A 72,089-nucleotide genomic window follows, 5' to 3' on the forward strand; every position below is an offset into this window, starting at 1 on the left:
AGTGTGACCCATAAGTGAGGCTCCAGCCCCATAAGTGTGAACCCAACCCCATAACTGTGTTCCTAAGTGCCTCCCCAGCCCCATAAGTGGGACCCATAACAGAGTCCCCAGCCCCATAAGTGGGAACACAGCCCCATAACTGCATCCCCAGCCCCATAAGTGGGTCCCCAGCCCCATAACTGAGTCCCCAGCCCCATAACTGCATCCCCAGCCCCATAAGTGTGTCCTCAGCCCCATCACTACAACCCCAGCCCCATAACTGCATCCCCAGCCCCATAACTGTAACCCCAGCCCCATAAGTGTTACTCATAACTACATCCCCAGCCCCATAAGTGGGAACACAGCCCCATAACTGTGTCCCTAGCCCCATAAGTGCATCCCCAGCCCCATAAGTGAGACCCCAAACCCCATAACTGCATCTCCAGCCCCATAATTGTATCCCCAGCCCCACAACTGCGACCCCAATGGGGACCTTATGGGGGTCCCTGGTTGACATACCTGTACCCAGCCCCATAAGTGTGACCCATATGTGGTTCCTCAGCCCCATAAGTTCATCCCCAGACCCATAAGTGTGTCCCCAGCCCCATAAGTGTGACCCATAACTGTGTCCCCAGCCCCATAAGTGGTTCTCCAGCCCCATAAGTGGTTCCCCAGCCCCATAAGTGTGACCTCATAGGGGCCAGTGGGGACCCCAGCCCCATAAGTGGGAACACAGCCCCATAAGTGGGACCCATAAGTGGGACCCCATAGGGGCAAATGGGGACCCCAGCACCATAACTGTGACCGTGGCCCCATAACTGAGACCCTGAAGACTTCAAGATGTCCCCAGCCCCATAAGTGTGACCCATAAGTGTGGGGATACAAGAAAAGCTGTTCAGAGCAGCAGCTGTGGAGCAAGATAAACAGCATGAGAACCAAGGACACCTCTGCAAGGAGAAGAAGAGTCTCACAGCTCTGATTGGTTATGTGCCTGCATGGACAGTTGAAAAGTGTTTTGTAGAATGCTTTGTTGACATGTAAGATGTTTGGGAAAGTTGTAAGGGCGGATGGGAAAGTTAGAAAATAACAACTTGTGAAGGTATATAAGGGATGTGAGAACTTGTAATAAACGATTTGGATCGTTCACATCTGAGTCTGTGCCGAGACGCTGCAAATGGCGCCCACAACGTGGAGCAAATCAACCCGCGGCTGAGCGAGCCCGGTCCGGCAGCATCGCCCGACTGAACTTCGGAGAGACTATTTCGCGCGCACCCGCACCGTTCTGCAGGACAGAAGGTGAGCAGTCGGGAACTATGGGGAGCTCACTAACGAGGGAGCAGAAAGTAAATCTCAAAGTATTGCGGTCAGTGTTACCGTATCAGGATAAGACTGTGTCTACTTCAGCATTAGCTACTCTTCTTAAATGGATAAGCAAAAATGTCCCTGAATTTCCAAAAACTGAGTTCTCTCTCGATGGAGAACTTTGGGACAAAATCGGCTCAAAACTCTACAAGGCTTCTCTCGCTAAAGACAGAACGGCTGCTAAGCTGTTGCCCGTTTGGAGCCGGATAATGGAAGGGATTAAGCAATCACGACGGGAAAGAATTTATTCCGACCATTCCCTGCCGCCCTCCGTCCCAACCCCGCCGCTGCCTCTCGCTGCGGGAAGCGGCCCGTGCCCGGATCCAACTTGCGGCTCCGACCCCTCCCGATTCGGGGAGATGAAAAGCCGCAACCGCCCCCCCTCGCGCTCCCGCCGTTCGCTCCTCCCCCGACGTTCGCCGCGTTGCCGCCCTCTACGGCGCCCCCGCCCTTCGCTCCGCCTACGACGTTCGTCGCGCCGCTTCCGCCCCCCGCTCCGCCCACGTCGTGCGCTGCTGCGTCTGTGCAGCCCGCGTGTAACGTGGTTAAAGACACGGACGGATCGAAACCAGGGGATCGTTGTGACCCTGGTCCAGTAGATCCGGAAGGCGAATTGGGTGCATTGCCTCCTGATGATAATTTGAAGGAAGCAGGAACGACAAATTTCTCTACAGCGTACTGTGATGTCTTAGGGCAGTGCAGAAAAGAAGCAATATGGAAAATTGCATCTCACACTATCCAGCCACAAATCCTCAAAATAGTACCTCACATACGGACATTAAACAATCTGCAAAAGTTATTAGGAACCATCAATTGGTTGCGGCCACTTTTGGGAATTACTACTCAAGAGCTGCATCCTTTATTCAAACTACTGAAAGGAGACCCAGATCTAACTTCTAAAAGACAATTAACACCAGAAGCACAACAGTGCTTAGACTGTGTAATAACATCAGTGCAAAATCGATATAGCCATCGTGTTTGTTTATCACTTCCAGTACATCTCATAATAATATCCAACTTCTATCAGCCATATGGCTTGTTATGTCAATGGGATACCTCAAGAAAGGATCCTCTCGTTATCCTCGAATGGGTATTTTTACCTCATACATTTTCAAAAACTATTACATCACGAGTGGAAATGTTTGCTATGCTAATACAGCGAGGTCGACATCGTCTACAAATTCTACGAGCTCTTGACCCTGTATCATAGAATAGATACCTCTCTTACATCCAACTAATTGGGATTTTTGAAATATAACCATGCATCATTTTAGACAAAAGTGCACACTAATAGAACTAAACTTGATAGTTTATTTTGTTTTCCAAGCAGGTGTTCCACTTGGGCTCTATATCACGCACTGGCCATGCGGATATGGTGTACAACTGGAAGAAATCCTTCAGACCCTGAATGCAGGAGAGAATCTGTGATGGGTGAGAGAGGAAAGGTGCACCTTGAAGCAGGGGACGCCCTGCTGGCACTACCTGTCGCATCCACCACCAACATGGCTTGCTGTTTCTCAAGGGTCAAAAAGTAATAATGCCCCTAGCGATACTTTAGTACATTTGTCCTCTAAAATTGGTTCTATTTGACATGCTATTCCATTAAATTGTGCGATCATTAATCAATTATTAGCCCGGATAACTCAGTTGGTAAAGCATGGTTATGAACATCTTAAAAGCATTTACTGCACAAATTTTAGTGGTCATTAAAAATCAATATATCAGAGTATATCAAAATTGAAGACTTTTCCTGATCAGTTACAGATTAACACAACGGGACCCTCATGGATTTATTTTCAGGTTGCAGAAACTTAGGTTGCAGTACAAACATGTTTGTTCTTTTTAGTGGTTTTAACAGTAATGTTGTTATGTTGTATTTGACTTGTCTCTTTTTTCACTTTTAGAGTATTGTCAATCGAGGCCTTGATTGAGTTATAATGATTATGTTATTAATATAATTAGTGTTATTATTTTATAGTATGGTAGTAGCTTGTCAATAAACAAAAAAGGGGGAATTGTGGGGATACAAGAAAAGCTGTTCAGAGCAGCAGCTGTGGAGCAAGATAAACAGCATGAGGCCCCATCCATTCCTGCCCCACAACTTATGGGTCCCATAGGGTTCTGCTCTGGGTCCGTATGCTGTATTACCTGAGGCAGGAGGTGATCGGGGACCAGGCCGACAAGGTGCTGGCTGGAGCCATGGCCAGGTGAGTCCTCCTGCCCCATAACTAGGTCCTCCAGCCCCACAGCGAGGTCCTCCAGCCCCATAGATTCCCATATTAGGGTCCTGCAGCCCCATAGCGAGGTCCTCCAGCCCCATATTGTGGACCTCCAGCCCCATTGATTCACTCCCTTGCCCCTTATTAAGGTCCTCCAGCCCCATAGATTCTCATATTAGGGTCCTCCATCCCCATATTGGGACCCCTGCCCCATATTGGGGTCCTCCAGCCCCATATTAAGGTCCTCCTGTCCCATAGCGAGGTCCTCCAGCCCCATAGATTGCCATATTAGTGTCCTCCAGCCCCATATTAAGGTCCTCCAGCTCCATAGATTCTCATATTAGGGTCCTCCAGCCCCACATTGAGACCTTTTAGCCCCATATTGGGGTTCTTCAGACTTATATTGGGGACCCCATACCCATATTGGAGTCCTCCTGCCCCATAGCGAGGTCCTCCAGCCCCATAGATCCTCATATTAGGGTCCTCCTGCCCCATATGAAGGTCCTCCAGCCCCATCGCGAGGTCCTCCAGCCCCATATTGGTGTCCCCAGCCCCATATTGGGGGTCTTCTAGACCCATTTAGACCCATTTTGGGGTCCTCCAGCCCCATATTAAGGTCCTCCAGCCCCATAGATTCCCACCCTCTGGTCCTCCAACCCCATATTAAGGTCCTCCAGCCCCATATTGGAGTCCTTTGGGGTCCTCCAGCCCCATAGATTCCCTCCCTCCGGTTTTCCAGCCCCACATTGGGGTCACTTGGGATCCCTCAGACCCAATATAGGGGTCTCTGACGTTCTCCAGCCCCATATGAAGGTCCTCCAGCCCCATAGATTGCCACTCTATGGTCTTCCAGCCCCATATTGAGGTCCTCCAGCCCCATAGATTCACTCCCTTGCCCCATATTAAGTTCCTCCTGCCCCATAGCGAGGTCCTCCAGCCCCATAGATTCCCACCCCCTGGTCCTCCAGCCCCATATCAAGGTCCTCCAGCCCCATAGTGAGGTCCTCCTGCCCTATATTAAGCTCCTCCAGCCCCATAGATTCCCACCCCAGCCTCATATTAAGCCCCTCCAGCCCCATATTAAGCCCCTCCAGTCCCATAGATGCCCCCCTGCCCCATATTAAGGTCCTCCAGCCCCACATTAAGCCCCTCCAGCCCCATAGATCCCCCCTGCCCCACACTGTGCCCCACACTGTGCCCCACAGCGCCGTGTCCATCTCGTTCCTGTTGCTGGATCAACTGGAGCCCCCCACGTCCTGGTGGGACACGGAGGCTGACAAGTCCCTCCTCATCGGGGTCTTCAAACACGGTATTTTTGGGCTGAAAAACGTCGATTTTGGGTTATCTTGGGGTCTTTAAATATGATATAAAATATGAGGTGGATTTTGGGCTGAACAACGGGGGTTTGGGGGCTTTTTGTGGGCTTCAAATATGGTATTTAATATGGAGGGGGGCATGGATTTTGGGCTTAAGAACGGGGTTTTGGGGGCTTTTTTTGGGCTCAAAAATGGTGTTTTTGAGGACTTCAAACATGGTATTTAATATGGGGGGGGGGAAGGTGGATTTTGGGCTTAAAAATGGGGGTTTTGGGGCTTTTTGGGGCCTTCAAAAGGGGGTATTTAATATGAGGGGTGCAGTGGATTTGGGACTTAAAAATGGGGTTTTTAGGGTCTTTAAAATGGGGTTTTGGGGGATTTTTGGGGTCTTCAAATATGGTATTTAATATGGGGGAAGAGGTTGGATTTTGGGCTTAACTTATGGGCCAGACCCATAAGTGTGACCCATAAGTGGGGATCCAGACCCATAAGTGGGGGGACAGACCCATAAGTTGGGGGGCTGGACCCATAAATGGGGCCTAAGACCCCATAAGTTGGACCCCAAAACTTTGGAGATATCCCTAAACCCATAACAAGATCTTCAAACCTATAAGTGGGACCCCAGCCCCATAAGTGAAACCACAGACCCATAAGTGGAACCAGAGACCCATAAGTGTGACCCATAAGTGGGGGGCCGGACCCATAAGTGGGGGAACAGACCCATAAGTGAGACCCCAGACCCATAAGTGGGGGGCCAGACCCATAAGTGGGACCCCAGACCCATAAGTGGGACCCCAGATCCATAAGAGTGACCCATAAGTGGGGACCGGACCCATAAGTGGGAGTCCCGACCCAAAGGAGCTGGAGCAGGAGAGCAACATGGAGGGCAACGACGGGTATGTGGGGCCAGACCCATAAGCGGGACCCATAAGTGGGGGGTCGGACCCATAAGTAGGACCCATAAGTGGGGGTCCAGACCCATAAGTGGGGGGCTGGACACATAAGTGGGGGGGGGGGCCGGACCCATAAGTGGGGCCAGAGACCCATAAGTGGGATGGGTCAGTGGGGGGGGGGGGCTTGGACCCATAAGTATGACCCATAAGTGGGGGGCTGCACCCATAAGTGGGACCCATAAGTGGTGGGAGATTGAACCCATAAGTGAGGCCCATAAGTTGGGGGGGGGATCGGACCCATAAGTGGGGGGCTGGACCCATAAGTGAGACTTGAGACCCATAAGTGGGACCCATAAGTGGGGGGACAGACCCATAAGTGGGACCACAGACCCATAAGTGGGGACCCAGACCCATAAGTGGGGACTCAGACCCATAAGTGTGGGGCTGGACCCATAAGTTGGGGGGCTGGACCCATAAGTGGGACGTAAAACCCCATAACTGTGTTCCTTAGTGTGACCCCAGCCCCATCAGTGGGGCTTCAGATCCATAACTGCATCTCCAGCCCCATAAGTGTGACCCCAATCCCATAATTGTGAACACAGACCCATATGTGGGACCCATAAGTGGGACCCCAGCTGCGCTCGTGCATCCGGTGCCGTCCTGCGGCACCCAGTCTTTGTTACAAGCATTGGAACGAGGCACAGGCTCTGTCAGTCTCGTATCCGTGTTGTTGTACCTCAGCGGTGTCTCCCGGTAATAGGAGATGAGGTCGTAAAGGCTGTCAAATATTCGGTTATTAATGAGAAAGTACTTATGTGGCTGCTGGCATCCTTCCACCATTGGATGCGACAGTGCTGCACCTCTCCATTGCTCCAGATGGACAGGACATAGTCTGTAGAGAGTGTTTTTTACAGCTAGTTAGCTGAGATGGGTCGTAAACACAGTGCAGCTAGACAAGCAGCCGTATCACCTGCAAGGGCAGTTAGAATAACAAGATGCCCTGGGATGGTGAGAAACTAGCCATGGTTTTGGGAACTCAGCAAGGGAGTAGCTTTCAGTTGATAACAACAAGCCGTTAAGATACTCGGGGATGGTATGTAATTGGGAACCAATGATGAGCTCCATTTTTGCAATATGTATGAGCTAATTATCCGTATTATAAAGGTACACGCAGCCAAGGAATAAACGAGAATAGCTGATCATATGTCAATGACAGGTGTGGTCGTCTGCTTTTCTCCAACCGTTCTGCAACAATTGGTGACCCTCGACGTGGCCTACCAGGAAGGATCGCAGCAGTGAAGGTGTTCGGATCCTTAAGCAGCGGGGATAGCATGCGCCAGGAAAAGAAGGTGCAAGTGCTCTACGTGACCTTATAGAAGGGCCTAGCTGATACGAGCCGCCAACGTCCTTTAAGGCTGCAACAGCGCGCTGACAAACAGGTATGGGAAGGCAAGCGGTTTATGAATTATTTTCTTGCTTTTTTAAAAAAAAATGTCAGGTATTTTCTTGCTTTTTGAAAAGAAAGCGTCAGGTTAGGGGGATAGACTTGCAAAAGGAACTCCCCGAGTTATTAGCGTATGGGTATGCTAAAGGGTTATTTCAGAATCTGCATTTAGTGCATGATCTTGCTGAGTGGCGAAAATTTGGAGATGTAATTTTTCAGGGAATGATAGATGGGGAGAAAATGGCTAAGAAATGCGGGAAATGGTGGCGTATGGTTTATAATGATTTACTGCAATATCAGGCAGAAAAGGAAGCAGCAGAGCAAGCTAGTGCTGTGCAGGGGAGGAATAAGAATTATAATGAATGGTCAGATTGCCCGGTGCCCCCTGCTTTGTCCACCGTAAAGTTGCCGCCGGCCGCCGAGCCTACATTGCCAGTGGCTGCGGAGCCGAGTGCCCCATCACCGCCTCCCGGCACGTCTGTATCATATGAGCCGCCTGCATCGACCATGGCACTACAGCCGGCCCCCTCGACCCCCCTTTGCAATGAGCCGCTCCCTGGGGCACAGAGTGCCCTGGCGGAGGCCATCGCGCGGGAGTGGGGGGGGGCTTGGGCTGCGCTGGCGCGGGCTTGTTTAAAGGCAGGAGGCGGTGAGGCGTTGGAAGCGGTGCAACAGGTGGTGCTGCCGGGGGGGCATTCGCCTGATCCTGCAGGCAGGACACAGGCTACTATCAGTGCTTTAGGTTGGAAGTTGTTGTCACAATTGCAGTCTACGGTCAGTCAGTTTGGAGTAAAAAGTGAGCCAGCGAGACAGATACTGGATTATATCTGGAATACTCAGGTTTTGTTGCCATCTGATTGTCGGGCTATAGCTAGGTTGATTTTTTCGCAGCACCAACAACTGCTATTTAATGCTTATTGGGAAGAGATGTGCCAACAGAGCGCTGCGATAGTTAGGCAGCCCGGAGATCCCTTGTATAATGTAACCGTTGAAGAACTTTTAGGGGTGGGTCCTTTCATCTGGATGGAGGCCCAGGCTTTATTAGGACCAGCTAAATGTAGGGAGTCAATGTATCTGGCCAGGCAGGCTATGGATAAGATCAAGGCACCAGGTGGGCTGCCGTCTTATATGGGAATCCAGCAGGGAAGAAATGAGGATTTTGGAGCGTTTCTAGATAAGGTAGCTGGAGCCATAGAGAAGGCTGGAGTACCAGAGTACATGAGGGAAATAATGCTAAAACATTGTGCACTTCAGAATTGTAATGCTACAGCTCGTGGCATTCTAAGTACATTGAGGAGTAACTGGACAATAGAGGAGGCGTTAGACAGATTATCGAGTGTGCCCACAGGGGCTCAGGCTTTCATAGTTGAGGCTATTAAAGAGCTAGGGGCAGGATTAAAGGCACAGGCTGAGGCTTCTCAGAATCAAGTGTTAGCAGCTCTTGCACCCTTAAAAGCATCTGCGGTAACCAATTCAGGCCCAAGCACCTCTTTTAAATGTTTCCGGTGCGGCGTTAAGGGACATTTGCGACAGAATTGCCAAGTCGCCGGTGTGTGGTGCCAGAACTGCCGCTTGGACAACCACAACACCGTCACCTGCCGTCGCCGGTCAAGAAACATCCAGCCCAGCGCGAGAAAGAACAGCTGCCGCGCTCCGACACAACCAGCTGTTCCCAGCCAGCGGCCGCCTGCCCCCCGCACACGTCGCTTGCAGCGTTGTCGGTCTCTACAGCGCCCCCGCCCTCTGCTTCGCCCACGTCGTGCTCTGCGCCTAACCATGCCGCCCCCCCCTTGTCGTGCCCGGCTCCGTCTGTGCAGCCCACGTGTAACCTGGTTAAAGACACGGATGGACCGAAACCAGGAGATTGTTGTGACCCCGGTCCTGTAGATGCAGAAAGAGAATCGGACGCATTTCCTCCTGATGATACTTTGAAGGGAGCAGGAATGACACATTTCCCTACAGCGTACTGTGATGTCTTAGAGCAATGCAGAAAAGAAACAATATTAAGGGGTGATGCTGACACGTTGCAAACTTTTCCTGCGTTGAATCAGGCCCCCCGTTGGGAATCCCTGCCTTATGAGGCAGTGAAGGAGCTAAGGGAGTCAGTGAGAACATACAGAATTCAGTTAGCCTTTACATACAATCTTTTGGTTGCAAACAGTGACAGTTACGCTATGACCCCTCATGACTGGAAAATTGTGTTAAGAATGATCCTCTCTGCTATGCAGTACACCGTGTTTATGACTGAATACTGGCTACATAATTTGACTGATACCTCTTTGCCTCAAACTGGGACAAATCCATGTGGCACAGCACCTCTTCAACTGTGTCAGACAAATGTCACTCACATTCCTGAATTTGGCTGTCTAAAATATGCACATGTAACAATAGATACTCATTCTTTTTACGTATTTACCACAGCACATACAGGTGAACGCAGTCATGACACCCGTAAACACTGGTTATCTGCTTATGCTGCTATGGGAATCCCACATACTACAAAAACAGATAATAGGCCTGCATATACTTCTAAGGCCACTCGAACTTTCCTCCAAGAAGGGAGTGTTAAACATACTACAGCCATTGCTCATTCTCCCACTGAACAAGCTGTCATTGATCACATTTATCAAACATTGAAATCCATTCTTATTATTAAACAAAAAAGGGGGAATATGGGAGACACACCACAAGAAATATTATGCAAGGTTTTGTTTGTTTTGCTTGTGCTGAATTTTTTGAATCGTGTTCACAGAGATACAGCTTATGTGGATCGTCATTTTGAGGCTTCCCCAGTGCTAATGGAACAGCCTATGGTTAATGTTTGGAATATGGCCACAGGACTTTGGGACTGTCCCCTACCACTGACAACTTGGGGTCGTGAATATGCTCGTATTTTCACAGGGACTGGCCCTTCATGGGTTCCAGCATGATATGTTCGGTCTCATCTGGAGGCAGAAAATAGCATCCAGCCTTTATAGTAATTGTAATTGTGTGTTTCTTACTTAGTGGTATTGCTTTGTAACTTGCTGTGTTATAGATAATATTAGTAATAGTTTGACATAGTGTGTGATTTTCTGTTTTACCAATGCAGTCTCAAGAATTAGAGTTTAAGGCATTAGCTAGGATGTTGTGTGCTTCTTCTATTTTAGTAATAGATCAGATGTGTATTAAACAGGATTTGATCTAATCAATTCTAGAATCTACCGGAATAGCTCTTTCAATGTTTTAGTACTGCTTGGTTATGATGTTATTAGCCTATTAATTAGCTTTTCTTAATTTGCAAAGACAAAACCTGGAAAGGAATCTCAGTCAAAGAGATGACCCTGTATCATAGAACGGATACCTCTTTTACATCCAATTAATTGGGATCTGAAAATATAACCATGCATCATTTTAGACAAAAGTGCACGCTAATAGAACTAAATTTGATAGTTTATTCTGTTTTCCAAGCAGGTGTTCCACTTGGGCTCTATATCACGCACTGGCCGTGCGGATATGGTGTACAACTGGAAGAAATCCTTCAGACCCTGAATGCAGGAGAGAATCTGTGATGGGTGAGAGAGGAAAGGTGCACCTTGAAGCAGGGGACGCCCTGCTGGCACTACCTGTCGCATCCACCACCAACATGGCTTGCTGTTTCTCAAGGGTCAATAAGTAATAATGCCCCTAGCGATACTTTAGTACATTTGTCCTCTAAAATTGGTTCTATTTGACATGCTATTCCATTAAATTGTGCGATCATTAATCAATTATTAGCCCGGATAACTCAGTTGGTAGAGCATGGTTATGAACATCTTAAAAGCATTTACTGCACAAATTTTAGTGGTCATTAAAAATCAATATATCAGAGTATATCAAAACTGAAGACTTTTCCTGATCAGTTACAGATTAACACAATGGGACCCTCATGGACTGATTTTCAGGTTGCAGAAACTTAGGTTGCAGTACAAACATGTTTGTTCTTTTTAGTAGGTTTAGCAATAATGTTGTTATGTTGTATTTGACTTGTTTTTTTTCTTTCATATTTAGAATATTGTCAGTCGAGGCCTTGATTGAGTTATGATAGTTATGTTATTAATAGAAGTGGTGTTGTTATTCTATAGGCAGTATTGTAAGAAGAATTCTACGGAGCGGCAGTCATGGATCGAGATGAGAAGTTCACAGAACAGCAGCTACGAAGCAGGATTAAACTACATGAGAACTGTTTGAACAAATGAACTGAACTGCTTGTTAAATATGATTAGTCGGTCGGTAAACTGAGCCTTTTCAGCCTAAAAGAAAACGGGGGAAATGTAGAGAGTGTTTTTTACAGCTAGTTAGCTGAGATGGGTCGTAAACACAGTGCGGCTAGACAAACAGCCGTATCACCTGCAAGGGCAGTTAGAATAACAAGATGCCCTGGGATGGTGAACAACTAGCCATGGTTTTGGGAACTCAGCAAGGGAGTAGCTTTCAGTTGATAACAACAAGCCGTTAAGATACTCGGGGATGGTATGTAATTGGGAACCAATGATGAGCTCCACTTTTGCAATATGTATGAGCTAATTATCCGTATTATAAATGTACACGCAGCCAAGGAATAAACAAGAATAGCTGATCGTATGTCAATGACAGGTGTGGTCGTCTGCTTTTCTCCCGCCGTTCTGCAACAATAGTCCCCAATGAATGCCCCGCTCTCCCTAACAAGGAATGAGCCATCGGGAGCCCTCATCACAGTGCAGTAAGGCGTCATCAGCTGCTCAGCAATGTGCTGCCCACTGCGCCCTGCTCCCATCCTGCCATGGAACCATTCCTGGGTCAGATGCAGATTGATGTTGGCGCTCATCTCCCTCTGCACAGGTCGTCTCCCCTGTCTGTTCCAGGCTGGAACGTCATAGAGCGGGTTCCACGCTTAGGTTATGGGGGCATCCATGATTTGAAAATCTGCGGTCTGCTCCTTCTGCTCCTCTTCCACGATTTGGCTATCCGCTGTATGCTCTTCTGTATTTGTCATTTGCTCCTTGCTCATACATGAACCCATGGTCTCTTGCCACTCACTCCAAGCCACCTCAGGTTTGGCAGGTCTTGCCAATGGTCTTTATAGTATCTGCTCACACCTATGCCAGGCGCACAAGCTAGACGTCCCGTGATCATGCCAAGATGGTCTGTCTGGCAGGAATTGATACAGTCTTTCGATTTTTTTCCCTCCTTGTCTGCAGAACTGTTTGCACCTCTGAAGGTCTCCTGTTAGTCCAGGCAAGAATGTCTTCATTTTCTCCCAATAATATACACATTTAGGGAACTAGGGTAGGGGACTTGGACGGACTTGTTGATGGAGCTTGGAAATTGTATGGAGGGGGAATTGTAGTGGGGGAGTTATGAACAATGCTAATTCCAGACATATGCTGAGTCCTCCCAGAGAGTGTTTGCTCAAAGAGGGCATTCATACAAGGATGGGATATCATTGAATCATAGAATCACCAAGGTTAGAAAAGACCTAAAAAATCATCCAGTCCACCTGTTCCCCATGGCTCTATTTTAGGGCCACTTCTCTTTCATGTTTTTGTGGATGACTTGCATGCAGGACTAGAAGATGTTCTGAGCAAGTTTGCTGATGATACCAGATGAGGAGGTGGTGTTGCCTCTACTGAGGGGGGAGAGGACTTTCAGAGAGATGTGGACAAGTCAGAGAACTGGGTACCAGTTGGTACTAAGCACCAAGTGCATAAAGTATAACAAAAACAAGTGCCTGATTGTGCACCTGGGTAGGGGCAACCCTGAACATACACACACTGACTGGATATGGAACACAGGAGAGCGGTCTGACTGAAAAGGATTGGGGGTCCTGGTCAACGTCAAATTGAACGTGAGTCAGCAGTGTGCCCAGGCAGCCAGGAAGGCCAACGGTCCCCTGGAGTGCATCAAGCAAGTATTGCCAATTGGGTGAGGGAAAGGATTGTCCCTGTGTGCTCTGCACTGCTGCAGCCTCACCTGGAGCTCTAGGTGCTCTTCTGGGCACTGCAGAACATAACGTGCATCAAACTATGGGAGAGTGTGCACAGGAGGGCACTGGAACTGAGAGATCTGAAGTTCAGAGTTTCACTGTGATTGACTGCTTGTTCAGACTGGGCCCTTCTCACATCCTACATCCTGCGATGAGACACAGGGCACATGTGGGATATGAACTTCACAGCATCCTTGCACCGCATGTAGAGCCTGGGATCTTCTGTCCCCTTGTCTTTCATTTAACATCATACAGACCTCCATCCCACTGCCCCAGGAAGGGTCCTGAGCCAACATGAGAGACAGGATCTCTCTACCACTGGTCTTGCAATCAGGGCTTGACCTGTCTGCTTTGTAAGGCAAAGGAGAGGTTTCTTAGCATGCCAGTGCCTTTCCCTGCCTATAGTCATGGCTTCCAATTATCTTCTCTAACAAGTCCCTAGGGAAGCTTGCTTGATAATGGCCCTCAGTGGGTCCATTAGTACTGCAAGATACTTCACTGTTACTTCTGACTTTGTCTTGCTGAGTACTTTGTGCAAACTTCTCTCTGCACTGGAGGTTGATGGACTCAGCATCAAATGCACCCTGGGGCCCATTATAACCGAAAGAGTCTCCTGTGCCTTATGCCATCTTGTTATCTTATTCAGGTTATCAGAACTTGTTCAGCAAAAAGGAGGGATATCTGGAGAGAGCTTAAAGAGAAAGAATCCATTATAAATTTACTGTTTATTTGTTTATAGTTGGGTTTAAAAAAGACATTAAAGCAGCACTGTGCAAATGATACCAATCCAGGATGTCTCAATGAGTTCTGTACTGTTACTGTGTTGACAAAGGTCCTTCTCAACCTCCCTACCCAATTTCTGCTCACAGTGGACCTATGGGACTTGCATCACTTTTCTTCACATCACTCTTCTCCTCTGCATTCATCCGCTCAGTGTTAAAACTGCTTTTCACCAACTCCCACTGGCTTTCCTCAGAGAACCAGCTGCACATGGAAAAGGAAAGATTTCTCTTTTTTATCTGGCCAGCAAATGGAAGGAAAGGTGATGCAATTGAATGAACAGTAAAACACAGTGATCAACTGCATGCCATGTTCAAGCTGCATCAAAATTTGTCTTTCCTATGGAATACTTTTAAAAGAAATTATTTAGACTGAGATAGGATAGGATAGATTGAATCACAGTGAAGTAGTTGACAACAGAGGCCATCAGACTCTGGGAGATGGAGCAAATTCCAGTAATCTCCCTGGGACATATCAGCCAGGTAGTTGAGAGGTATCAACTTAAAATTGATCAGGACTTGTGAGTATTTCACACACTGTGACGGGTTAACACATTCTCATTGATTTCTATCTTTGTCTCCAACTCTGTTTTTCACTTTTACTGACATTAATGAACATCTTTCAGATTTCGTGCCTTAAAAAAAAAAAAAGAGAGACAGTGATTGAGAAAAAGAAAAAGTATAAGAAGAAAAAGAATAGATAGGAAGGGATAGATCAAATCACAGTGAAGGAGTTGACAACACATTCAATCAGACTTTGGGGAGATGGAACAAATTCCAGTAATCCCCCTGGAAGTCGGAAATCAGACAGATAATTGGGAGGTATCTGACTGAACAAAGAGCAAGGGATGGAGAAATCTGGAGGGCAGTGGGAGTAGTGTGTGCCCAAATGGCATCTGAAAACATGCCCTTAACCATGGCCATTTATTTAGGAGAGCTGAAGACACCTGGAGGATGAGGGACATCAAATAGGCAGCAGGGAAGAGTAGTGCCGGGCACCGGGCTATAGTCACAGGGCATTGGCACTGGCACCGCTGTCTGTGTCCCTGAACCTGAAGGCATTTGTGTCCAGCAAACACAGTTCTGGAAAACATCGTAGTTTCAGAAAAAGAAAAAAAAAAAAAAAAGACATCAAATCACCTCAAAGATTCATATTTACAACTTAAAATGGAACAAGACTCATGAGAATTTCTCATGTTGAGAAGGGTTAAAACATTTTCATTGATTTCCATCTTTGTCTTCAATTCTTTGTTTCAGTTTTATTGACATTTATGATCAACTATTAAGCTTACAGCCTCAAAATAAATAAATAAATTAAAAGAGATCCATTTGCATCTTGTGCTTGGCCTGATGCCCCTTTGACCTTCACAGTTCCCACAAGTCCTTCCATGCCAGAGAGTATGAGATCCAGCAGAGAACCTCTCCTCTTTGGTTCCTCCACTGCTTGGTCAAGAAGCCGCCATCTGTGCTCTCCAGGGATCTGCTGGATTCCACATGCCCTGCTGTGCTGTCCCTGCCACAGATAATGGAGTGACAAAAGCCACCAAATGGGACAAGGGACAGACAACATCAGATTCCCATCTGTCTGCAGAGGGCACCTTCCATTTACTCTCCCTGATCAGGAAGACAGGAAAAGACACTGATGGTCTCCTCTGTTGGCCATTTCCATTAGCTCTGACTTGTCTGCTCTTCCATCCCCAGGCAGAGCTCAGTGCATTCACACAGAGGGCAGTCACCCTTCTTTGTATCCTCTCCCATCCATCCTAAAGACTCGGTATCCCCCTTGTGCTACAGTGCAGTTGTGGAAGACATTAAACTGTGTCTCCATGGTCCAAACAGAAGCTCAGGCCTGCAGCTCTACCAAGATTTCTAGCTTATTGTGTGTTGGTGTTTGCATTAGTGCAAAACCACAGAAGTAAACATCCTAATTGAAAAGCATCACTGGACATAGCTGGACTGGATAGCTCGCCTATGGTATCAGTGTGCAGAAGGTGGCACACAGACATTAGACCGATCATGGGTCTTGGAGGTGACGTAGCAGCACGGACACACCATGGGCATGTCTTTGCTGAAGGCCCTGTGCTGCTTTTGAAGCTGCATGTGAATTCACCAGACAGCCGGTACTATCCCCTCTCTGGCCCTCGGCTGATGCCCAGGAAGGAGGTGTCTATCTCAGGGACTTCCCACACGGTTTACAAGCACTGGCACACATCAGGAGCAGCCCAGGCATGGTGGGCATCACCCAGTGTCTGTGTGTAAGCAGCTGCGTCCCTGCTGAAGGGCCGAGGACTCAGAGCAGGAGCTTACATGCAGGCAACTCCTTGTGCACTTCTGAACTGAACCAGAGGAATCCCAGGTCCTGTGGTTCTGTGGGGAGCTGAATTCCATTTCAGCTCCAGGATTTCTGTCAAGGGATGAGACTCCTGCACTGCCTCAGCTGCATCACTGTCCTGCACAGGGAAAGTCCAAACCTCGCCTTCCTTGTCTGGGTGCCCTTATTGTTTCATCAAACGATCTCTGGTAGCACTCCCCATATGTCTCCAATCAGTCACTGACCACTGGACATGTGGTGGTTAATTGAGCGGATTTCAACACACAGTCATGATGCTGTTGTCTTTCAGGAGCTATTGGCCATGAGGACCCATGGACATGTCAGGGGAGATGAATGGGAAGGATAAAAATGACATAATCTGTTGCTGAGCTGGGCCGAGCTCCTGGGACACAGGGAGCTCATAAATGTGGGCAGAGCTGCAGAGAGACAGCTGTGCCCAGGAGCAGCTCTTGTGCACAGCACAACCTGCAGCTGACAGAAGGAGAGGAGAGAAACTGGAGAGAGCTTCCAGGATGTGTGTGGTGTAAGCGGGCTGCGTGCTCTCTGCAGGAGCATTGCTCACAGACCATGACAAGGTAAAGTCTCACTGCAGACCGTGAGCTGCTTTTCATAGAGGGTTAACTTAATTTGGGATATCCCATAGCAGATCTGGATGTAGGCACTGCATGTTTCTTTACTCTGGAAAAAGCCTCCTGCTCCACCTGAGGGCTTCCGTGCTGCAGCATCAGAGCACATCCCTGAGGGCTGCGTGTCCCAGCACGGCTGCAGGCTGTGCAGCCGGGGCTGCAGGCGGGTGCCCAGGGCTGTCCTGCAGAGCAGGGTCCCTGCTGTGCCCCAGGGGCTGTGTGCCGGTTATGGGACTCTGCCGCCTGCCAGGCTCAGCACTCAGCCCTCCCGGGGAGCTGCCCAGGGTGCTGCGGGGAGACGTGTGGGGGGAAGGAGCCCCCCGGCAGGGCTTGTGCTGCCACAGCTGCTGCCTGGGGCAGGGGATCACAGCTCCATTGCACAACAGAATGTTTCTGAGGTCCCTTTGCAAGAGGAGAGCCATGGCAGGGGGTTTCCATTTCCTGTTCTGAGGCAAAGAGGTTTGGAGTCAGAAATCTAAAAGGGGCAATAGGAGTTCTGAGAATTTTTCGTCAATCAGTTGCTTGTTTTGTGAACAGTCACACATTATGTGCTTTCAGTCTCCCCTTTCTCGAAGGATGGAATTATCATCATTTTCTGTAGGCATGAATAATTCACTTATCTTACAAACAGGCAGCATTTTCTAACTGAAACTGAATGCCACAGAAGCTGGGGTAGGGGGATCTAAGAGCACTTGGGGTAAAGATATGAGACATGAAACAGATGAAAATATCCAGGGAGAAGGGATAAGAAAATAAGAGGAAGGTCAGAGCTCCATATGCTGCTTCTGCTTAAGGAATGCTGAAATACATGAAATTAAATGCAAGTAATGGTGCTAAATGTACACTGTTGTAAGAGAATAAAAACATTTCATAGTATAGCAGGAGGAGTGTCTCTGAGAATGGTCTGGACTTGTCATTACCTTCTGCACTCTGAGCAGGACTCCAAGCCCAGGAACAGCAGATGCCCAACAGCAGCTCCATCAGTGAGTTTCTCCTGCTGCCTTTGGCAGACACACGGCAGCTGCAGCTCCTTCACTTCTGGCTCTTCCTGGGCATCCACCTGGCTGCCCTCCTGTGCAATGGCCTCATCAGCACAGCCGTAGCCTGTGACCGCCACCTGCACACCCCCATGTACTTCTTCCTCCTCAACTTGGCCCTCCTCAACCTGGGCTGCATCTCCACCACACTCCCCAAAGCCTTGGCCAACACCCTCTGTGACAACAGGGCCATCTCCTACGCAGGATGTGCTGCACAGATCTTTTTCATTTTCTTCTTCCTCTCAGCAGAGTATTCCCTTCTCACCATCATGTCCTATGACCGCTACATTGCCATCTGCAAGCCCCTGCACTATGGGACCTTGATGGACAGCAGAGCTTGTGCCACCATGGCAGCAGCTGCCTGGGGCACTGGGGTTCTCAATTCCCTGCTGCACACTGCCAGTACGTTTTCACTGCCTCTCTGCCAAGGCAATGTTGTGAACCATCTTTTCTGTGAAATCCCCCAGATTCTCAATCTCTCCTGCTCAGCCTCCTATCTCAGGGAAGTTGTGTTTTTCTTTTTTGGTGTCACTTTAGGCTTTGGGTGCTTTGTTTTCATAGTTGTGTCCTATGTGCATATATTCCTTGCCGTGCTGAGGATGCCTTCTGAGCAGGGACGGCACAAAGCCTTCTCCACATGCCTCCCTCACCTGACCATGGTCTCCCTATTTGTCAGCACTGGCGTTTTTGCCTACCTGAAGCCCCCCTCCATCTCCTTCCCACTCCTGGATCTCATAGTGGCACTTCTGCACGCAGTGGTTCCTCCAACACTGAACCCTATTATCTACAGCATGAGGAACAGGGAGATCAAGCACGCTCTCAGGAAGATGTTGCAATAAGCACTATTCCAGCTTCCATAAAATGCACAACTTCCTCATAGGATTCCCAGTGATGGTTCTTCATGTTTTATGCATCTTTGATTGTTTGATTGTGTGAGATATAGCAATGTGCAAAAAAAAAAAATGTTATTGAACTTATAAATAAAAATGTATTATACTTCTTTCCTACCTAATTTCCATTTTTTTCACTCCAAGAACTCATGTAAACATGTATACAGATTCCCCGAATATGTTATAAGATACCTAAAAAGGTTTCAAAATAGACTTTTACTTAGCTTTTCTTTTTTCCTACTTTGTCTGGATTTGGGGAGGTACAGCCACAGACAGCAGCTCAACGTGCTCTTTTCATTTCTGATCTCTTTACACCACCACAGTGCTCTCAAGTCCTCTCATTTGTGCAGTCCTGAAGGTCTTGTGTGTCTCACGACAGTCCTGTTGCCTCTACAGCAGCAATCCAGGGCTGCAGTCAGTAGCCAGCAATATGAAAAGGTCTGTCAGAGCTGGTCTCCTTGCTGGCACTGCCATAAGAAGAGGGCCCCTTCAGAGCAGGACCAGAGAACTGGAGGGAGGCCTCTTCCAAAGCTGGTGTAAGGAATATACCTCAGGAGCTGTTCCCTGAGAAAACCTCGAGATCTTCTGGTGCTCTTCAGTGTGTGACCAGATCAGATTGAATAGTCCCAAGGAGATCCGTAAGCGTCTCAGGGCAGTGCTGTGGTTTAAAGTTTATGGATTGAGACAAAGATAAAAAGAAAAGGATAATAATTATGACAAATGTATTTATACATATATATTTAGTATATTTTCACACATATACAACATATGCAGTTGCAAACATATATGCACAGATACTAATACATATGCATATCTGTTTGCAAGTCCAGGACTAGTTGCAGGGGTTTTAACAGCCATAGGGTTCACTGTAGGAGCTGAAGTGGCTGTCGGGCTGTTGCAGGAGTTGAAGTGACCTCAGAGTTCATTGCCAGAGCTGGAATCACCACAGGACCTGTGACTAAGTTGGAGCAGCCACTGGGCTCATTGGAGGGGTTGGAGCCACCGCAGGACTGTACTTCCTCCCTTGGGAGGAATTTGTTGCATTTTCTTATTACCATACTTGGAACAGCTACAGGACCCGTAGCAGGAGTGACTGCAGAGCTCATTATGAGGGTGGAGTGACAGCGGGATCTTTCCCAGAGCTTGGAGCAACTGCAGGACATGTAGCAAAACCTTGGAGCTGCTGCAAGGTCTGTGCCAGGAGTTGCAGAGGCTGCAGCACTGTCAGCATGTCCAGCTCTGTGGATCGGGCACACTGCAGTCATGTATGCCTCTTGGGGGTTACCAGTGCCACAGCAGACCTGCCCCCAATATTCTACCAGTTTCTCAGGATCCTGCAGTTGCTCAGAGATGAAGTTCCAAAGCCCTGGGGGTGCCCACCGCTCCAGGCAGCTGCCCAGACCATCCCACACCCCCTGCCATGCAGAGCCTTCTCATCATGGGGCAGATCTCTCAGTGATATTCCTGAATAATTGTTTAACCTCAATCATAGATTCATAGAATCACCAATGTTGGAAAAGGCCTAAAAGATCATCCAGTCCAACCGTTCACCTATTACCTATAGCTCCCACTAAACCTTGTCCCTCAACACAATATCCAGTACACCCCCGGGCTCACAGATGCGACAATGTAAATTGTGTAATTCCTAATCATATCGACAATATTACTTCCAAAACCCAAAGATGACCACAGAGCTGAATGTGCACAAAACTTCACTTTGTCAGCTGCCAATTTTATCGTGGTACAAACTGAGGTCAAACAGCATAGCAAATTAAATACCCTATTCCAGCATCCAAGCACCAAGTAAGGAGCTGTGCAGTGAAGCTTCATGAGAAGACTCAACAAGCTCCACAAATAGGGAAACAATTAGCATCATGGCCTGCACTTTTCCAACTCCCACAAAGCCCTGAGTTATCTCGCTCTGGACAGTTGTGCTGTTATCTCAACCCTTGGAGTCTCACATCAGGCACCGAAATGACAGTGGTTGTTGAACCCAACATGTGGCTCAGCAGCACACAGTGCTTGGTGCACTGCCCCATTCCCTGTGGGATGGGGAAGAGAATTGGCAAAAAAAAGTACAGCTTGGGGTTGTAACAAAGCAATTTACTAAGAGAGATAAAAGGAGAGGAGTAATAGTTATCACTATATATCCGTTGATATGGAATTTATGTAACAACTGATGCGCAAGCACTTGCTCAGCACCACCAGACTGATGCCCAGCTGGACCCTGGGAAGTGAAGAGACTGAGGTGAACTCCCACCTGTTTCAATACAATTTCTGCTTGCTGTCAGCTGATAGAGAACGCCCCTTTGGCCACTTTCAGTCAGCTGTCCTCACTCTGTTCCCTCCCAACTCCATGTGCCCTCCACTGACCATGCATGGCCTTGGCTCCGTACAACACTGCTTAGCAGCAGCTGTAAACACCAGAGTGCTATCAGTGATTTACTCCTAGAACCAAAACACTGCACCATAGCAGGCAGTCTGAAGAAAACAATTCCATCTGAGCTGTAACTCAGATTCCTGCCTGTCCCCCTCCTCTTGTTCTTCTGGATCAGGAAGCAAGGAACAGAATATGCCACTCTCCTCTTTGAGCCCTTTCCATCAGTTCTCAGCTGGCTCCTCTGCCATCCCCAGGCAGAGCTCAGTGCACTCTCATGGACGGCAGCAGCTTTTCCTCATCTTCCTTGTCCATTTGTCATAAAGAGTCTCTATCCCATTTGCTACAGTCCAGAGGCAGGAACCATCCCACCATGTCTCTGTGAGACAAACAAGACCATAGGCATGTAAATGCACAGTGATTTCGAGCTCACTGAGTTAATGTTTGTGGTCTTCTCATTAGTGTAAAGACTCTTCAGAAAGCATCCCTTTCAAGAAGCATGATTAGATTTAGCTTGGCTTGGCCTCTCATCTACAACATGGTACTGGTGTTCAGAAGGTGGCACACAGGAACGAGACCCATTGTGGGGCTCACAGTTGTCCAGCAAGCACTGACACTACCAGGACATGGCTTTCCTGAAGGTCCTCAGCTGCATTTACCAGATGCCTTAAGGTGTGCTGGAGACCCCACAGAAATGCCATTTAAATGAGAGCCCAAAACAAACAAAGGTGCCATCAGTGGCAGAATGTGGGTTTGTCACAGCTTTGGAATGCCTTAAGCTCTGGAATTTTCACTAGACGTATAGAGAAATATCTGTCTCTTCTTTTGGTGTACTCATCCATTTGGTCAGCTGAATAACGCTGCACTCTCAGGTGGCCATTACTCACAGAATCACAGACTCACAGAATCGTAGGGGTTGGAAGGGACCTCTAGAGATCATCGAGTCCAACCCCCCTGCCAAAGCAGGCTCCCTACACCATGTCACACAGGTAGGCGTCCAGGCAGGTCTTAAATATCTCCAGAGAAGGAGACTCCACCACCCCCCTGGGCAGCCGGTTCCAGTGCTCCATCACCTTCACTGTAAAGAAGTTCTTGCACACATTCGTGCGGAACTTCCTATGCTGAAGTTTCATCCCATTACCCCTAGTCCTGTCCCCACGCACTACTGAAAAGAAACCAGCCTCGCCACTATGGCCCCCACACCACAGGTATTTATAAACCTGGATCAAGTCCCATCTCAGCCTTCTTTTTTCAAGGCTAAACAGACCCAGTTCCCTAAGTCTCTCCTCATAGGGGAGATGCTCCAGGCCCTTCACCATCTTAGTGGCCCTCCACTGGACTCTTTCCAAGAGATCCCTGTCTTTTTTGTACTGGGGAGCCCAGAACTGGACACAGTATTCCAGATGAGGCCTCACCAGGGCAGAGTAGAGGGGGGAGGATCACCTCCTTTGACCTGCTGGACACGCTCTTTTTAATGCACCCCAGTATGTCATTGGCTTTTTTGGCTACAAGGGCACACTGCTGGCTCATGGTCAATCTGTCGTCCACCAGGACTCCCAGGTCCCTCTCAGCAGAGCTCCTCTCCAGCAACTCTTCCCCCAGACTGTACTGGTGAATGCAATTATTTCTACCCAGGTGCAAGACTCTACACTTGCTTTTGTTAAACCTCATCCAGTTTCTTACTGCCCAGCTCTCCAGCCTGTCCAGGTCTCGCTGAATGGCAGCACAGCCTTCAGGCGTGTCAGCCAATCCTCCCAACTTTGTGTCATCAGCAAACTTGCTGAGGGTGGTCACTATCCCCTCATCAAGGTCGTTGATGAAGATGTTGAGCAAGACCGGACCCAGTACAGACCCCTGGGGGACGTCGCTAGTTACAGGCCTCCAGCCAGGTTCCGCACTGCAAACGACAACCCTCAGCACTTTGCCAATCAGCCAATTCTCGACCCACTTCACCACCCACTCATCTATCCCATACTTCCTCAGCTTTGTTATAAGGATGTCATGGGGGACAGTATCAAAAGCCTTACTGAAATCAAGGTAGACTACATCTACCGCCCTCCCCCTGTCCACCCAGCTAGTGACATTTTCATAAAAGGCCACCGGGTTGGTCAAGCACGACCTCCCCTTGGTGAACCCATGCTGGGTACTCCTGATAACCTCCTTATCTCCCAGTTGTCTGGAGATGGCATCCAGCACAAGCTGTTCCATCACCTTCCCTGGGACAGAGGTGAGGCTGACCGGCCTATAGTTACCCAGGTCTTCATTCTTGCCCTTTTTGAAGACTGGAGTGACATTGGCCATCCTCCAGTCTTCAGGCACCTCCCCAGTTCTCCAAGACCTCTGATAGATTACAGAGAGCGGCTCAGCAACGACCTCCGCCAGCTCCCTCAGCACCTGCGGATGCACCCCATCAGGTCCCATGGATTGATGGACCTTAATGTTTCCTAGGCACTCACGGACCATCTCCTCCCCGACTAAAGGGAAATCTCCCATTCCCCAGACCTCCAGGGTCCGGGATTCCTGAGGGAGAGCCCTTTCACTAAAGACAGAAGCAAATGGTCCTGCGGGGTTAGGAAAGGGCACAACAGAGCAGTCAGTGAAGAGCACAAGTCAGTGAAGCGCAGCACGAACCATTGATTGCCTGCACAGATGATCTTCTGCAGCCACCTCCATTGATATCTGTGTCCTGAGTGTGGATGGAAAGTGAAGGGAAAGGAGAAGTGGGGGATGGAGGGGCAGGAAGCGCTTCGTGCTGGCGGGAGCAGTTCCGGGCCATGGTGGCATGGCGGCGCCGGGAAGGTGATCGGGGCCGGGAGGAGCGGGCTGTGCGCTGCCAACGGGGTCAGGCCGTGGTGTGGGGCATGGAGTGATGTCGGGGGAGGAGCTGGCGGTGCTGCGGCACGCAGAGGCGATGCGTGTGGTGCCAGCGAGTGCGTGGAGCTGAACGAAGGTGTGTAACATGTCCTTGCTCTGGCTTTCAGTGAGCGGGACGAGTCGGGGCTGCAGTTCTGTGCGGGTGTTTGTTGCTGGGACTGGCTGCCTGAGCAGAATGGGGGCGGCGAGAGGGAGGCTGGACAAGTGGCAGCATCAGGAGCACGGCCCAGTTCTGCTCTGCTGATGGTGCTGCACGTCTGTGGGTCCCCACTGAGGGTCGGTTAGGCAGAGTGGCCCCGTGTGTGTTCCAGCATGGTGTGCGGATGTGGAACGTAATCAGAGTGATTGGATGCAAATGGAGTTGGAGGTATTACAAGGAGAGGCTCTGGATTTGAACGCAGAGAGCAGAGATGGTGTGTCCGAGCAGGCAGGAGTAGTCAGGTGCCCTTTGGAGCCTGCTGTTGTTGGCGCTGAGCTCAGGAGCCCAATCAGCGTGGTGCTGTGTGCTGCGTATGGCAGCGCCAAGAGATTCCCTTGTGGGAGAAGGGGGAGGATGAAGGGGGCCGAGGGCCCTTTGCTCAGGGCCGGCTCCTCTGTGCCCTCTTGCCGGCCGGAGAAAAGGGCTGCCCGCTGGGCACAGGCAGTGCCTTCTGGCTCCCATGCCATGCCCTGTCCTCCAGCCCCCTCTTCATGCCATGTGGAACGCCAGTGCCAGCAGTGCCAGCAGTGCGGCCGCCATGTTAGAACCCTGGCCATGTCACCTTGGTCACCGCTGCCCCACGCAACGCACTCGCCTCTGAGAGCTCCGGCCATTGACAGCAATGTGGGGAGCTAAGAGAGCAAGGCTGGAGGATTCCCAGGATTTAGGTGGGAAGATGGAGTCGGGGACAGCATGGTCGAAGAGAAGGAGGAGGGGGCCCGCCAGGACCATCAGGCGGCAGACAGGCAAGCGAGCCCATTCCCATTGCGCCTGGACCAGCCGCGTGACCACCTCCGTGGAGCCCATGGAGGTGGATCCACCTCCTGATGAGCCCATGGAGGTGGATCTACCTCCAGATGAGCCCATGGAGGTGGATCCACCCGCGGCACAGCTGTCCTGGCACCATACCACCATGCCAGGCCCCACATCCTTACCATCTCAGCTCCGCCATCGCTGGTCTAGGCGCTGGGCTCCTTACCATCCCGCCCCCGGCATTAGCTGGGTGGCTTCGTTTAACATCATCTTCTCCTTTGAGACCTCTGCGGGCCCCCGGATCCATCTTAACCCTATTTCTATTGTGGATTTCAGTGTTTAGTTGCACTGTTAGTAGTAGATTATTGTTAGTGTTTTTTAATTAGGAGTAGGTTATTGTTCATGTTTTAGTGTTAGGTCTAGGTTTCTGTTCCTGTTTTAGAGTTAGGCATAGGTTACTGTTCGTACTTAGAGTTAGGTGGGGTCCTACCAGCAACTGGCAGCAAACAGCACTCACTCGGTAAGCACATGTCTGCTTTCTCACCCAATGACATGAGTGCTGCTCCATGAGTGCGGAGGTCTGTGACATCTCCGAGGGATGGGATTTGCATCTTGTGACTTTTCTGTTGCAGATTGTCGAGGAGCAGAGCGTGAGTGGCTGTGAAATGCAATTGGGCTTCATGGAAACAGCTGTGTCTGGAGCTTCCTGCGTGGCCATTGTAAGGTAGGTGTGCCTTACTGTAAGCATGCTCTGAAGCAGTGTTGGTTAAGCACAGCTCACTCCTCTGTCTTCAACAGATCAGCTTTCTGCACACTTTATTTCTGTGGCTGGCGTTGTAGAGCACAGCAGCAGCAAGACAGCAAACACGTCCACAACCAGGTACGTGAACATGGGAAACTTTAATTCTGTGAATAATACTGGTATTAATATTAATATGGCAGTGGTCACTCGTGTGATGGAGCTCAGGGATAGGTTTATTCTTGTCTGTTAAGCTCTTCCCTTATTTGACATCCACCTGTCCTCTCTTGCTTCTCTTCCCCCCACCTGCAAGTGCAGCAGTACTGAAGGCTGAGGGCTCTTTTCCTTGGCAGGCGGGCAAAGGCAACTGAACTGCAAGTTTGATATCCCTCTTTGTTCTTGGGTCAGTAGGCCCTGGATATCTTCCCAGCACCTCTCTAAGTCAGCCTGGAAATGTTTGCTAGCAGGAAGTAACCCCATCACAGAACCTGAGACTAACGATGCCTTTTTCCCCCCTCACATCAGGCAGCCTCTGTGAGAGCAGTGGAGCAGCAGCTGTCTGCGCTATGGCTGCTGAACTGCATTTCTCACCACCTGAGATCCCTGAGCCCACACTATTGGAGAACGTGCTGTGCTACAGACTCTTGTTTGGAGCCCTTTTCCAGCTCCTGTGTGTGCTGGCCATCATCCTGCCAGTTTCCAAGTCCCCAAAGGCAGTAAGTAGCGCTGTGTGAGATTAATAGGAATGCTCAGGCAGTCAGCTGGGAGGGAACCGTCTGTAGCTGTTGCCTATGGCAGTGTGCCCCGGCACTGCTGAGAGTGCCGCACTTGGTTCTGTCCTTCCTTCCGCACGCCAGCAGCCTTGAGGTGCCAGCTCATCCTATCCTGCAGCTGCTGCTGCGCCCTGTGAGCTGCCAGGCAGAGGGTCCACCCTCCCAGCACGGACCGCCTTGCAAGAGAGGACTTTAGGCTCTGGTTTGCATGGGATTTTTGGGAACTAGACAGAGGTGGAGTTTCTAATGTGCCCTGAGGTCAGGAAGGCAATTTCCAGTGCTGGCCCCCAAAGCTGCTCTGTCAGGTGACTTTTGCTCCCAAAGCAGCTGTCAGCCAGTGTTTAGAAAGCTCCCTGACTGTTTCCCAATTGCTTCTTGCAGGACTCGGAGGGTTTTGAGTCTCAGACTTGGGAGACAGTGAAGAAACCCAAGGCAAGTGCTGCTCAGCTGAGCAAGAAAGCCAAGATGAAAAGCAAAAAGAAACTATAAGGGCTTGAGCAGGAAGGCACAAAGGACAGCAGAATCGCCTGGAATGCTTCCTCAGAGGTGCACCAAAGGCAACGGACTGCGTGGCCTGTTTTTCAGACATGGCCGTGCTTTCCCTTTCGTGGACTGCGGAGAGGAACTAAGGAAGTTTTAGTCATTACCAGTATCCCTCCTATTTGATTTCATATTGAAATGTATTTTGGATGCATTTAGCATCTCTCTATTGCAAATAAAAGCGAAACATACATTTGAATAGTGGTGCTGCCTCTTTCAATAGCTACTCAAAACATGCCTGGCTCGGGCTGGTAATTGCAGGGCCATGAAGTGGTCAGCTTCACGTCCTTCCTGGAAATGGAGCTGCTTGTCCCACGTTTCCGTGTTGGTGTTCCCAACTGGTGGCCTTTCAGCCCAACTGGAACTGCTGGCGACGGACTGTGAGCATCCCCTGCTCTGTGAGGGCTGAGAGAAACGAAAGCAGCGTGGGAGGAAGAAAGGTGTCCCTGCGCCTTGAGCTTGTCTCTCTTCCCTGTTGGCTTTTCCGGCTTCTGATGCACTGTCTGTTGCTGTTTGCACTGGATGCCCAGCTGCAAGTAGGACTCGGAGGTTTTTGTGTTTACTGGCTGTTTCCAGTACTGGCTTCCAGACTTGCTCTTTGAGGTTGTACAGCTGAAGCTTTAGGTGAAGTTTTCATGTGAGACAGGAGACTATGATGCCACCTTCCCTTTAGTTAAAATTGGACCTCAGTGGTGTGGTCTACAGTGAGGCAGAGCCTGCAATTGCCGGTGCTGATTCTCTTTTACTCCTCTGTTCCTTTGCAGCCATCACTACCCATCATTTCCCTCAATGAATTTAGTTGAGATACTGTATATCTAGTGCTTGTTCTTTGAGAATGATGACCGCTTTGTTTGATGTGGGGTTTCTGGCCCTCATTCCTCCAATTAATGCGATAGAACTGACAAGCTTGTTTGTGTTCAGGTTGTTTGTATGCTCTGTTTCTTATTTTCTCCGTATATGCACTGTCCCCATGATTTCCTGTGCATGTGATTAATTCACATGACAATAAACAAAAGAGACACTCTCCATTTCTTAGGAATGATGCTTAGGTTCAGGTACAGATGAGCTTCTTTGTTTTAGAGGCTTCAGGCTTTGGAGACTACCTTGGTTCGAACAGCAGAAGGCATCAGTGTTCACTTCTGAGCAGCACCAATCTACAAACCTGAGTAATAGCTGCTTGTTGCTCTGTTTCTGCAGAGCCTTACAGCTCCCCGTGCACTGATTACAGCCTTTGGAAAGGCAGCCAACTCACTTTCCTTGGGAAGCCACACAGATGTGAACTGTAATAGCCCAGTGACTTTAGAGATGATTGAACAGGACTCTTTGATTAAAGGATACTGTCAGATGCATGTCTGCCCCTCTATTATCTGGTGCTCTGTGTTGGGAGCTTGAAGCTAGCAGATCTTGCTCTGGCATTTTCTGTGTGTCCTTTTCCAGTTGGCAAGCTCTGACTGCTAGAACCCAAGATTCTAAAGCAATATTTAGACTCAAATGCATTTAATGGAAGGGGGCAATCTGTGTGTGTGTGCTTTCTCCAATGAGACTGGTGCTGTTCCCTTGTGTCTTTACCAGATAACTAGACTTTATTTCCCATGGCTGAAATACTACCTGTCATCTCCCCTGAAGGAAACAAGCTTTATACCTTAGGATTCCTTGTTAGTCCAGGTGAAGAGAGCTTTGCCTTCGGTGCCCTGCCTGGATTTTGGTCTTGGTGTAAAGGCTCTGAACATGACATTCTGACTGCTGTTTTGTGGCTTACCTTTGGTCTCGCACGTGATAAGGATGAAAATTTGGCAGAAATACCTTTTCAGTGGTTCAATACATGCTGGTGATTCTGTGATATCTTCTCCTTTTTCTGGTGTGAATAATTGTTGTTTAGTGTTGGTTTTTGTCCTGCTGTTAGAAGGGGGGCGTTTTTTTTCTACAAAGCCTGATTTAGGCACTTAAGCTTATAACGACCTCTGTGGTAACAGGCTGTGTGTGAATTCACACTCATCCAGAAATACATGCAGAGGAAGCAGGGATGGTGCTGCTCAAGTCTTACTAAATGTAGGCTCAGCCTGATATAAATGCATTCCAGCGGAGATACCCAGCACTTACCTATTTTTGCTTTCACATAAATGCCCGAAATGAACTGGGCATCAGCCCGTTGTTAGAAAGCTCCCTGACTGTTTCCAAATTGCTTCTTGCAGGACTCGGAGGGTTCTGAGTCTAAGACTTGGGAGACGGTGAAGAAACCCAAGGCAAGTGCTGCTCAGCTGAGCAAGAAAGCCAAGATGGAAAGCAAAAAGAAATGATAAGGGCTTGAGCAGGAAGGCACAAAGGACAGCAGAATCGCCTGGAATGCTTCCTCAGAGGTGCACCAAAGGCAACGGACTGCGTGGCCTGTTTTTCAGGCATGGCCGTGCTTTCCCTTTCATGGACTGTGGATTGGAACTAAGGAAGTTGGAAGGGAAGGGCTTCCAGTGCATTAGCAGCAAAGAGGTCTTCACCTATTTGGGACTTGATATATGGCAAGAGCTGGAGACACTGCATTCCTTCAGGGTCTGTCTCTTCAGGGCCAGGGGCGGTCTAGTGTTAACCTGAAATATGGCTAGACGGGACTGGAGAGTGAGGTGGTGTCATAGCTAGAGTCTCTGTAAGGCATCTGGAGCTTCCTGATGCCAGCTCACTGCTTGGTTTGTTTGATCACAAATGAGTCAATGGGAGGAGAACCTGCTGTGTTAGGTGCCCCAGGGCTTACAGTGGCTTTGAAGAAAAGGGTTCTGTGGTGGGGCTGCAGGTCTGCCATCCTTTTGCATACACAGACTACCATCCTCAATTGACAAATGCGTTGTGTGCCCAGGTCCGGCAGCAGTACTGTGCTGTGTCTGTTCTCTACCAGAAGCCTAACAGCACATTTGCTGGAACCATCAGTGTGAGAAGGACCGCGTTTGCTTCTCTCCCTTGCTGTTGGTGGATGAGTCAGGTGGGCAGCATGAGGAGAACAGAACAAAGCATGCGAGACAAAAGCATTCCGAAGTTGCTTGGAGATCTCAGGACAAAGAAACATGACAAAAATATCTCACACCAAGAATAAAGACTAATATTGAGCTATGAGTTTCCACAAATGGGGATGGTAGTTGTTTTATTTAATCCTGTCCTCCTGCAGGTTCACTAACATTGGTTCTGTTGCTTTCTTCTGAGAGACGTACAAATACTGAAAGAGTAATGTGTACGTTACCCAAAGTACAGGAGTGCTTCCACTGCCAAGAGCCAGTCAGCAATGAGCCCTGTGTGGTTGTTAACTCAGAGCAGCTTCTCCTCCTGTCTGAGCTGAGGCTGAATGACTTCTTGTTAAGTGGAATTCCTGGATATTCCTGGGGTTTCATCTTGTGTGGGGGAGGTGGGATTGTGCTATGTTTGCTGTTGGTTCCTAACAGCTCAATACCTGTTTTAAAACCTTGATTATTAGCTGAACTTATAGCATGCCTTGAGTAATTACTAGTATCTTACATATTTTATGTTCTGTGTACATATAATCTTTGTTTCAAATTAAAACAAAAGTAACTTTTTAAAAGTCATGCTGCCTCTTTCTGTGTGTTTACTATGAAAGCTGCTGGAGCTCTGTAGAAACACAGGGACATCCCTGGCCTGTTCACGAGAGTGACCCATTTAGGGGAGGCCTTTCAGCTCCTTCGATCTGTGTGAAGGTGGTTAGCTCATACTTTCAGGCATGCGTGTGTCCGTGCTTGACTTGGAAGCAGCAAAATGTCTGCCAGAACACCTCCACCTTCCTGGAAAGAGGAAATGGTGCAATGTCTTAATTAATTTGCCTCTCATGAGGGATGTTGGCTCCAAGAGCCCCCGTGGAGGTAGCAAAATAAAGGCAGTGTTTGTTAATAGGAGCGGGGGATTAGATGGGGATTCAGTCAATTGATAATGGGGATTTCTGTAGGCTCCCTGGCAAGTGTAGCTGTAGCAGGGAGCTGCCTGGCAGTCACTTGGGCTGCAGGAGGAGCGGTGAGCTGGGTGAGCTCTGGCTGGTGTTACTTGGTTCCCTCCCCAGAAGAGGAAAGGAAAGAAAGACTGCGGTAAGTCCTCAAATTCCCAGGCATCTATCTCAAGCAGTTTTTCTGTTCCATTTTTGACTGTTCAAGCAGGTCTCCCTCTCTGACCACTCATCGTCCCGCTCACAGTGCATCCTTGTGCTCCTCCAGTGCAAGCTGCAAGATCCCTTGAGGCAGGCTCAAAAGCAGCTTGTGACCCAAGTTCCAGTTCACATAGTTCAATTAAAACCCTGTTAATCCTGCTCAGACCTAATTGACTTTCATTCTCATACATGTGCTTCTCTGCTTTAGAGATGCTCTCTGCTGATGTTCCCCACTGGCAGCAGCAGAAGAGCCAAGGCTGTCTGTGAAGAGAACCAATACTTCCTTCTTGCTGCTCTGAAAGTTTTGAAGCCAAGATTCTTTCCCAGACTGCTGTAAAGAACATGAAAAGAGCCCTTTGGTGCCTGGGTGCCAGGGAAGGTCAAGGCTCCATGTGGTGATACTTAAGGAGAAAGCAATGAGGCTGTAGGAGGGGAGGAGGTGGTCGCTGCCTCTGTTCATGGAGGTAGTTCTTCCAGGAAGGTGTTCTGTTGCTCACAGTGTGTTCCTGCAGGGATCAAGATGACTGTATTGATTTTGTTTGCTTCTGAATCTCATGAAGCATCGGACTGACTGCAGCGAGGAAGTGGGATGATGAATGGAGAGTGCTGGCGTTTGGATCCCGGCTGCTTGTTTGGTGATGAGGTTGGCTGCCAGGTTTGGTGCTCTGAAAGGATCTGACCCTCCTCATCCTCAGACCAGAAGGGATGATTTGTCTGGGGCCGTCCCATAAGAGATACGGTAGCAAACCAGTGTCGGCTTTGGTGTTTTTGAAACTGCCGGGGACTGCAGGGCAAAGGTCCTGCTCTTCTCCAGTACCTGTAGCTTGTGGCTTTGAGCAGTTCTTCTAAGTTTATGGAGTGGTTTTCTGGCTTTTGTTAAGTGGATCAGAGCAGTCGCTGGTCAAAACGTCCCTTGTTTGGGCTGGCAATTACAAGGTGATTATCCTGTTGGTTTCGCATCTCTTCCTTTAAATTCAACTGCTTTTCCCATCTTTCATTCTTGGTCTTCCCAACTTCACCGCCCACCCCGATCTGTCACCACACATCAGTGCTGTGCAGTCCCCACCTCTGGTGATGTTCACTTCCTTCCCCTCAGCTTGTGGGGTTTCACACGGAGCCTGAAGGCCCTTGTGTGACTCTGGAGCTTTCTGCACCCTGTGTGAACAGCAGCTGGCTGCAGCCAAAGGCCCTCAGACTGCAGCTGAAGCAGAGCCCAGTTGATTCCTGCACGGCCTGGGTCCAACCCACCTGCCAAACACAGAACCATGCTGCTGTGTGAGAGCCTCCAGGCCGGAGAGAAGGATCCCAGCATTAGTCCCCCTGCTTGGCAAACCTAAACCAGCCCTAAGCTCATAACCATGAGTTCCTGATGCTGGCCATGATAATTGCTTGCTGTCACACCCACACTCTTTGCAAGTCTGCCAAGCTCAGTGATTGTAAAATGATAGAATTCCTGAGCTGGATGGTCCCTGCGAGGACCACTGAGTCCAGCTCCTGGCTGCACGCTTCAGTGGCTCCAGGTGGGGATGGCAAAAAGCTGCTTGAGTGAAAAGATCAGAGCAAAGGGCTCTGCTGCGTCTGTCTGCGACTCAAACACCACCATTGTGTTATTCATAGTAATAATTCCTACAAATATAGTTGGAATTTGCAGCGAGCAAAGTGCAGCTCACCTCAGGAACAGAATCAAAGGCTGGCACAGTCTGGAGCACACACCTCTGCCTGTTTTGCTGTTGCCTGGGAAGATTGCAGCTTGATGACGTCCAACAGCAAGGCAGTTCTCCTTCAGCAGGTATCTTCTGAACTCACAAGCACCTCTGCACTACAGAGCGGCCCTGTGTTAAACAAGGATGTCCATCATTCACACTGATTTCAGATCTGACATTCCTCTCCTAGCACCCAGGACCAATGCTTAGTCACTTCCCCGTGAGGAGGAATGACTTAGCATTAGGTAGTAGATGAGAACAGGATTCTTTCCTATGTTGCTCCCTTCAAAGATCAATAACCACATGCCGCACGTGGGTAACAAGAGCCAAACAGGAGCCATTCCATCCCAGACTACACCTGCAGATATCTCCACAAGGTCTGTGTGAAGAGTCTCACAGCTGAAGGTCCTGGGACTGCTCTTCCTCTTTCCAAACACATGGTAGCTGAGGAAAGCTCCCTATTAGCTGAAGAGACCAATTTCAGGACCTTTACTGACTGGAGGAGCCACTGTGGGACACAGGTGTCCTCTCCCACTCACCCTCTCTCCACAGCCGGCCATGGAGCAGCTCTTGAAAAGATGACGGAGCTGTCTAAATCAAAACCTAGCACTGACTACATAAACAAATACATGGACTAGCTGCATGAAGAGCAAGCAGCAGACATTGCAACAGCAAGTCAAATGCAACCTCAAAGATTTACTAACAAAGAGTCAAAATGCTACATTTCCATGGGAAGCCTAGAACAGATTGACTCAGGTGTGACAGTGGCTCCCAAGGCGGTTCTGCTCCACACATTGCTGGTGCACTTGCTAAGACACCTCATCTTTGTCTTTGGACACTGGGAAAAGGGGAAAACATATTTTGCTACTGGTATGTCATTCTTGGGAATGGGAAAGAAAGTGAGTGTGGGACTTGGGTCACATCACTGCAGCCTATGGAGACCCTTTGGGTGTGTAGCTGCCCTGCAGCACAGCACTGCCACTCCGCTGCTCCAACAACACCTACAGCAGCTGTGCACATAAGGATGGCAGATTACAGGGAGTGCCATGCGGGTGCTGCAGGGCTTCATCCCCTAACCCTGCAGTGATATATCAGCAGTGCCCAGCTGGCTTTGCTGCACATTGTTATCACCCGAGAGTCTGAAGACTTGGGGGAAAAGCTCAGCAGCTGCGCAGCTGCCGAGGTTCCATGTCATGCCCTGGCCTGCACACAGCCCGGCTCTCCCCACTCTGCTCTCCCAGTGTTTCCCGCAGCCCCTGTGCTGTGACCAACACAAGTGGGGCTCGGGCCCAACGCCTGCTCACATCCCCAGCATGCAGAAATATCACCCGACAGAATTCCAGCCTACTTGCAACCCCCAGCAGCAGTTCAATCCTTCATTTCTACACTTGTGCTTCGTAACACCAAACCAATAACAACAGGACGAGCATCTATTTGAGTCATTTTATAAAAGTATTTGACTTACAGAGATATTGATACAGTTACCTGAGTATTGGAAATTACAATACAAGGAAATTTCCACAATGAATTTCATACAGTATTTTACCATCCAGTGCTGCTGGATGTTCATGTCCTTGTTCAATAGAGCATATATACACAAACAGTGATGCTGGAAGAAAATGAAGACACCACAAGAATCAGGGGCTGCAGATACCAACAGAACCGAGAGCTGAATTCACAGACAGAGTGCAGCATGTCAGAATGATGCAAACAAGACAATTTTAAAAGGCTTTTCTTTTTCAGGTTTTTTTTTTTTCTTTTTCTGGAATAGAAACACATTAAAATATCAGCTCCCACTGCTTAATCAGATGAAGACATGGCACATTTACTGTGCAGCTTCATATAGGAACACCTGAGCTACCTGGAGTAATAAGGCTTTGTTAATTAGTCCATCAGCAGCTCAGCATCTCATTCAGTTTTTCATGTCATTTTCATAAGGCAAAAATCGAAACAGAAGTTATTTTCATGCTTGAGAATTGGGATTAATTGGCAGCTACATACAAGTATGTATTTGTTATGCAGTATGAATTCACACAGACCAGGTTGCTCAAGCAGTGCTGGGAGCAGTAAAGTCATTCATCTCAGCTGGAAGTCCAGTATTACCTGGGGTAGCAGATGCTGTGGGGTTATCCACAGCATCCACAGGATGTTTCCAAAACATAAAGAACAGCAAAGTGCACCAATGGTTCATAGGAACAACGTTTTATTTCTACAGAACATGCTATAGAAAAAACAAAAGACTTGTTGGCTTACAAAGCAAAACGTGTAAGTAAACATTATTTCAGACTTCAAGAACGTTGCCAATTGAACACACTGGCAGGTTTACTTTCCTGCTTGGACAAATGCAGCGTTTCACAGACTGCTTTTCCCATCTGACTCCTAGTTTGCAGTACATTAAAGTAAGTTCTGGTGCTTGGGATATCCAGCCCCCTTTCCCCATCCAATACAGCAGGAAAGACACAAACACGCCACTTAAATTAAAGAAAGAAAACATGGAGGAAATGGAATCCGAGACTGCAAAAATATATACAAGCATTTGTCTTTTTCCTGAACTAAACATTTCAACCATAACAATATTCAACAGCCGTACCCTATAGAACTAGGGCTAAGGCTATTTCAATTAGAACTACTTTGTGTTTTAAAAATATAGGGCTGAAAGCCTTTTGGGTGATATTTATACATCCACGGCATGTCTAGGTTCCTTATGTGAATCAGAAATCATTATGCAGAACATAAACTAGTTGTCTTAGCTTAATCTTGCATTATCCTGTTTAATTTCATCTCTCCTGTAAATATGTTAGATAACTAGGTTTCACTGTCAGAATTAACATAAACAGAATATTCATAAGGCTTTTTTCTTCTCCTTCTGAGCTGTATACGGTAAAATACCCATCCAGTGTTTTGGAATAGGCAGATCTTCCTCCTAGTAAAACTGTGAAGCAAGGATAGCTTTCACCGCCAGTGAGAAGGTTTATGAAAGTGCTCGGTAGAAATCCAGAGTTTACGTGGATAAAACCTCAGGGTAACATCCATTTACTTACACGCTACTATTGTTAAATAATCCAAGTCAAGTCTACTTTACTATGAAGTGCGCAACAAGCAGAAGAAGCGAAGAACATCACACTGAGTTCACATTCTTCAAGGTGCAAATCGCAGCTATTCCTGCCCAAAACCTTCTGTTTCTTCAGTTGCAAATAACAGCTTTTCCTTCAGCTGCTCATAATTCTTATAGGCTGGAAGGTCCAAGCGATTGAAACTGAAAACAAAGAGAAACCTTAAGTACTGAACAACAGTTTAAACCACCAAAAAATCCATTAGGAACACAGGCATATGAACTGTCCTGTTCAGAAGGAAGACTGCATTTGTACCCTCTAAAACACCTGTATCTTGACATGCATTTGTCTATGAAAGTGAGAGTTAAAGCACAACAAGCACCTGAGCAGCGATAACTTTCCAGAACTGGCAATGTATTTAGTAACAAGTCTCAGCTAATCTCTCTTCTGTATCTGAAACTTAAAATCTGAGCATCTTCACAAAGCACCAGCATAACTGAGAAACTGAGCAGAAGCTACATTTTCTCCAGTCAAGAGGAAGCATGAGCGTGGCTATTTATTTTCATTGCCAAGATCGAGCGTGGTGATAATGAAAGATCAATCCCAAACTCTTTAAAAAAAGGACAACCTTAAGTACTAAAAGTAGCTTTACGTTTTTAGTGGTGTGCAAATCCATGGCGTTTACAATGGAATCAGCTCCACAACAAAACTGCTTTTCAGAAGTTCAACTATTAGTCAGCAGAGCTTACTGCCATAACCCAGTGTTTTGCTTTCACACAGTCTCAGACACTTCCATAACACACCCACTTCCTAAAATCTCAAAGTAGATTTCCATCCATAAGAACAGAACCACAGCAGAGTTTGATCCTTCGTACTTACCAGGTGTGAATTCCAGGTAACCAGTTTTCCTTTCCAACTTTCTCAATGCAAAATTTTTGGGGTCTGTTGCTCCCTGTACAAAAATCAAACAATGAATTCTTAGGTCGAACTGCCCGTGTATACCAGTAGGTAATACATGACAACAGCGCGTGAAAACAAGACTATAACTACTTGCAGAGCACAAAGACATTTGTCTCTCACTACATCCCTCTGAAGAAATCCACGTAGTGAAATGCATAAATATGAAGCGGTTTTCAAAGAAACTCAACCACTGAATCACATCGTTGGTTTGGTACTGAAAAGAATCTCTGGAGTTTACCTAGTCCTTCCACTCTGAGCAAGCAGGGATACCCAGAGCAGGCTGCCCTGCCAGGACCACGTCCAAACCATGGATCAAGTCACTGATGCAAGGCGTGTTCACATTCCCTCCATTCATTTTTCTGTCACAGCTCTACCAATATGCAAGACTCAGAAAAGATTCCACATAGATTCATTAAAAATACACTTAAAAACACAGTTTGGTCCTTATTAAGAAAAAAGGAAATAACATGAGCATAAAATGCATTAAAGAGGGCTCATTACCCGTGAGGTCAGCAAATCCTCCCACTGGTAATCTGCACATTCCAGTAACGAACTGTAGAAGTCTCATTCTCTTCTCGTTATCTATTTCTTTCACAAACTGAAAGATAATAATTAACACTGATGTAAAGTTTAATATTTATGTGATCACTTCCCCATCACCCCTAGGACAGCTGGATTAGCAGTTATCATTTACATTTACATGCTACTTATCTGTTGAGTAATTCTGACTGTTGCTCACTAAGCTGTAGCTGTGTTCTTGTGAGGAAAAAAGAAGTCTACAAACCTGCCAGATCCACAGTATCTTTCTGCTGGTTCTGGTATCATGCTGGTAGATGGTATTGCCTCTGCCAGTCATTCAGATCAATTTCTTGCATTCCGCATGGGAGCACCTTTAGGGAAGAAAAAGGATCATGAACATGGAAACTACAAGCTACTACTTTGCTTCTACAGCAAGACTATTGTACTTAAATACTACTGTACTTCAAAGACCCGCAATCACAGTACGCTTGGTTTTAATATTAAACTCTTAAACTTCCACAGCAAATAACATCCGTTCACAAAGAAAATGTAGAGTGGCAACAAAGGAGATACCCCAGTCGTGAAAATGAATGTACTTAGACATATAAACCATACTTTCTCATTGCCTAACTGTACCATTCTGTGCTAGAAATACGATGTTCTGCTGCAGAGTATAATTTGCAGAGACCAAAAGCAGCTAAAACCTGCTCCACTCTGTAATTTGACCATCTGCTGATATTTGGTTCTTATCTCCCTTGCTTTCCAATTGCTCACTCTTTAGACACACGCAAATCACATGGTCAAGGATTACAAAAACACTGTTAGCCAAAAAAAATTATGCTGGCAGAATCTTAACCTTAGAAACGTGTAATTTGGTTGCAAAGAAGAAAGTGAAGATGAACACAGTAACCAAATACTAACTGATACATAAGGCTTCTCTCACACATCCTGAAAACAGAACCACCAGCCTCAATGAACTCTGCTCTTCAGACACTGACTGAAATTCAAGTATTACATGTAGCCGCCTGAATCTGGCAATAGTCAAAGAATCCTCTACCTCCAGCTCCTTAGCATCAAAGGACCGCTGTGGCAGAATTTCACTGAAGCCTTCAAAAAAAGCTTGTGTCTGTTCCTCTACGCCTCAGGAAAGTCTCCATTCTGCTACCAGCCTGGAAAAGATACAGAAGGATCATTTAAAATGGGCTACGCTAACCCAAGTTCATCTTTGTTAGTTTGTTTTGAAACGAAGCGTAAGCTGTGTTAAGAAAAATGCTGGAAAGTTCTGGGGATAGAGCACTGTATAACTGTACTCTAATTTTATTTACAACCTTCAATCTGTGCAAACAATTTTAAGTTAAAACGCTATGTTTCCAACCACTCGACTATGGAAATCTTTCCAGATGACTCGTGACAAAAGCAACTGCTTCAGCGCACACTTACAGTAAAGCACACCTACCTTGTGCTGGCCACGCAGGAAGCACGTGACGCAGCTCCAGACTGCTTTCCTGAGGCCCAGCTTCATTTCACGGCCACTCACTCTCTGCTGCTGGACATTCTGCAACGGAAAAGCCACCAGATGCAAATCCCATCCCTTGCAGATGGCATCAGACCTCCGCTCTCATGGCAGTCGCACTCACGGCTCCGGGGGAGAAAGCAGACGTGTGCTTACCGAGCGAGCGCTGTTTGCTGCCAGCTGCTGGTAGGAACCCACGCCTAACCCTACAGTACCAACAGTAACCTATGCCTAACTCTACTATGGGAACAATCAACTACTCCTAACACTACAGCACGAACAGGAACCTACTCCTAACAGGAAAACACCAACAATACCTACTCCTAACACTAAAACATGAACAATAACCTACGCCTAACTCAAGAACATGAACAACTTACCTACACCTAACTAAAACTAAACTAAACACTAAAACCAACAAGAATAACTGGAACGGGGACAAAGAGAGTAAAGATGGGACTGGGTGCCCACAGAACGTGGCTGCAGAAGAGGCCCAAAGGAGGAGCAGATGTTACAAAAATGCCACCCAGCTAATGCCGGGGGCGGGGGCCGCACAGTGGGTAAGGAGCTCAGCGCCTGGACCAGCCACGGTGGAGCTGCAATGGTGCCAACGCAGGGCCTGGCACGGTGGTGTGGTGCCAGGCCAGCTATGCTGCGGGTGGATCCACCTCCATGGGCTCCTCTGCAGGTGGATCCACCTCCATTGGCTCATCCAGAGGCGGATCCACCTCCATTGGCTCCACATGGGTGGTGGTCACCAGGCTGGTGCAGGCATGATGAAAAATGGCTCTCTTACCCCTCCTCTGCCTGATGGTCAAGGTGGGCCCCCTCCTCCTCTTCGGTTCTGGGGCCTCCAGCTCCATCCTCCCGCCTGAAACAGGGAAAACTTCCACCCTCGCCCTCTTCGCTGCTGACATGGCTGTTACATGTCACAGCTGTCAGATGTGAGTGCACTGCGCGCGGCAGCGGTGACCAAGGTGACGTGGAGAGGGTTCTAAAATGGCGGCTGAACTGCTGGCACTGGCGTTCCACATAGGATGAGGAGGGGGCTAGAGGGCAGGGCACGGCACGGGAGCTAAAAGGCGCTCCCTGTGCCCAGCAGGCAGCCCTTCTCTCCAGCCAGCAAAAGGGCACAGAAGAGCCGGCCCTGAGAAAAGGGCCGTCGGCCTCCTTCACCCTCCCCCTCCTTCCACAAGGGAATCCCCCCTTGGGGCTGGGGCACGCAGCACACAGCAGCACACTCAGGGATCTCCTGAAGTCAGTACCAACAACAGCAGGCTCCAAAGGGGACCTAACTACGCCTGCCTGCTGCTACACAGAATCCTGGCTTCCATTTCAGCACCCAGCGCCTCTTCCTGCAGGTCACTTCTGGGCATTCAAACATCACCTACAATAAATACGACCAACTGAGTTCTGAACAAAAGCTTCAGAGTCTCTGAGGGAAGACCTCATTCCCTATGAGCTTCCTCCACAAGGCTGCTTGTTACTCGCCTGGCTTAGAAAGCCCTTGCATTCAACAACCCCAAAATCACACCCCCACTGCTCGCCAGAGCATCTCAGGCAGCCTTGCTGGCAAAGACGGGCTAGGGAAGTATTGCAGGACTCAACTTCCATCTCCTCCTGCCACGAAGCAGGCAGCCGGCAGCCGGGAGCAGGGAGGCAGCATCTGGGACACAGAGCTATCAGCAGAACAGCTGTGGGAGGCTCACACCGAGCCCAGCAACACTTCAGCTGCACCGAGGGGACAGGCACACGCTGGTGCTGTGGCTCCGTGCCCAGGGGCGCAGCTGCCGCAGGGCCAGCCTACATCAGCCCGGGCAGCTTCTGCCAGCTCCCACACAGCTTCTCCCCTTTGCACTTTCTCGTGCCAGGGAAAACCAGGCCAACAGGCAGAGACCTGGTGCGGGACGCAGACTGCCCACCAAGGCCACCCAGTCCAACTGCTGGCCCCGCACAGGAACACCCAAATGCAAACCCCAGCTCCCAGAGCATTGTTCAAATGCTCCTGCAGCTCTGGCAGCTCGCTGCTGGCATCACCGCCCTGGGCAGTGCTTCCACTGCCCTTGCTCCTGCCACAAGACACCAACGTCTGCTTCTAATGCGGCTCCATGATGGGACCCTGTTTGCAATAGAAAAACACACGGAGGCTGCCAGCCACTGCAACACGCGCTGTGAAACCCCTGGCACTGCTGAGTCCGAAGAGCAGATGAGAGAAGCATCTGCCTGCGATGGACGGGCTGCGGAGGGATTGAATCCTGCCTTCGAATCGGGACACCGCAGAGCCTCCCTGGGGACCCAAAGACTTATGGCAGCGCCAACACAGCAGGCAGAAACGCAACATGCTCCTGACTGCCCGCACTGTTAAAAAGCTCCCTCTCCCTCCCTCCGCCCTATGACGGCAGCCCTTCAAAGCAACCAACACAACCACGCCAAACCGCAGCCCGGACTCGTCCCGCTCACTGCAATCCAGACCCACTCCATCCGTACAAACCTTCATCCATGCCGTTTCTTAACCGGGCCTCGGCGCCACCCGGATCTTACAGCCAGCGAGCGGCTGGCAAACAAACGGCCGTCTTCCTCTTCCTGCCGCACAGCCCAGCATGGTCGGAGCCGCACCACACGATCCGGGCTGGGGCCGGCTCAGGCTCTGCCTCCAGGCTTTTGGGGCCGGCCGGGTGACTCCGCAGCACAGCGAGACCGTGGAGCTGCCCGGGAGCTGCCTCTGGGTGCCCGCAGCGCTGCGAGCTCCTCCCCTGACAGCCCCTCCATGCCCGCCATGGCCCGGAAGTGCTCTCCGCCGCCTGCAGGAAGCACTTCCTGTCACATGGCTCAGACCGGGCTGGGGCCTGTTGGGGAGGGGCAGTGAGGGGCCCAAAACTGGACACAGCGCTCGAGGTGCTGCCTCACCAGAGCTGAGTACAGGGGGACAATCACCTCTCTGTTCCTCCTGGCAACACCGTTCCTGATGCAAGCCAGGATGCTGTTGGCCTTCTTGGCCACCTGGGCACACTGTCGGCTCGTGTTCAGCCGAGCATCAATCAGTACCCCCAGGTCCATTACCTCTACGCAGTCTTCCAGCCACTCCGCCCCAAGCCTATAGCACCGCCTGGGGTTGTTGTGGCCAAAGTGTAGGACCCGGCATTTGGTCTTGTTGAACTGACTTGCGGAATCAAACTCTATAATCCAGAAATGGGTTATAAAGCAGGTATGTTTATTCCAGAGTTGCACAGCACTGGGTGCAAGCGGGATAGCTCCTCCAAACTTGCACACCGACTTGTAAAACCGTGATACAGATATAGGTACACCTCATGCATAGTCATTGATTTCCCGTAATTCTGATACATATTCTTTATCATGCAGACCCCCTCTTGTTATCGCCCATCTTGTCAGGGAGATGCAACTCCTCTTTTGATATTTACAACACCTAATCCCCTCCTTGCCAGGTGTCTCAGGGAGTTCTCACTCCTTATCTGCATCCTTCCTGCTCTCCCAGACCCATTGTCTCCATTCCTTGTTATTCTAACTAACTAAATCATTTTCTGTAAACTACCTTTAACTATCCCCCTTGTAGCCCCCCCTTTATTCTGAATTCCAGCAGAGCATCTGTTTTCTGCTTCACTGTTCATTCCCCCCTTTTCTTTAATCTAGCAGGATTTCTCTCCTGCTAGATCATTCTTTTTCTGGTGTGTGGCTAGCTGTTCTGCTATTCTCTTAATTGCACTTTTGTATATTGCATATGTAGTTAACCCAATCTACGTTCTTGTTGATTGTCACCCACCAAAACAGTGACTCAAATTTTGCAGGATTTTGATTTCTTGCCTTAAATTTATCAGGGACTCCTCTAGGTACCTTGATTGAATCTATATATATTGCATCGTCAAATGATATCCCTAAACCCCTTTTGGTTCTTCCAGAATTTTTGGATATGCCTTTTTCAAATGCCAGGGTGAATGGTATAACTAATTGAACAAGTGCACAGGTGCCTCCCCAGTTAGATGGTAGGGTGGACCATAAAACCTTTCCCCCACAGTACCACCAGAGATCTTCCCTGGAGATTCCCAGTCTTGAATAATTTCCTACTGAATCCTCCATAACATTCAAGACCTCACTGCACAAGGAAAAGTTTCCCATAGGCCTGGTAGCCTTCACACCCTACCATGAGAGGCAAGCTGTATGGTTACCTACCGCTGTAGAGATCGCAGGAGGGATCTTGACATCTGTATCAGGCATTGGAGGAGACAAGAGGGAGAGAGATCTGCAGTCTCTATTTCCCCAGGCAGTTTTCTCTTGGTACAGGGCAATCATGCATCGTATTCCCTTTGGGTCCTTGGTGATCCCAGCAGAATGGGTACCACCTGAGCTATGGGCCATCCGGATGCACAAGCACAGCAATTGCTATGGTTGAGACTCTGGACAATATACTTAATCCATTCTACCCAGGCATTACTGTCCCCATATCCTGTTTTGATTTCAAATGTTTATCTAAGATCTTTTATCTCCTCAGCTGTCACAATTGCAGGGTTTTCAAGATGATTTTCTAACCCCTTTTTAAGCTCTTCCCTATCCTGGACATTCTGGGTATTTTCAAGGAGTGTACCTGTCCAGTCTCAATTGGCAGTTGTCCACCATACATCATTCCATCAGTTGGTCCCTCCCCCGCATTATTGTCAAATTTCACCTTTTCTAGATAATCATCAGGATAACAAATGGGTACAGCAGTAAAAACTTTTTGTTACAACAAGGAAAACTTTTGTGAGCATTAGTTCTATATAGGTTATAATACTCTCCTACTTAAATACTTAAATACACAATTTATTTACCTATTCGAGGAAAAGTTAAAGGTTATTTAAAATAATAATAATAAAAATATGCATATAAAAGCTTTTCATTATTTCCTTCTAATTCTTATCTTTTAAAGGTTTTTCTGTCTCAACAGTTTCCACACCTCAGGGCTAGTGGATGCCTTTACCAGTGTGTCATAAGTCCATCCTTTCTCGGCTGTCCTCACAGCTGTTTCAGTTGTTAGGAGTACTTGGAATGGTCCTTCCCAGTCAGGTTGCAGCTTTGTCTCCTTCCCAGTCTGTATCAGGATCCAGTCCCTGGCTTGAAATGGGTGAACTGGAAGTTTCAAAGATGATGTTTGTGTTCTGCATCTTCTAAGGGTTTGTCCTTCAGGTCTGACTGACATGTCCCCCTTGTGCCTCCAATACAGTAAACACTGTATGAGATATTAAAACTGGTATCCTTTGGCCCAGTGTAGATTTACAGGCTTCTTGAATATTGAGCACTAGTGCAGTCACCACCCTCAGGCACCCTGGCCATCCCTTACTCTCCTCCTTGGCAATTTGCGGCTCATGGGTTTGGCAGATGGCTTCCCCCCTGGCAGTCCTTAAGGTTCACTTGCTGTTGAGTTATATGTGCTTTCTGTAAACCAAGAAATTCAGCAAACTCACAGACCATTGCACAGTTCTCTTTTGTCGCTGTGGCACTGACGTGCTGCAGTAAAGTTCCACCTTGGGATGGAGGATCCCAGGTCTCAGGCTCAGAGCTGACCAGTTCTCAAAAATCATTAATCTGTTCTCAGAACCCCGGGTAACGCTGTCCTGGTTAACTGAGTGTCTCTTCTCCCCATATTGGCCAAAGCAGGCAGAAGAAACATCCTTCAAATCCAGAAGGTAAACTACTCCACCTATTCATTCCTTAATTGGGTTAATAAAGTGCATGGATTTGCCACCACTGAGTGTATGCATTCAACAATTCTATTACTTGCCTTCAAGCGTTGTACCAAACTACAGCACTTGCTATCAAAATTTTTGCAAAATTGGAGTCCAAACTCCAGAAAGTCTTCTATCCTTCTACAGTTACATATCCTTATAGGGTACCACTTTATCCTGACTGGGCAATCTCTTGCTTTAACTTCTATTCAGGGCTTCACGTGTGGCCCTGATGCCCACACCCCTAAGTGCATCATGTTTGATATTGCTGTGACTCCTGGGGTATGACATTGTTTTTCCTTGTTTGTGTTAAAGTCAGACTTACAGTTTTTAATCAGTCAATATTGTTGGACCCTTAGCTCCAGTTTTACTAAATTTCTTGCCAGAGTAACCTGGCAGGTACAAGAATTTCTGCATTCCTACTTAGCTTATATTTAATTAATCCAAAAAACGTAAACCTTTTCTTGTTGGGCAGTAGCTTCTATTACTGTTACAAAACCATGTATGAGTAGTAAGAAGCACCCATATCCACCAGAAAATAAACCTCTTTATCTTGCTTCCCTAGATGCAGTTTCCCATTGTAGTTTGCACACTGCTTTCCTTCCAGTGGGGCAAAGCCCTCCCTCGGTTATTCAAGCCCCCACTCCCCCCACCTCTTCCTGAGGGGATCTCTGGGTCCTACGGCCCTATTCTGGTACCACAACAGTAACAGTTGTTATTATCACCAATTCCCTTACTATCTGTGTGTCAATTAGTTTTGTTTTGTTTTCATATCGTTCACCTCTTTTCAGTCCTGATATCCCTGTTACATCTTTGCCTTCTTCAGCCTGTGTCTGTTCCAAACTTTCTCACTTTCCAAACTCTCATCATTACATTAACTACTAACATCCTATTTCAGTTTCATCTCCTTCTCTCCAGAGGTGTCCAGTGCTAACACTGGAATTTCAGGTTTCCCAGACCTCTGCACATGAAGGCTATTCTCACTTCCAGTGCCCTGTCCTCTACACCTTCCCTTTCCACCTCCCCCTCTGTGGTTTACAGCAGCAGTCTCTGGCTGTCTCTTGTGGGGGGGGGGAATAGTGCAGGGGGTTTGCTCTCATACCAGCGCAGAAACTCACTTTCTCTTTAACCCTTTTTCCTTTGTAAACTATTTGTACCCTCCATTACACTTCGACATACCCTCAATTATATCATTAACAATTGCACTTTCTTATACCATCAAAGCAGCTTGTCCCATTCCCTTCAGGACCCACAGATCAAACAGTACAGTTCTTCAGTTTCCAAAAACACCTTTAGTACCATATAACTTTCCCTTAGTAATCCATAGCATTCAGTTCCTTGGGCTGTTCCACCCTTAATTTTATGACCTTATTTCACATTTTTCCTGATTCCCAATTTCATCTTTATCTCCTAGTTTTAATTCAGTATTCTCAAAAAGTGGTACTGTCATCCAGGTTCTTATTATCTTTAAGGCCTCATTTCTTAATTTGAGTCTTGACACCTTATGGGCCAGCAATGAATAAGCTTCCCCCATGTCAACTATACCACAACTTATTCCCCCTCAGGTCCCACTGTTATATTTACCAGGGACTCCTGGTGGGTCCAAAATTTTGAAAGCCACTCTTATGTAATTAATCCTCAATTAAAGAATTTATTCTTAAAATTTCTAATTTCTCCACTAGTGAGTGGGGAGTTTACATAGCGTATTTGTCCTTGTCCCAGTGGAGCCTCCCATAAAGGGTGCACTGAGGTGCTGGTACAACTGGTGTTTGGGAAAAGTTCTTTTGATATCCCTTTCACATTGTTTTAATTCTCTCCCGAGCCCAGCATGCCCCCCTTTTCTGTGAAATGTCCCTGTGTGCTTTACCATTTCCTCTTACTGGGGCAGTGCCTGTCTCCCTTTGTGCTACACTGGGGTTATATGGGTGGGGGGGGGAGATTCTCAGGAGGGTCCCATTGATTAGTTCCTTTTTCTAATTCCTCTCCTTCCTGGTCCAGGCCTTTTCTTTTTACTAATAACAGGCTGATTTCTTGTATCCAACAAGCAGCATATTCTGATTCCTCCTTTGAAAAGGGTTTTGTTCTTTACATATAAATTCGAGATCTGACAAACCCAACCTTCATCAGATCCATATTTTGGCCAAATATTGATTTTTCCTGTAGTGGCTCTCTAGGCCATATCTAACACAATATTTAAACATCTCTTCCCTATTCTTTTCCTGGTTTTGGGATCATTTTAACCCGTCCTCCAACTTATACACTAACCACCAATGATTACATTATTTGATGAGGGTGTTCTTGCTTAAGAGTCCCTCCCGGTTCCCCAGCAATATCCCTCCAATATGCCAATATACATCCTAAGAGATTTTCTTAGGTATCTCTTTCCCTTGTGTTCATACACACACAAGGAGGGGGGGGGAACAATGGTTCAAAAACAAATTTCGTAAAGTTAACATGTTAAAGCGGAGGTAACACAACCCTATTGTTTCTCTAATCTGGATCATTGTCACATTTAAACCGCATTATTTTCTACAACAAAAGCAACAGGGTCTCGATACTAATTGTGGTTTGCCTTCTGTGGGCTTTTTCCCCCACCCGACTCCATATGCACTTCACTATTATGTGCGTTACAATTGCCACAATACTAACAACAATTAATAAGACAAAAACATCGTAACAAATACAAAAACATCGCAACATATAGAACACAGAGGCCTTTCGCTTCATCCGTCCCCGGCTGTTTCCCTCGCGGGAGGATGGAACCGCGGGTCGGGACTCCTAACTCGCCCCGCAGCTGTGCTGCGTCTCACTCACAACCACACTCACACAAGACCGGTCTTTACACAGTTCAAGGTACAACATTTCTCAGAAAATATCAAAGTTGTTGGTTCAACACTTACAGTAACAAATGCTAATAAGAGATGTCAATAATGGCCAAATACAACAATTCCTGCTAATACAGCTAGGAAAACCCAGGTTACTTCGTCACCAACCAACCCCTTAAGGGGGAGCAAAAATAGCTCTCCTCGTTCACGCATGGTAATCCCGGTGGGACTCGAACCCACAGCTGAAACTGCCTTAGTGGGACCCAAACCCAGAATTAGAACAGCTCAGACCGCTTCAGTGGGACTTAAACCCACAATTGAAACGGCTCAGAGACCGCTTCAGTGGGACTCGAACCCACGATGTACACGGCCTCTGATCGTGATTACACAACCAACCACCCGGGCCCTTTACCAAAGGGAAGAGCTTGACAGCTCACACCTCCCGCGTAGGACGTCTCCTCACGACTTACGGATTCCCCTTTACCCATTAAACATACCTTATCCGCCGATAGAGGGTCCTTGTCTGCTCCCGCAGTGATCGGATGAGGGAAGGGAGTCCTTCCGAGAAATTTCGGGGCGCGCCAAAGGTGTCCCCCCTCTCAGCCGGTCCTGCAGCCAAACAGAGAGGGTCCCTTCGTGGTCGCCAAAATGACTTGCGGAATCAAACTCTATAATCCAGAGATGGGTTATAAAGCAGGTATGTTTATTCCAGCGTTGCACAGCGCTGGGTGCAAGGGGGATAGCTCCTCCAAACTTGCACACCGACTTGTAAAACCGTGATACAGATATAGGTACACCTCATGCATAGTCATTGATTTCCCGTAATTCTGATACATATTCTTTATCATGCAGACCCCCTCTTGTTATCGCCCATCTTGTCAGGGAGATGCAACTCCTCTTTTGATATTTACAACACCTAATCCCCTCCTTGCCAGGTGTCTCAGGGAGTTCTCACTCCTTATCTGCATCCTTCCTGCTCTCCCAGACCCATTGTCTCCATTCCTTGTTATTCTAACTAACTAAATCATTTTCTGTAAACTACCTTTAACTATCCCCCTTGTAGCCCCCCTTTATTCTGAATTCCAGCAGAGCATCTGTTTTCTGCTTCACTGTTCAGAACCTCATCCCATTGGCTTCGGCCCAGCTCTCCAGCCTGTCCAGATCCCTCTGCAGGGCCTCGCTACCCCCAGGCAGATCCACACTCCCAGCCAATTTGGTGTCATCCGCGAACTTACTGAGGGTGCATTCAATGCCCTCATCCAGGTCATCAGTAAAGATGTTGAAGAGGACAGGCCCCAGCATTGACCCCTGGGGAACACCACTCGTGACCGTTCGCCAGCTGAATTGAACTCCATTCACCACAACTTTCTGAGCCTGGCCCTCCAGCCAGCTCCTTACCCAGCCAAGAGTGTACCTATCCAAGCTATGAGCTGCCAGCTTCTGCAGGAGAATACTGTGGGAGACAGTGTCAAAGGCTTTGCTGAAGTTTAGGTAAACCACATCAACAGCCATTCCCTCATCCACCAGATGGGTCACTAGATCATAGAAGGAGATCAGATTGGTCAAACAGGACCTGCCCTTCACGAACCCATGCTGGCTAGGCCTGATACCCCAGCCATCCTGCACATGCCACATGATCTCCCTCAAGACAATCTGCTCCATAACCTTCCCTGGAACCGAGGACAGGCTAACAGGCCTGTAGTTCCCCAGATCCTCCTTACAACCTTCTTTGTAAATGGGAGTCACGTTGGTGAGCCTCCAGTCTTCTGGGAACTCACCAGTCAACAAAGAGCGCTGATAGATGATAGAAAGCAGCTCGGCTGTCACCTCCGCCAGTTCCCTCAGCATTCTCGGGTGGATCTCATCCGGCCTAATGGAATTGTGGCAGTCCAGTTGGAGCAGTAGGTCTCTGACTGTTTCTTCCAGAATCACAGGGAGGTTAGTTTGCTCCCCAGCCGAGGCTACCAGGTCAGAGAGAGGAGTACCCTGAGGATAACTGGTCTGATTTTTAAAGACAGACATAAAGAAGGCATTCAGAACCTCCGCCTTTTCCTTATCCTCAGTGGTCACATTCCCAGCCTCATCCAGCAAAAAGTGGATATTCTCCTTTGTCCTCCTCTTACTGTTAATGTATTTATAAAATATTTGCTTATTCCTTTTCACCCCAGCGGCCAGGTTAAATTCTAGCAGGGCTTTTGCCTTTCTGATTTCAACTCTACACATCCTAACAACTTCCTTGTATTCATTCTCAGTTGCCCATCCCTCCTTCCACAGGCTGTAGATTCTCTTTTCCTCCTGGAGCCTCAAGAATAGCTCCCTGTTCATTCATGCCAGTCTTCTTCCCCGCCAACTCATTTTGCGGCTCAGGGGACAGCCTGCTCCTGTGCCCTCAAGACTTCATTCTTTTAGAGCAACCAGCTCTCTTCACAGAATCACAGAATTATCAAGGTTGGAAAAGACCTAGAAGATCATCTAGTCCAACCATTACCAATACTTCCCGGCTAAATCATATTCATCAACACAACATCCAGACGTTTCTTGAACACCCCCATGGTCGGTGACTCCACCACCTCCCTGGGCAGTGCATTCCAATGCCTGACTACCCTTTCCGAGAAGTAATACTTCCTAATGTTCATCCTGAATCTCCCCTGGCGCAGATTAAAACCATTCCCTCTAGTTCTATCACCAATTACACGAGAGAAGAGGCCAACCCCCAGCTCACTACAACCTCCCTTCAGGAAGTTATATAGAGCTAGAAGGTCTCCCCAGAGCCTCCTCTTCTCCAGGCTGAACAATCCCAGCTCCCTCAGCCTCACCTCATAAGGCCTGTGTTCCAGACCCCTCACCAGCTTCGTAGCCTTCTTCTGAACACGTTCCAGAGCCTCAATGCCTTTCTTGCAGTGAGGGGTGAAGGCTTTACGATCGTTAATGACTTTACGATCTTGCCTCCCGAAGAAGCACGCAGCTATTGTAGAATCTAAGACTACATGTTCTTCATGCTCTGCTTTGCGTAAGTGACCAATTATCAGGTCAAGACTAATAACTACACACAGACACTAATTTCATGAACAGTGAAAAATGGCTTCTTTTATTGCTTTTGTGGTGTTTGTTTATATACAGGCTCTACTTCGTCTACACCCCCTTAAGCTATGCATAATAATAGCCCATCACAGAGCAGGGGAGGTCCTGTCACGTCACAGCCCGAGTGTTCATTCATGCCTACTACAACAAACTCAAATTCTAACCCTACTATCTTATATCAAAAGTGTTAGTCATCATTTGATTTAAGCTTTGCTGTAGACAGCCTAAGAAGCAAGGTGCACAGATTGAGAAGCATACAAAGACAAGCAGCTCAAGTGAAAATGCATGTGGAAACACTCCATAACTGGACTTCGTCATCACAGCCCTTTGTAAATCCTTTATACTCTATCCTTTATACGTCGTGTTCTATGAGCTACAGTACGGTTTTGTGTTAACTGCATCCAAGAGGTGTGATTTAAAGCAAGCACTGTTAATTTCCCTAAATAACAGGGTAAAAACGTATGACATTAATAGAGGACACACAGCAGGAACCAATGGCAGAAAATAAAGACATTCTTGCTCGGACTAGCAAAAGACCTTCAAAGGTACAAACAGTTCAGCAGACAAGGAGGGAGAAAAACGAAAGATTATAACTATTCCTGCCAGACAGACTGTCATGGTTTAATAATTTTGTAATTTTGCTATCAGTATTCCACATCATAACATCATATAAAGCATGAATAATTTTACTGAATCTGCAACTTACAGAAGAAGACTACATCTCCCAGAGAACAACACGATAAGTCACGGGACCTGGACTCTATATTAACTCGGTCGCAGAATAGACTGACGTCTTTCGAGTTCTGGCGTTCAGGGGAGTGTGTGGGAGCCTTCAGCCGTCTCGCCTAGATTTCACAGTAGGCCTCTCGGTTACGGGACTCATCCTCTCTCCTATTTTGCTTGATTCGTTAGCTCAATTTTCAATTATATTGTATTATATTGTGTTATCCTGTATTTCGATATAGTATTTAGTAAATAAGTGTGCCTCCTTAGATCGTTGCCACTGTTTTCTTTTCCTAATTAATTTTTTTTTTTCTTTCTTTTCGGCATAGGGCCCCTGCGGGGCCCACGGCCCCTGTCACGGATGCAGGTGGATTTCTCGTTAAAACCGTGACAGATGGGGACTCAACCACCTCCCTGGGGAGCCTATTCCAGTGCTTAATAACCCTTTCTGTAAAGAAGCTTTTCCTGATATCCAACCTAAACTTACCCTGGTGCTCCTTGAGGCCATTTTCTCTCGTCCTGTCACCCACCAGTGAGAAGAGATCAACCCTGCTCTCGCTGGAAGCACCTTTCAGATATTGGCAGAGAGCAATAAGGTCTCCCGTCAGACTCCTTTTCCCCAGAATAAACAGCCCTAGTTCCTTCAGTTGCTCCTTGTGGGGCATATTCTCCAAGCCCTTCACAAGCCTTGTTCAAGTCATTAATCTCTGGACAACTACATGCCTGGTAGCTCGAATGACTATCTACACAGTGAGTGCATGTACAGCAAATGGAAACTTGTTTCGAGGGGGAGGGGTGAGATCTTTGTGCTGTGTTTTTAGGGGAGTACAACACAATCCATGTGGTAAGCTTCCTGCAGTTCAATGTGCCATCTCCTAATAGGATGCAAAACACCTGCCTGGAGAGATCAGGATGATTTGAGATGAGCTCATGTGCTGCATGGTTTTTTTCTAATGAATCCCTCTTTAACATAAATTTATGCCAGAAGACAAAGTAACAGAAGCAATTTCCTTAAATATTGAGCATTCATACGTAAATTGCAGCCTAGTGGAATCTTTTCCTGTCCAAACAGAATTCTTTATCTATTTCTGTTACATAAGAAAAGCAAATAATTTCTTATCAGTCGACTTTGAAATACAGATAAGTGTTCACTTGAAGTGTTATGAAGTGTCAGCTTTTCTAGAGCATTTATTTTTCATGCTCTTAATTTCTCATTTCATTATCTCACCTTATTCTCTTGCCATGTCAGTGTTTTCATTCGATGGCTTCCATGTGACAAGAGCTCTTGCTGTGTGAGCGATACAAACGCAGCTTTAAAAGTGGTACAACTTGCTATTAAGGCAGCTCCCCTCCTCGGGAATTTCTTAAAGCTGCAGTGAGACCAGGCATACAAGAGAAACTTTGATATGCACAGCAGGCTAAGCCCTCCTGCAGTCCCAGCTATGGAGTGCTCTGCAAAATCTGTCTCTTTTTGTTCCTGATTTGCAGAGGTTTGATCTGCTTTTACACTAGCAAGAGAGAAGTGGCACCTCACACTTATATTTCTGAATATTCTTGCTGCATTCAGTGGAATGTAAGCAATAAATAAATAAACAAAAATATTATTGCTTTGGTTCTCAAAAAAAAAAAAAAGAACTGCCCAGATTAATTTTGCCCACCTTAACCCTAATAGAGAGAGGAAGGTACAGCTGGTGCAGTTTGGCGGAAGTGACCATCTGCAATCCCAGGCCTAAGAAATACATCACAAAGAAGACATCAAGATTTGTAGTTGCTTTCAGGAGTCTCAGAATCGTGTCTGATGCGGTCAGAGATGGTGGGGATTTTTTCCCCAAATACCAGTAGACTGGAAAAGGGGCAATTGTGTAGAGTGTATGACATGTATGGGTCTGATATCTCTGTGTCAAAGGGAGAGAGAATAAGAATGTTTGGCTTTATAACACATGTATCACAGAATCACTGGATCATGGAATCATTAAGGTTGGAAAGACCACTAAGATCATCTAGTCCAACCATCAGCCCATCACCACCATTCCCACAAAACCATGCCTGCCTGCGCCTCATCTGCGTGTTTCTGAACACCTCCAGATATGGTGTCTCCATGGGCAGCTTATTCCAATACCTCAACACTCTTTCTGAGAATAATTTTTTCCTGATGTCCAACCTGATCATCACTGACAGAGTTTGAGGCCATGACTTCTCATCCTATCACTGTTACCTGGGAGAAGAGGTAGATCCCCATCTTGCTACAACCTCTTTTCAGGAAGTTGTAGGGAGCAATTAGATCTCCTATGTGGCTCTTCTTCCTCAGACTAAACATTCATAGTTCCCTCAGCCACTCCTCATAAGACATGCTCCAGATCCTTCACTGCTTTGTTGCCTTTCACTGGACAAGATTTAGGGCCTCAATATCTTTCTTACAGTGAGGGGTCCAAAACAGAAAACTGATAAACAGACCGGTATTGTGATCAATAGAACTTGAGGAAGAAATTCATCTTTCATGAGGAGCTCCTCTTTGCACAACACCAGGAACTAAGACAAGTGTTTGATTATTTCCTGCTATGAGGCAAAGATGTATCAGCAGATACAGCTGTAATCTATCTCTCTCCTCCCCACTTTATTCCCCCCCTTCAATTCTTTTTGGAAAGGAAATGCTGCAAATCATGTCTTATTTGAGAAATCACCGTGCACACAATGAAGTGAGAAAGCACTATGTACACAATGAAGTGAGAAAGCACCGTGCACATGAACAAGGCAAGATCCTGGATCAAGCTTTCAGTGGAAGGGAAATGCCTGATTGAATGTATTCAGTAGGAATGGGGCAGCCCTCACCCACACTACTGTCCTTTTGTAGTAATAAGAACACGAGCTTGTAGCTCTTCAGATAGTAGGATTTCTTAAGAGGAAGCTTTAATTAGAAGTAATGGGAAATTGCACCACTGCAATGAGCAGAGTCATCTGTATACTCTCCAGCTGTATTTATGTTGTGGGCTGACTCACAACTCAAAGTAATTCAGCTTAGAGATTTTCTGTCTTATCAAGCAGTCTAAGGAAGGAAAAGACCAAATTCAGAATGCAGAGGAAGAGGTTGAAATATTTCTTCCTCTTCTGCAGAGGCATTCTTATTGAAAATATCTTAGAGCAATAACAGAATGGACAAAGGCTCAGTGATGGGTTTGAAGGCAACACTTCACATGTACTTTCAGAAGTAGTTACAGTGTTTGATTGCTCCAAGTTGAAGGTCAAGGTTGCTAACATGTTTGACTGTAAGCAAAGATACCTCAGACTGGATGCCATCTAGAGGGACCATGACAGTTCTGAGCAGTGGGCCCAGGTGAACCTCATGAGGGTCAACAAATCCAAATGTAACATCTTGCACCTGGATCAAGGCAACCCCCATTACCAGTACAAACTGGTGGAGGAAAGGATTGAGCAAAGTCCTGACAAAAAATACCTGGGGTTACTGTTGGTGGGAAGCTGAACATGAGCCAGCAGTGTGCTCTCACAGCACAGAAAGTTAACCATATCCTGGGCTGCATCAAAAGAAGCATGGCCAACAGGAGAACACGTTATCAAGGGGCATTGTCACAATAATGTCTTGATCAAAATAAATGCATCACTGGGTATATACACAAAATCAGATTCTAATATTCCAGACTCCTGGGGTATGTTATGGTAGATCAGGAATAGTTTTACCTCTCTCTGCATTATTAAGAGATTAATATATTTTCATCAACTCATGCATTTTTTTCCTTCTGTGCAGAAGCAGAGATGTCTCAGTAGGGAGCATGAACTTACAGATTTCCATTAGGATATTTAGCAACACAGTCAGTAAGGAAACTTCTTAAAGGCACAGATGATTTGCAGTTGCCCATCCCTCAGTGAGCTTATTCTTCTAACTAGCCAAGAATGCCTTCAGCAAAGGAGTCATTGTATGAACAGGGCATCCTGGGATCCCACCTTTACTCAATAAGAGCAAGTCAAGTGCATTAGTAAACAACCCAGAAAACATTTACTTTTAGCTGGGGAAAATGCCATGAGCCCCGAAGCCAGTCCAGTTCTCATAAGGTCTTCCATAAAATTAAAGTCATACCTACTGCAAGATGAAAAGTATTCAACCAATATGAACCACACAAAAGCAGAGCAGGATGTAGCAGTTTTGCACAGGGCCACACATTCTTTCTCTGCTCTAGGTTCCACCTCCACGATTAGTCAGTTCTGCTCTGATGGATAAACGTGATTTCTTGATTTTTTTCTTCCAGACAGTTATATTTTAATGAAATATGGTAATAGGAAAGTTTCTTTGTTTCATAGATTTGTCTTCTGGAAAGGAAGCCTAGGGAGACACACAGATTGATCATTGGTTTAATGGTATGGGCACTGGCTGAAATGAGAACCTGTCCTTCCCTATCTTTAAATCTTAACAGGAGGCAGGAACTTGCATTTTCTTATCAACTCTCCTTTTCCTCCAGGATATCAAATGGTGTTTTACTTTTAATATGGAAAAGAATCAATATTTGATGTCTTCCACTTTTGATAGAAGGGATTTCTGCATTTCAAGACAGCACCTTGGCTTGTAGAGAATGCAGGAGACAAGTTCCGTGTAGCCTTCATGAAATGTCCTTGCACAATCAATCTAATGGCCAACTTTGATAACTCTGTGAATCCTGCTCTTCTCCAAGTGGATTGTACTGGAAATAAAAATAAAAAGAGTAAGAACCACACTGCTGACTGGACAAGCTTGTGAGAGCTTCTGACATCCACAGATCTTATCCACATCCCTTCACTACAGAGTCACCCTCAGTCTCACAGTGGTTGATCCTCAACTTCAGGAAATCTCTCCCTCCTTCCACAGGTCTACTTTTCTTGTCTAGACAGAAACATCTGAAGTCAAGATGTCATTTCTCTCATTACCCCTGAAGGCAGGAAATTACTTCTTGTGATGGTGCATATGGTAAAACGTCATTTCTCTCATTCAGTACTTTGCATTTACTTTACCTTTCTGTGGCTTTATATACTGCTATGGCCAATATTTAATGAAGTCTGGCACAGAGGCAGACCAATTTTCTTTCTGCTTCTATCATTTATAATTCAAACTGAGTTTGTTTTGTTTTATTTCTCAACTCCAAGGAATCTCTACAATATTTCGTTGTTTCCAATGCTCTCATCCCCAAAGGCTCTCTATCTCCAACCACTCAAATGTTAATTTTATTAGACTATGCTGTACATGGAATTACTCTCTTATAATCCATTTGCTACTTGTTTATCTCATGTATGATTAGTGTTTCTCTCCTGATTCTTATATAACACTCACTAAGTATAAGCATAATCTGGGTATTGGGGTGAATGGCTACCCTCAGATTCCCCAAGGGATTAGAATACCATGATTGCTTTGTGATACAAATAGAGAAATGAGACCTGAAGGTTTTTTTGCCATTTTGCCAGCAAATCTGATTCCAGATAGATCAAGAGGCTTATGATGTGTTTGCTGCATATGTGACCACGATGAGAAAAGAACCAACATTTCCTGGGGCTAAGTCCTGTGTTAATCCACAAGAACACTCATTTTTCATCTCCATGATTTAATGTGAAGTAAAATGTGACATGATGGCTCTGTGGAAGAAGAAAACAAACAGTGTGCTGGTATAACACTCATGAGCATTAGAACTGATGGACTTTGAGGCTAACTGGAAATGGTTTTGGTTGCTTATGAGAAATCTGATAGAAAACTGTGCTTAGAATTCCACAGGAAATACAGAGGAAAAGACCTTTAGGAATAATTGTGCTATGTTGAAGATATGAGTATGTTTGTATGTATGAGATGATATGTTGAATGTATAGCTAAGTCTTCCTTAGTTTCTATTATGTTTTTTTCTAGTAGTATTTTGATTTTTTTCTTTAAAAGTTATAAAAAACACAAACGTTTGAATGCCTTAACTCTTCCCCACCATGTCTGACACAAACACACTGCAAAGCTGTCGATTCCTCAGTTCTGTTCAGACTCAAATCAGAAGGAATCCTTAAACTCTCACAAGTGGATATAGCTTTTATGAGCTATCAGTGCAAGCAGTCAGGAGGCTGCCCTGATTGGAATGAGGGCAAAAGACTTCTCAGCATGTGATGTTAGCAAGGTGTTGTGGCATCTGAAGCAAAAGGATCATCCCTTGCACACCTCTGGTCTCTCTCTCCCCACTTCTGACTTTTACTAGCTTTCTGAATTCACCATCATAGAATTGTAGAACCTTAGAATCATTTGAGTTGAAAGGGACCCTTAGAGGTCACCTAGTCTGTCAAATAAGACACTTTCCGTTTGAATGGTCAGGGTCTTCCGTACTGATGACACTATTTGTCTTAGCCCAAAGTCAAAGTTCACTATTGCTTCCACACTGTTTTCCCAGATAACCCCATACATGATTTTGGCCATGCTGTTTTGGTATTTTGAGTCTTCACAGCTCCCTCTGGTAGCAAAACTCCAGAAGTTCATTGACAGACTATTTAAATATAATAATATTATAGTAGAATAGGATTGATTGGAAGAGACCTTTAATCTTACTTTGGAAGAGACCTTTAATATCATTGAACTCTGCAACTTTATTGTCTTTCTTCACAGAACAGCTTCTTCTTTCCACTGGAAGTACAAATTGTTCTTCTCTTAATCTTTTTTAGCTCTGAGTTCTTTTCTCTCACTCTAACTGGTTCACACTTCTGCGTGACAAATGCATGTTTTCCAGCAAAATGTTCAGGCGATTTGACATTACTGAGAAATAGGGAACATGCAGCTTCCCTTGCTTGTTTATTGCAGTGACTAATAGCCCCTACTGTTAAAAACATGTTGGCTATCAGTGCTAGCCTGGCTGTCACTGCATTCTGCTCCTTCTTGCAATGTGTTTCCCTGCTAGGCTAAAGCGTCCTTTAGTACCCAGTACTTTCTCTTTGCTAAAATATTTCATATACTTAAAATATTTCTATTTTTTCTTTTATAAAATAAACAAATAAACAAATAAACAACAACAACAACAGCAACAAAGCATTAAGTTCTTTAAGTTAAGTCTTTAAATCACTGCAAATTACATCTGTGAATCACTTCCGGAGATGTGTCTTCATTGGTACAGCTTTGGGTTGGCAAATATTATCAGCTGCTAGTCATAAGCACCATGTATGTGCAGTCATTAGCACTCTTTTCCTGTTAGCTCAGTAGCCCTGAAAACAGTGAATGAACAGCTCATCCACCGTGCCATGTAGGTGCTTTCTTGTGCCTTTTCCTGTCAGGTTGTGCTCCCCATTCCTAAATGTTTAGCTGTGCCTTTAGCAATCATAAATGTTAGTCTGCAGACAGAAATATATTAAAGAAGCTCTAGGCAACTCGAAAATTTTAGTCCAGCCAATCTATTCTTTTCTTAAATCAGCTTTGTCTAAGAGGAAAACAATTAAATTACAACTTTGAGCAAGTGCTCTCTTGGGAGGCTGGAGAGATGTTAGAAGCTGCTTTTCTGCTTTATGGCTGAGCTCTCTAACAGCAGATATATAGGAGTGCCTTCTAGACAAGCCTGATCCTTTTTGTAGTTTATTCACTGATTACCAGGGATGGGGTGGGTGTCCCACAACATAAAAGAACAAAAGTTTTGTTCTTCAAATCCCACTTGCCTCATGTATGAACTGACAGATAAGGCAAACTACAGGCAATACTGCAGCGTTCCAGTGCACTCCATAGGGTATAATTTAGACACTTTCACATGACATCAGGAAACTCAGCAGTGAAGCTGCAGCTTAGTGAGAATATTAATTGCCCATATTTTGGCCAAGGCCAGGCTGGATGTAGCTCTGGCCAGCCTGCTCTTGTGGCTGGCGACCATGCACAGAGTTGAAAATTGATAATCATTATGGTCCTTTTCAACCCAGGCAATTCTATGATTCTATGATATGCCTTGAACAGCCGAGACAATGCATCATTTCTTGTTTCTCTCTCTGTGTTACACAGAGACAAGACTGATGGTAAACTGCCAGCACTGCTGAGCAGAGATGCAGCTTTAGTCTTCATTTGTGTGCATGCTTTTCTACAGGCCCACGCACTGCTAACATCACAGAAGATGAAAGTGTTTTTAATCGGAGCAGAAAACGTGGAGAAAAATATCACATTGTAGCCAAGAAAGAAAAACTTTCAGTGATACTCAGTTTAGAAGGCATTCATTCTGGCCTCCTTTGTAGTTTGTTTCGCTTAGGTTCTTTTTGTTGTTGTTACTGTTGTTCAGTTTTCTGCTAGAAAGAGATTAAATGAATGGCAATTGATTGGTATATCTAAAGTTATGTACAGGGAGATCTGACTGCTGTGGACACATATATCACAGAACAAACCTTCCTAGCGTGTTTTTTACTGAAATCATTTATTAAAGTTCACTTTTGCTTCAGTGTGATCTGCTTTTTTCACCCCACCTTCCCCAGGCTCACTCTTCAACTGATTCTTCAGCTTTTCCTTTCACTGGAAAAAGCACAAAGTATGAAGTCAAGGCAGAATAAATATAAGGTATAATAAATAATATATTATCAGGCACTGTCCATTCCACCTCGTTCTTTCAAATAATTATATAATTGGTGATTCCCATCTCACAATAACCTTGAAGACAGAAATGTCAACATGGGTGTATGGATACACCACTGTATAAACGAGCATTGCAGTCATTTCAACTTTTACCCGTTGAAATTCTTTTGTGGAGTAAAATTCAGAAGGCAAAATCAGCCCAGTCAAAGACATGTCCCTGTAAGGTAGTCTCGTAGAGAGAAGCTTGCCATCCTTGTTATGAGAGATGGGTTGATGTCTACACTTGAAATGCCTGCCAATTTAAGCAGGCAAATCAATACTCACGGTATTGTCTTCCTGCTCATCTTTTTCTGACTCCCTATGTAGACCAGTCCTAGGCAGAGAGGTAGGGTACATTCTTATGTGCATCCCATAGTTTTAGATATAGTCTTAGTACAGCTTTTTGACAGAGCAAAGTAACTCTTCAAACAACTACCTCCCATTCTTTCATTAGATTGCTGAAATCCCATTGAGCACATTGTCTTTCGTTGGCCCTGCACAAGGGATTCTCTGAGAAATTTCAGGCAAAAATGTTAATTCCCAACAATCTCTAGCTAAATTTAATATAATGGTAAGACTTGTATGGCATATCTACAGAATCACAGAAGCGTTAAGGTTGGAAAAGAGCACTAAGATCATCTAATCCAACCATCCAGCCATCAGCCTGCTAAGTCTTGTCTGTTAGTGTCATAGGGAGCATGAGTTGAGATGAAGAAGACAGAAAGGGAGTAGACGTGTTCAGGGTATTCCTGCCACCCTTTCTAATGACACAGCTGTGCCATTGGCAGTCCCAACTTCATATATGCAAACCAAACAACTTAGCCAGTGTTTTCCTAGCCATACTGAAAAGAAGTCTTCAGTATTCACAGAATTAAAGAATCATTAAGGTTGGAAAAGACCTCAAAAGATCAAGTCCAACCATCAATCATATTGCCAAGGAATACTGTGTTAGCAAGACAGTTCAATACCTACCATATGTCTGTGGATTGCATCACAGGTGTCTGAATACAAAACCTACTGTGCCCTTACCCCATACCTTTCTGTTCCATTGCCACCAGCAATGGGTTCCCAAAATTTGCATTAAATATAATGTGAAAGCAGTATGATACTCAGCAAGTTGAACTTTGTAAAGCACCACAAGCATTAAAGGCATTCAGTAACCAGTAACTGCTGCTCCTGAGGTCCATTTTGATACTTAGGCTGGCTTTCGCAAAGGCTGAGGAAATTCTTTCCTTAACAAACAATTAGAGAAATCATGTGTGTATCCATGCACAGCCTGTTCTCCACCAAGGCAAAATGTAAGTCAATTGCTAGTACCACAAATCTTAGAAATGGCAGGCTTCCTAATCCTACAGTTTAATTCTTGGCATTTTTGATAGATTTCTAAGGCAGAGGCAAATTATCTTGAAGAGTCTTTTAAGGTGATTGTGCCAGCATCAAACCACCCTTATTTAAATATACAAAGAAATCTAAGGTAGTAACACAGACCACATCTGAAAGTACTTTAAAAGGAGGTGAATAAACTATAAATATTTTATTTTTACACTCTTTCAACACTCAGAATAATTTCTTCCCATAGATTTAAAATAGGATGAATAGGCCCAGTGCTTTCCAGCTAGGGATCTCTGAGGACCATTTTCAAAACGGTTACTACAGCTACAGAAATTTAATCTCATCCAAATTTCTTACTGCTGATGCTCTAAGAACTGCATAGATTTGATATGAACAATATACCATTTGTTGCCTCCACTTTGTCCTGGTTTCCACCCTGGATTATCCCCATCTGAACTTTGCTGTTTTTTATTCTAGTTGGCTACAGTACTGAATGGGAAGGAAAGGAATTCAGCAATGACATTCAGCACAAGTTTGGAACTCATTCAGTCATGACCCCACTGGAAGAGTTCAGACTAAATATCTCAATGAATCTCACTGTTTCCTGTTTGCGTAGTGATTACATGAGGGCAATAGGATTCTATGTCCCAACTCTTGGCTGAAAGAGTGACGTACTTGACTATTAATCTACAACTTTCAGTCCGAAAAAAAATAAAAATGCTGAACTATGTAGAAATACACAGCTAATAGATCTTTCCTAACAAAAAGGCCAACTGGAGAATCAAATCATGAATGGGGAGCAAGGAATCCCTGTTGGTGCGATACTGCCGTCTGTGCACTGTCTTTGTAGCAATCTGTACCTGCTGCTCTTTTACTCGTAGCAGCCCCACAACAGACGGGTCCTCTGACAGGCCAGGCAAAACAGACAGCTGCGTAATGTTGTCCATATCTACAGCAGCTATCCCAAAGGCCCATCGATATCCTTTAGGATCCTTGAAATGCCCCCTTCTGAGGTAATCTGGCCCCTAGGCCAGTCACAATAGGATGCTTTTGCCAGTCTTTGCCAGTGAGGCTTATTTCAGCCTCCAGCACAGTCAATTCTTGAGAGCCCCCATTCACTCCAGAAATATGGATTTATTCTGTCCCTTCATGACTGGAGGGCATTAAGGGTGCACTGTGCATCGGTATCCACCAGCGCCTTTTATTCCTGTGGTTCTGATGTGCCAGGCCATCGAATCCACACAGTCCAATAATATTATCCCTCTCCCCCCATGATTGAGGGCAGGGCCCCTCTATTGGTTACCTGTGATAACTGGAGCAGCTGTACTGGTGGTTGGTCTGTTTTGTAGTTCCCTCACCCGTGCTCGTAGTACAGGAGTAGGCTGGTCATGCCACTTCCTCATGTCTTCTCTGTGATCACGTAGGTAGCGCCACATGGAAACACACGGTGTAATCATACTGTTGTTCCTTGCTCGAGCTGGAAAGCATGTGTGTCTAATAGCCGAGTTTTTAATGATAAAGGGGAGGAGTAGGACTGGAATATTTTGATCAGTTCCTTCATTAGACATGGTGGCCCGTACGGGGATTGACCTTCATTAGTTGCTTCTGATACTATTACGGGATCATCACGATTAATGAACTGAGACACTAGCTCTTCCACTTCATACAGTCTGTTTGTTACTTCTGAGATGGCTGAAATGGAGACGTGGGTTGGAGGTAATTGCTGTTCAATGTTTTGCAGTGTAAGAACCAATTAGAAAACTGGGGGTCTATCTTGTTCCTTGTACCTTTGAAACATTGCTGCTAAAGTAATGGCATACCTTTCTGGTGCTGTTTTGGTGAGTTTCTGCCATATGTCGTCCTCACTCTCTCAGGGTCATGTTCTTGGCAGAGGTAGCTAGGATCAAAATTAGGGTTATACAACATTTCCACCACAGCTATTTCCCTCAAGTACCGAATGCCTTTTTCAATTGTATCCCACTTTTTCATCAGAGGCTTCAGAATGACTTTGAAGGGAAGCTTTGCCCACACAGCCACTAACATTTGCTCCCAGATGGTGGCAGCACCATTCATACATCTGTTCATCCCTCTGTCAATAGTTGGTCTCTGGAAATGCCTCCTAATTGACAAGCTTTGTTACCATCTAGAAACAAGCTACCAGCCCAGCTGTCCCAATAGTGAAGCAACCAGGTAACAAGAGATTCCTTCTGGCGCCGTGTAAAGTCTTTCTTGTGCCTTGGATTTCAGTCATCTTCAGGGGTCAACAAACAGTAATAGAGATTTCACCTCATCATTCTCTTCTTCGTGCCTCTTAACTTTTCCTTTTGCCTTTCTCGGTGCTGATCCAGACCCGTCACCTGGATCTTCTGCTGCCTCCTCCTCTGCTTCTTTTTTCCGTTCTAGACGTGAGGACACCCATTTCCATTTCTTGCCTTCCATAGGGGCAACTGATATTGTTACTGGTGCCTCCTGTGACTGATCAGAATTGACATGGGGATTTCCCTTTTTGGCTTGAACCTCAGCTTGGAAACTCTCTTTTTCCAGAATAGTGTTATATAGAGCATGGTAAGCACAAGCCAAGCCCCAAATAAGTAGTACCCCCTTAGACCTATCTAGGCTGCACCATCCCTGACTCAAATACTGGCTTAGTTTCTCGGGGTCCCACAGGTGTTCAAGAGTGAAATCCCATGACATTGCGGGCCCCCACGTGTTACTTGTGGTTCATTTCACGTCAGGATTCTAGCGTTAAGCCTTCACGAATCCGACCTGGTCCAGCCGGGGACCATTTAACTACACGTTCACACCAACATGGTGAATAGCTAAATGGCATTTTATTATGCGTGTTAACGGTTTAAATAAGCCACTGTCTACTTCGTATACACCCCTTCTACATATGCATAACCGAGCAGGGGAGGGCCTATCGCATTACATCCCGGGTGTTCCTGCACACCTAATACAACATCTCCCCCTCCCCATGCTTAACAAAACCATGACCCGTTACAACGCAAGCGCCGATCCTAATCCTAATATATAAAAGTGTTAGTCCTTATATAATTTAAACTTTGTCACAGATTATCTATAAAGTGAGGAATACAGGTTGCAAAGCATGCAGAGATAAGTGGTGCAATGTCTAACAATGTTAGTGGTGTTCTAATCAGTATGTCCAAGGCATCTTTGATTATATTATTCAGTTCATCCTTCTGCTCAAAGCTTCTTGTATATCCGCTGGAACTCCATTTTCTCATTAAACACTCTTTCCATCATATGTTGTAAGCAACCCTTCAAATTCCTTGCACCTGTGCCCTTGAGTCAGCAGCAGGAAATCTATTGCAGCCCTATTCTGTAAAACAGCATGCCTGAAAGAAAAGTACTCAGCTTTCAATTAGTTTTCCGTTTCTCCCAGACAGCCCTTTTGGGTGATCACTGTATCAGGTTTTATTTTTCTCGACAGGACCCATAAAATTTTTCCCGATTCTCTATCCTTTACTGTGGCATAACCTCTTCATTCAAAATGATTGATTGCATAATGTGCTATGCCAATACTTCTGCCTGCTGGGCTACCGGAATCCTACCTCTGTAACCTTCCCCCTCCCCAAGGACACATATCTTGTCCTTCAGGAGATGGTTGGCCCTCTCCAAAATTGCTTGTTCCTGGGAATTCCCAGGGATGCCTGTCGAGTGAGATATTCCCCAACGCTCGAGCCATTCTTGAGTAGATCGCGAGATGTGGCACGAGCCATTGTCTGTCTTGATGTGTTGCGGCACACCAAGGACCGCGATGGCAGTGGCCCAGTGTCGCTGAGCTGCAGGGGACTTAAATGTTAACATAATCATCATCACTCAATCAAAACCTTGACTGATAATGCACTAAACATAAGGTTACATGTAAGGTCATAATTTTTTGAGCAGACATATACACACTCATTCTAGCATTCATTTTAGACAATTCTATAAATGGAAATTTCTAAGCTAATGTATTATTACTTATCGACAACTATGAGGTGTCAAACCACCAAAAGGAGAGAGAAAAAACACAATAGCGGTGGATGTGATAGGCAGTGCCTGCAGGGCGTCCCCTGCTTAAAAATGCACTTTGCCTTTCTCACCCATCACAGACTCTCTCTCTCCTGTGCAGGGTTTTTTCACATGTACTCCATATCTGCGTGGCCAGAGCATGATACAGAGCCCAGGTGAAACACCTGCTCATAAAGCAGAACAAACCACTATATTAGATTTCTCTACAATACAAACTACTCACAGAAAGTTATTTACAGCTATAGTTACTTATTCCTATTGTTACTTGCTTTACCCTTAGCTCCCCCCCCCCACCCCCCCACCCTTTATTTTATTTTATTTTATTTTATTTTATTTTATTTTAATTGGTAAGCTTTTTCTTGTTGACCTACTATTGTTACAAAAATCATCAATCGGTAGTAATTCTTGATGCAATCCAAAGTGAGATGCACCCCTACCTATCAGAAAACAAAGGTCTTTGCTCCAATGTGTGCACGTTGCATTCAGCCCGCTGGGGGCAAAACTCATCCTGGGGTCTTCAGATTCCGCTCCAGTACAGCTGCCAACGTTCCTCCCAACTCCACCACCACAACTCCCCCTCCATACAATTTCCAAGCTCCATCAACAAATTTGTCCAAGTACCCTACCCTAGTTCCCTAAATGTGTATATTATTGGGAGAAAATGAAGACATTCTTGCTCGGACTAGCAAGAGACCTTCAGAGGTGCAAACAGCTCTGCAGACAAAGAGGGAGAAACTCTTACTTTTTCTGTAATACGGTTCCCAGAAGGGGCAGTGGTTAACACTAAACTAGGGACAGGAGCACTCAGAATGTTTTGCTTTTGTCCCCATTTGGAAGTAACGATTTGTTTACTTTCACAAGCTGTGGAGGATGGGGGGGGGGTAGGCAGTGAGGGGGGCAGCACGGGGGTTTGCGTTCTCTTGCTGGCACTTCTCTGGCTAGAGCAGATCACATTCAATATTTTAACTCACTGTTCTTCTGTAACCTTTTTCCTGTTTTTTGTTTTTCACAATTCCACTACTCGTACCCTCAATTACACTTCCATGTAACATTAATAATTCCACTTCCATATCGCATTCATGTTTACACATCCCTATAACATTAACAGTTCCATATACCATTTGCATTTATACTTTCATATACCATAAACATTTAACAATCACAAAGACAGTGACAATAACCAATACAGTTTATCCTAAGCATTCTTCCTCTCCTCCAAGTTGTCATCAGGAATGGGCCTTCCCATTGACCTGATTCCAAATTCTTTAATATTATCATATTTTTTTCCATGAATTTTCACTCTTTCCTCGTTAACTGAAATGAAGTGAGGGCTACTGGTTGTTGCCCATCATCACATCCTTGATTTAAAAGGTTCAATACATATGTCATTTTAGCAAACCTTCCTGCTGGAAGTGCCATCTCCATTCCCTCTTTCTTTCTTTCTTTTTTTTTTTTTTTTCTTAATTAATATAGTTTTCATCGATACCACTGGGCTGGTGCTAACACTGAAAAACATCAGTGCAAAGGTCTTTATGATAGATTTCTTTTGTGACCACAACTAACAGATATTAGATGGATCCCTTGGCTCATTTCCCAATTTGTTAGGAATTTGGAATCACTGTGGAGGAATTACATGCAAATCATAATCAGTTTGGAAAGAAAAGATCAGAAGGAATGGTTTTCACTGTGAAGGGAGTACCATTAGTCCAAGATGACCTGAAAAAACTCTGAACCAGATTGTGCAGTTTTAACAGATATATCAATCACAACCCACAACCACAACAAACAAAAACATAGATAAAACAAGACTTCTCAAAGTTGTAAGCGGCTGTTTTTCTGACGCCGTCTCGGGCTGCTGTGGCTCGCTCGTCAGCTGGTCTTGTTTCAGCTTCGGAGATTCCACTGGAGCCCGGGGCCATAACGATAACAGGGAATGCCTCCCTTATCTCTGACCAATCCGTGACTCTGTTACTATAATCCTCCCCTCCCCCCAGGGTAGAGCCGAACGTGCAACCCACCCCCTCTGGGGAAGGGTTGTGATGACCGGGGCCACCTCCACCTCCGCCCCCGCTGATGTGGATTGGCTTCTTTCTCACCACTGTTCACTCCCCCTCCCCACCCCCAAGGATGGGCGAAGGAATGCAGGATACTTTGTTGCGAGGTTACGTTCTGATAAGGGTACCGTAGATTGTTGTTGTAGATTGTTGTTCGCTGTCCTGCCGCTTATCTCTTAACTGCTGCACATGTGGAGTTGGGGGGGCAGTCGGGGTGGTCGTCGCCATCTTAAGCCATTGTTCTCCCTCCGGGGGTCTGCAAAGAAGTGCGCTCCCCGACTCCAACCCTCGGTTCCCCGGCCCTAGCAAAGCATTACCTGGAGCAAACGATTTACTCTCCTCCTTAGCCACTTTGAGCACACCCAGGACCAAACCCCAGGTTTTTAATTCCTCCGCTTTATACTCGTGCATTGCTCTTTGGAGCAGGGCAGCGGTGAAAGATTCCCACTGCTCCGAATCAAGTAGATTACTAGGGGAGGGTGAAAGCTGAGCTTTCTGCAAACAAGAAATAACTGCAGCAATCTCCTTCTTAGAAGGAGCATTCCTACCGCAATGAGTTTTACAAACTCGTAATACTACCTTAATGATGGATTCCATGTTTTTTCTGGTACGTCCTCGCACCCTTTGTATATAGCCAGGCCCAAAGTCCCACGGTCTTCCACGGTCTCACCGCAGGATAAACAGCAGCTGCATTCAACATCGCCCCCCAGGCGCTTCCACGGGATCTAACCATAGGATTCGTGTCCGTCGCGCAGTTAGCCGTCGCACACTCAATCTCAGGACGTCCTCACACGGGGCACCAATTGTTGCCTTGTGCGAGGTAACCTAAAGAACTACGTCCATCATTGAGAACGTGCGTCAGACGACCCCATGACCAAGTTACACGATGATTACACCAATATGGTGAGCTGTAAAATGGCGTTCATTCAACCGCGTGAGCCCCTTATATAGGGCTCGTATTTCAGTCTCATACATATACATTACCGAGCAGGGAAAGGCCTACCGCGTAACAACCCAAGAGTTCGAGCCGCCTAATACAACAGACCCCATACAGGCCTCAAAACCCCATATGGGCCCCATAGACCCCATACAGGCCCCAGAATGCAATACAGGCCCCACAACCCACGATGGGCCCCACAGAAACTAAAAAGGCCGAACAACCCCATATAAGCCTCAAAAACCCATACAGACCCCATAAACACCATATGGAACCCAAAGACCCCATACAGTCCCCTTAGACCCCATACATGCCACACAACCCCATATAGGCCCCATAGACCCCATAAAGGTCCCACTACCCCATATGGGCCCCATGGACCCCATACAGGCCCCACAACCCCATATGGGCCCCATAGACCCCATACAGACCCCACAACCCCATAAGGTCCCAATAGACACCATACATGCCCCACAAACCCATACGGGTCCCACAAACACATATAGGCCCCATAGACCCCATACAGGTCCCACTACCCCATATGCGACCCATAAACGCCATACAGGCCCAACAAACCCATATGGGTCCTTCAAAACCATATAAGCCCCATAGACCTCATACAGGCAGTAGCATGGGGTACTGCGTATGTTTCAAGCCACCCAGTGGTTGCCTCTACCATGGTGAGTACATAACACTTACCACTGCGAGATCGTGGCAAGGTGATATAATCAACCTGCCACGCCTCCCCATATTTATACTTTTGCCACCGCCCTTCCTCCCAGAGAGGTTTCATACTTTTGGCTTGTTTAATTATGGCACATGTTTCACAATCATGAATAATCTGCGCAATAGCGTTCATGGTTAAGTCCACCCCTCGGTCTCTGGCCCACTTATATGTCGCATTTCTTCCTTGATGACCTGACGTCTCATGAGCCCATCAAGCTAGAAATAATTCGCCCTTATTCTGCCAGTCCAAGTCGATTTGAGCCACCTCAATTCTGGCAGCTTTATCTACCTGATGGTTGTTTTGTTGTTCTTCAGTAGCCCGACTTTTGGGCACATGTGCATCCACATGACGCACCTTTACAACCATATTCTTTGTTCGGGCAGCAATGTCCTTCCATAATTCAGCTACCCAAACAGATTTACCCCTCCGTTGCCAGTTATTCTGTTCCCACCGCTGTAACAACCCCCATAAGGCATTTGCCACCATCCATGAGTCAGTATAAAGATACAGCATTGGCCACCTCTCCCGTTCAGCAACATCTAAGGCCAGCTGGACAGCTTTTACCTCTGCAAAGTGACTTGATTCTCCCTTACCTTCAGTGGCCTCTGCAACCTGTCGTGTGGGGCTCCACACAGCGGCTTTCCATTTGCGATGCTTCCCTACAATGCGACATGATCCGTCAGTGAATAGGGCATATTTCTTTTCATTTTCTGGTAATTCGTTGTATGGTGGGGCCTATTTAGCATGTGACACCTCCTGTGTTGGTGATGTTCCAAACCTTTTATCTTCAGGCCAGTCCATGATTACCTCTAGGATTCCTGGACGATTGAGGTTTGCCATTCGCGCTCGCTGTGTAATCAGCGCAATCCACTTGCTCCAGGTGACATTGGTAGCATGATGGGTGGACGGAACCTGTCCTTTGAACATCCAGTTCAGCACTGGCAGTCGAGGTGCCAAAAGGAGCTGTGTTTCAGTCCCAACTACTTCGGAAGCAGCCCGAACCCCCTCATACGTGGCTAAGATCTCCTTCTCAGTTGGAGTGTAGCACTCTTCAGACCCCTTATATGATCAACTCCAGAATCCCAGGGGTCGGCCTCGGGTCTCTCCTGAGGCTCTTTGCCACAAACTCCAAGTGGGGCCTTTCTCTCCAGCAGCAGTATAGAGGATGTTCTTTACATCCTGTCCAGTCCGTACTGGCCCCAGGGCTACAGCACGGGCTATCTCTTGTTTAATCTGTTCAAAAGCCTGCTGCTGCTCAGGGCCCCATGCAAAATCATTCTTCTTCCGCGTCACCTGATAAAGGGGGCTTACAATGAGGCTGTAGTTTGGAATGTGCATCCTCCAATAGCCCACTGCACCCAGGAAAGATTGTGTCTCTTTCTTGCTATTTGGTGGAGACATGGCAGTGATTTTGTCGATCACATCTGTTGGGATGTGACGACGTCCATCCTGCCACTTTATACCTAAGAACAGAATTTCCTGGGCAGGTCCTTATACTTTGCTTCGCATAATAGCAAAGCTGGCTTGTAGAAGAATATGGATTATCTGCTCTCCTTTTGTGAAAACCACTTCTGCTGTATCGCCCCACACAACAATGTCATCAACGTACTGCAGGTGTTCAGGAGCACCACCCTGTTCCAGTACAGTTTGGACCAACCCATGGCAAATGGTTGGGCTGTGTTTCCACACCTGGGGCAAACAGTTCCATGTATACTGAATGCCCCTCCAGGTGAAGGCAAACTGTGGCTTACATTCTGCAGCCAAAGGAATAGAGAAGAAGGCATTGGCAATGTCAATGGTGGCATACCGTTTGGCTGCTTTTGACTCCAGCTCGTACTGGAGTTCCAACATGTCCGGCACAGCAGTGCTCAATGGGGGTGTGACCTCATTCAGGCCACGGTAGTCTACTGTCAGCCTCCATTCTCCACTGGCTTTACGCTCTGGCCATATGGGACTGTTAAAAGGTGAGTGAGTTTTAGTGATCGCTCCCTGATTCTCCAGCTGGCGAATCAAATCATGAATGGGGAGCAAGGAATCCCTGTTGGTGCGATACTGCCGTCTGTGCACTGTCTTTGTAGCAATCGGTACCTGCTGCTCTTTTACTCGTAGCAGCCCCACAACAGACGGGTCCTCTGACAGGCCAGGCAAAACAGACAGCTGCTTAAAGTTGTCCATATCTACAGCAGCTATCCCAAAGGCCCATCAATACCCCTTAGGATCCTTGAAATGCCCCCTTCTGAGGTAATCAATACCCAGTATACATGGAGCCCCTGGGCCAGTCACAATAGGATGTTTTTGCCAGTGAGGCTTATTTCAGCCTCCAGCACAGTCAATTCTTGAGAGGCCCCATTCACCCCAGAAATATGGATTGATTCTGTCCCTTCATGACTGGAGGGCATTAGGGTGCACTGTGCACCGGTATCCACCAGTGCCTTATATTCCTGTGGTTCTGATGTGCTCACTCTATTATAAACTCTATTATCCCTTTCCCTCCCCTGACTGAGGACAGGGCCCCTCTATTGGTTACCTGTGATGACTGGAGCAACTCCACTGGTGGTTGGTATGTCTAGTAGTTCTTTCACCCGTGCTCGTTGTGCAGAAGTAGGCTGATCATGCCACTTCCTCATGTCTTCTCCACGGTCACGTAGGTAGCGCCACATGGAAACACGCGGTGCAATCGTACTGTTGTTCTTTGCTCGAGCTAGGAAGCGTGTGCGTTTAACAGCTGAGACTTCTGATGATGCAGGTGAGGAGTAGGACTGGAATACTTTGATCAGATCCTTCATTAGACCTGGTTGCCCGTACTAGGATTGACCTTCATCAGTTGTTTCTGATACTATTACGGGATCATTATGATTAGTTGATGGAAACAATTTCTTGCACATTTCATCTAGTCGGTCTTCTAGCCGTGAGATGGCAGAAACTGCGGCATGCAGTTGGGGGAGCTGCTGATCGACAGTTTGAAGCATTATAATCAGCTCAACAACTCGGGGCCATCTGTCCTCGAATCCTCTAGATGCTGTTACCAATGACTGTGCAGTTCTCTCTGGTGCTGTACTTGTGATTTTCTGCCACATGTCAGGATCGGCCCTCA

General features: G+C 46.7%; 1 pseudogene; it reads right to left on the bottom strand.

Annotated features, from left to right (window-relative positions):
• Nucleotides 1–39,371: 39,371 nt before the first annotated feature.
• LOC146754500 (uncharacterized) lies at nucleotides 39,372–40,987 on the bottom strand (annotated as a pseudogene).
• Between the last annotated feature and the right edge of the window lie 31,102 nt (nucleotides 40,988–72,089).

This window comes from Coturnix japonica, chromosome W (genome assembly GCF_054131305.1).
Source record: "Coturnix japonica strain WE chromosome W, WE-NBRP24, whole genome shotgun sequence".
NCBI lineage: Eukaryota > Metazoa > Chordata > Aves > Galliformes > Phasianidae > Coturnix > Coturnix japonica.